Genomic DNA, 72,089 nt, shown 5'->3' on the forward strand with positions numbered 1-72,089 from the left:
GAAATCCCAATTTAAAGCATGCAGTAGAAATTTAATACAACTGCACTGTAGATGCAAAAATGGCTGTGAATACTTATGAGTACAAAATTCAAAGCACGTTATATTCCTTTTTTTTCTGCTTGTGGGTTAAACAAGGATGTTCTATGGTAGTAGCTGAAATTTCTATGCCAGATCTTGGCGTATTCCCTAAACATTTTTCCTCTGCATATCTCGCTGTTTTATCTCAAACTGAAAGGTGCACAATTGTGTCAAAATATAAAAAACTCTTATTGTCCTAATAGAAAAAAACATGCATACTTAAAATAAAGGTGATGATAAGCTACTATACACTTAAAGCAGAGTAAGGTGCTTTTTATTGGCTGCATTATTTAATTTTTAAACTGCTCCCTGCTCACTCTTTCCAGGGAAGCTTCCCTTTCTAGCAAGCTCTTTTACATTTCTATGGGAGGAGTCTAGCAACTCACAAGGACAACCTCTTTTTTTTAGATAATTCCCTGACGGCAGTCCGTCCAAATGTTTTTCATGTCCCATAAGGTTAATCTTAGCTAATGGGGCCCAAAGTCCTGACTTTCACCCAATGAAAACATTGATCTATACCAATGGGATAGTAAAAAAGGAGGTCTTAAAACTCTGGGACCAGGGTAATAATTCTATATACTCTGTTCATTCCTCCTTGTGTTATTGTAATGAAAGATTTTGTATGGCGTCTAGCATTCATTACTATGTATATGCACAAGTTTTAATAAAGCTTGTTTTGAATAAAAAAGATGGTTTTGTTCCAAAGAGCTTACAAGCTAGAGGATGATGTTGATTTAATTGACAATATTTGAAAATGTTCTACTAATCAGAGTAGTGTTGATTTCACAAAATGATTATGCTTTTTCTTTGCTTCCAGTTTTTAAATCATGACATGATTAAAACCAGATCACCTGTTATTAAAGGGATAGAAAGGTCAAAACTGAAATGTGCATGGGTGCAGAACAGACTGCTTCTAATAGAGAGCCCATCCAGTGCAGAGTATGTCACAGCAGAGGATCTCTGTAAGGAGTTTATCAACAACCCAACAGGAGGAGGCTAAGGGATAGGTCCCGGCAACACTTGTGGCAGGATTGTGACTAACTCCTTCACTGGTATGTATTCGCCCATACTCCAATCTCCCCTTTGTCTCTCAGTAACAGCTCTCTGGAGGGAAAATGGGCCTCAAATCAGTCTCAATGAAGAATCTGGAGCACCTCAATTCTTCACCTTCCTTCTATGCAGGCAAAGAAAAGACTAGAATACCAGAGAAGTGGGAATGATTAAGTGCTCTTAGAGCTTTGGGAATCTTTTCCTCCTCCTAGACAGGAGTTCAATCCTAGGAGTAATGGCTCATGGACTCTCACCACGTTATGAAAGAAAAGGAGCATTTTTTTCAATATACTTCCTTTTGAAAAAACGCTTCTAATAAAAGTTTTTACTGTTTTTCAGCAGCATACATCAATTTGCTTTTAGTGCCCTGTGCACCAGTATTCAAATACTATGCCTGCTCAGAGAGATGGTGGTGTTGTGTATTGTGTCTGTGAATTTGCGTCATAGCCACTGACTCTGATGATCTAAAGTTCTCCGCTCAAGTGAGATGATCTAAGAAATCTCATCAGTACAGAGAGGTCTCTGAAAAAAAAAAATTAGAAACTCAAATTTTACCTTCAGAGATGTTTATTTCTCTACACAGGGTTCAGGCAGCCTCGGATGTAGAGGATAGGAAGGAGTGGCTTTTGACCCCAGGGCAGGCCAGAGGGATTACGGGGTAGGTGATGGTGATAGGGGTGGGGCTTAGGAGTAGATAAGGATAGGCAGGAAGTGAAGGTGCTCTCTTATATCCGGACCTGTTTGGAGAAGAACAGCTTACCTGGTCATGGAGCATCTGGAGGAGTTGATGGCAAAGGCAGATGCCCTTTCCAAGGAGCATGGTCCGGGCTGGTTGCTGGAGCAGCTGAAGAAGGCCGGTGAATTCCTGAAGCGTGTGAAGAGGCTGGTCGGAAAAAGAAGCCGGTTCGGCGATCCAAGGCTCCGGAGGGTTTGAGTCTGGATGCGCCTGTACGGCGGTCACGTGGTGCCCAGGGTGGTGGGCCTTGCTGGTCCGGTGGTCATCTCAGGAAGGTGATGGAGCCGAGGAGACCGGAGGAAGGCCGGTTGGAGGGCGCAGCACCCTCTGTCACGGGAGAGGTGTCAACGGCGGAGACAGCGGGAGCAGTGACGTCATCGCCGCTGTCGGATGGCTTCTGGTTTAAACAAGAATTTGGTGTTCTTGGAGCTTTTCCCTTTACTAGTGTCCTTGAAATTGTGGGCTTCAATGTTGAGAGACAGGAAGGTTATGGGGCTGGTTATGGCGATTAACAACTTGTCGGCCTCTTCCCCCCCAGTGGTTTTCTTTCTACGCTTGTTTGTGTTGGAATGCCTTAGACTGAATTTGTGGTTTAGGGCTGTGCATGTCTCTGGTGCATCTAATGATATTGCTGATGCTCTTTCATGTCTGCAGTGGAATTGATTCCATGCTTTGGCTCCAGAAGCAGCCGTGGAGGGGGATCGCTGTCCGGCAGGATTTTGAAAGGAGGCATTCCCAGGTTGCTGAGTTTGGTGAGGGCGGCGTTAGCCAAAAGTACCTGGAAAGCATACGTGCAGGTATGGGGTGATTGGCAGCTGTTTTTGGGGGCATCTGAAGATGAGTGGTTCCGGGCATTGGTTGACTGGATTGTGGTGTGGGGTAGGACCTGGGTTTCTAAGGCAATGGTGCAAAGATGTTTAGTGGCTTTGGCTTTTTTATGTCAATTGTTGGGCTTCCAGGATATTACGAAGTCATTTGAGGTAAGGATGGTAGGGTGTGGTTTGTGTAGGGGTCCTTCTAGGATTTACAACAGGCGGCCAGTCATATCTTCTATACTGCAGAAGGTGGTGGGGGTTTTATCCTCTGTTTGTTTGGATGAGTTTGAAGCTGCCTTATTCCGTGTGGCCTTTGTTCTAGCATTTTTTGTTGCTTTTCACATCTCAGAGATAGTTGCTCCCAAAAGGAGGGATCGGGGTCAGATTCAAATAAGTGATGTGGTCGTTGAGGAGCGACAGATTGTCATCCGGCTCCAACGATCGAAGACTGATCAAATGGGTAAGGGTCGTTTGATACGCTTGAGGGTTATTGGGGGCCCCTACAGCCCGGTTGGGGCCGTGAGTGACTATTTGCGGTTGAGACCAGTGTGTAGTGGCTCATTGTTGGTCCACTCCGAGGGTTCGTCATTGTCTAAATTCCAGTTTGTTGCTGTGTTCAGAAAGGCATTGATGTTGGTGGGTTTCCCTGCTTTTGAATTGGAGCAGCTACTGAGGCGAGAATGTTGGGAATGAGTGATTAAAGGATTCAGGGAATTGGGAGGTGGTCATCGGGTAGGTTTAAGTTGTACGTTCTTCAGTATTTGGCCTTATAGCTTTTATGTTGTTATTTTAGGTCTGGTGGAGTGTTGGTTTGTCGGGCACTCTTGCATCTATTGGGCCAGACGTTCCGCTGCAGTGAGAGATGATGATTGCCAACTTGGTTTACCTACTGATTATGTGGTGCTGCGCTGGCTTGGTGTTAGGGGCTTAAAGTGGGATCAGGTACTTTTGAAGGTTGTAGAGTATTCCAGGAAGTTCGGCCCTCCAGGTATCTTGATAATTCACGCCTTTGGTAATGATCTTGGGTATATGGGGATCTGGTGTCAAGAATTAAAAAGGATTTGGGGTGCTTGTAGGAGTTATTTCCTCAACTACGGGTTGTTTGGTCTGAATTGGAACCCAGGGTTGTCTGTTTTAAGGGGAATCAGGAAGATGTTTTTTCTTATGAGATGGGGTGCATCTGAATGATGTGGGTTTGCAGCTATTCAATTTTAATTTAAAGGAAGGGGTTTTAAAGGCCTTAGGTGCTTGGCGGGGCTTGGCCAGTGTCCGTGACTGTGGCGGGGTGCTTGCTGTCTGAGAAGTTACGGAAGTAATGTGGGTACCTCCTGTGGGTTCAGGAGAGGTTAGCAATATGTTTACTTGATAGAGTTTGAAGAGGTCTTGAGCTCCTGTGGGGCAAGCACTAAAGTGGGTTACTTTGTAACCAACGTCTTTTCAGGTGGTTTAAAAAGTTATTTATTTGTTTACATGGTTTTAAATAAATTGGCTGCGGCCTTTTCAACCCCAAGTTACTACCGTGTCTTAGTTTTTTGTTGTGGGTAAGGGACAGAGTGCCCAAATATGGGATCAAGGCAGCCCCGAATGTAGAGGATATGAAGGAGGGGCTTTTGATCCCAGGGCAGGCCAGAGGGCTTACAGGGTAGGTGATGGTGATAAAGGTGGCGCTTAGGAAAGAGTAGATAAGCATAGGGAGGAAGTGAAGATGCCACCTCCATATCCGGACCTGTTTGGAAAAGAACAGCTCCCGCTTGCCCTCCCTGTTTCTTCATAAGGAAGAGGAGGTTGTTCCGGCGGAATGCTTGCTGTCTGAGAAGTTACGGAAGTAATGTGGGTACCTCCTGTGGGTTCAGGAGAGGTTAGCAATATGTTTACTTGATAGAGTTTGAAGAGTTATTGAGCTCCTGTGGGGCAAGCACTAAAGTGGGTTACTTTGTAACCAACGTCTTTTCAGGTGGTTTAAAAAGTTATTTATTTGTTTACATGGTTTTAAATAAATTGGCTGCAGCCTTTTCAACCCCAAGTTACTACTGTTTTGCAGAGGCTTAGATACAAGATAATCACAGAGGTAAAAAATATATAAATATGACTGTGTTGGTTATCCAAAACTGGGGAATGGGTAAAAAATTGATTATCTATCTTTTAAAACAATAACAATTCTGGTGTAGACTGTCCCTTTAATCTCTTTTTTCCAAGAGAAGACAGAACCAAAATAGGCAGACACAGTAAAAATCCTTTTTCTAAACGATATAGAAAAACCATCACCAAAATCTAAGAGCCATTAAAAAGCCATCACCAAAATCTAAAGTTATTAGAAGATACAGAACAATACATGAACTTAATTGTAAAAGTATATATTTAACTATTTATTTATTTATTTATTTATAAAATATTTTACCAGGAAGGATACATTGAGATTTCTCTCGTTTTCAAGTATGTCCTGGGATCACAAAACATTGCATTGATACAATAGGGTACAATAAAATACAAAAACAATAATAAAAATACACATTATATGCAAACATTTAACATAGAGCAGGTATGAAATATTTATCCATGACAGGAGCATTCTGTTTTGAGATATGTATAGAGGGATCTCTTAAAGGATTTTAGGCTTGGGGAAGTTTTTAAAGTGTGAGGGAGGTCATTCCATAATTGTGGCGCTCTGTAGGAAAAGGAGGATCGAGCTGCTTTTTTTTTGTATTGAGGCAAGCTAAATAATGTGCTGTTATTGGATCGGAGGTTATAGGAGGTGGCAATAGCAGGGGAGAGCATTCTGCTCAGGTAGGGTGGGAGCTTCCCAGAAAGGCTCTTAAAGACAAGGCAGGAAAGATGGAGGGTGCGTCTGGATTCTAGCGACAGCCAGTTTAGTTCTTTTAGCATGTCACAATGGTGGGTCCTGTAGTTACATTGTAGCACAAAGCGGCAGAGCGAGTTATATAACGTATTTAGTTTATTAAGGTGAGTTTGCGGAGCAGGTGCATATACTATGTCCCCATAATCCAAGATAGGCATCAGCATTTGCTGTACAATCTTTTCCTTTACTGTAGGGCTGAGGCAAGATTTGTTTCTGTACAGGGCACCTAGTTTTGGATAAAGTTTAGAGGCAATTTTTTCTATGTGGAGTCCAAAAGATAGATTGGGGTCTAACAACATACCTAAGTATTTAAAAGAGTGGACTGCGGTCAGCGTGCAATTGGATTTTGTTTTGATGCGAAGATGGGAATTTTGTAATTTATGTATTTTAGGTCCCATTCCAAAGATCATTGTGACCGTTTTGTCAGTGTTTAGGAAGAGTTTGTTTTTCGAGATCCACTTTTCTACCTCTGTGAACTGGTCTTGGAGCACTGTTTCAAGCTGCAGCAGATCAGATTTGTTTGCATAGATTACCGTGTCGTCTGCGTACATGTGTACAGTTGAGGATTTGCAGACATTAGGCAAATCATTTATAAATAATGTGAATAGTAGGGGGCCGAGAATGGAACCTTGGGGAACACCACACGTGACTGGGAGAGGGAGGGAGTCAATGTTAGAGACAGAGACATATTGTGATCGATCCGATACATATGATTTAAACCAGGTTAACGGGTGATCAGCAATACCAGAGTTTTTTAGTTTGAGAAGTAGTAGGTCATGGTCCACTGTGTCAAAAGCCTTTGCAAAATCAAGGAAAATAGCTCCAGTTAGGTCTCCTTGTTCCATGGCAGTTTGGATGTCGTTGCAAACTTTTAGGAGGGCAGTTGTAGTGGAGTGATTCGGTCTGAAACCTGATTGATCAGGGGTCAGATAGTTAGAAAGTTGGTAATACTCGCATAATTGCGTATGGACGCATTTTTCTAGGATTTTTGACAATACAGGGAGCAGTGATATAGGACGATAGTTAGAAACCAAGGTTAACTCCCCACTTTTATGAATAGGCACTACTCTTGCAGTTTTCCAGAGTTTGGGTATGTATCCAGACACCAAGGATTCGTTAATTAGGGTTGCAACAGGCTTAGCAATTGCCGGCGCACTGAGCTTCAACAGCATTGCTGGGATTTGATCAGGTCCTGACTGGTTTTTCATTTTTAGATTATCGAGGTGTTTCTTAATGACATTGAAGGGTACAGGTCTAAAATTGAACTTTTCTATATTGGGTCTTTGCTGTTTTAGTGGGGCCTGATCCACATTTGTAGCTTCAGGATGCGTGCCATTTATTAGTTTGTCAATCAGGGTGGTGGAGCATCCTACAAAATAATTGTTAAAGGCATTTGCTACTTCTAAGGGGAGTTGCAGGTTTTGGTTATCCACATTGACAGTAGAGGGTTGGGAGTGGATTGGTGGATTTTGTAAGTTATTTATGAGTTTCCAAAACTTTCTAGGGTTACATATATTATTGTTCAGATTTTCACAGAAATATTGCGCCTTAGCCAATTTTGTTTGTTTAGTACATATATTTCGCCATTTTCTATATACACAGTGATCATTCATAGAGCCAGTATGCTTGAACTTTGACCACAATGAATCCCGAAATTGGTACATTTGAATGAGGTCAGCTGTGATCCAATTCAAGTGTGCTCCTTTTACTCTCACCTTACGCAGCGGTGCATGTAAATTCCAAACTTGTAGGAGTTCAGACTGAAAGAATTCAACTGCAGAGTCTAGATCTGGGATTAGGTTTAATCTGTGCCAGGGGAGGTTCTTGATGTCATTTAGAAATGATTGAAGATTAAATTTTTTGAAGGACCTGGTGATTGTAACCTTGGGAGAGGATTTAGTTGCCTTTATTTTGCGCACGCAGTACACTAAGCAGTGGTCACTGAAATTGTTAGGGAGAACACCTGCCTCCTGGATTCGGTTGGGAGAAGTGGAGAGAATCCAGTCGAGCAGGGTATGATTATGGCTTTTGATGTTTATGCGAGTTGGGGAGGAGATTAATTGCGTTAGATGCAAAGATTTAAACAGCGAGCGACAACTGTTATTTTTTGGATTCAGCCAATCGATGTTAAAATCTCCAAAAACCAAAATTTCACTTTTTGGGTTTTGAGTTATGGATTCACTAAGGAGCTGTGCTATGTCCGAAATGGAATGCACAGGGGAGCTTGGTGGGCGGTAGATTCCTGCAACAATGATTGATTTACTGCACGGGATCTCAATTTTGCCAGAAAGGAAATCAAAGGTGGCAGGAGAGCTAGATTTTTGTAAGGGGGTGAACTTTGTGGAATTGTCAACATAAATTACAATGCCACCTCCTCTCTTTGCTCTATCATTTCTATGGCATGAATATCCATGTATTGCAATGGCAGAGTCAGGTATTTTGCGGGTTAGCCACGATTCAGAGATCACAATGATTTTGGGTTTGTATTGTAAACACCAAGCTTGCAGTGCATCAATTTTCGGTAGTAAGCTGCGGATATTACAGTGCACAAAGGAGAGGCCTTTCTTAGCTGGAAGGCTAGGAATGGAATTTGTTAGGGGACCAGGGTTAGACTCTACGTCATTTGCAAGGGCAAGTAACATAAGGAATAGGAATTTGGAAATCATTTTTGATTGGCCATATAGTGAATGTGATACTTTATAATATTGTGAGGTGGGGGTAGGAGTATTTCACATGTCACTAGCACACTTTTAATCTTTTGTATCTTGTACACACCACTGTTGCAGACTATCTAGGAACCACTTCTTTTTACTGGTTAAATTAAATGATGCCAGCAACATCAAAGAATGGTCTAGAAAATGTGGAACAGCCCTGAAGTACCCCCTGTCAGTACTGAAGATCCCACAGAAATAGGAGAACCAATGGCTGAGAGCAAATACCACTAGAGATAAAAAAAAAAAATGTTCCTAAGTTTCCCCATTTTATTACAGGTCTAGTTTACATACGATTATATAAATTTGAGGTAATTACGCATAATACAAACAAGGATACATTTGCTTTGATTCTATAAACCAGGACAAAAAAATGACAGGTACAGTTGTGTTTTCAAGAATTTACTGTCACATGCTTTAATTTAACCTATAATAAAGTGACTAAAATTCATGACCACCTATCTTCATCTAAATTATTTCATATAGTCATTCTGGATCCTTTCCAAATAACATTAATCTTAGGGGTTGATTTATGAAGCAGCAGAACTGCTGGTGCAATGATAAATGCAGACATATGCTGTCGGCATTTATTGTTGTGCGGCAGACATGATACGATACAGCGTATCATGTCCGTTCGCACCTTAATAAATTGACCCCTCAATCTGGCACAGTTAAATTCACTAATTCACTGGGCACACTTTACAGTTAATATTTCAGTATGGCCTTCTTACCTAGCAAATTTTACAATGGTTTAACACACCCAGATTCCTAATGGGTTAAGGACACAAGCAAGTCAGAGACTTTTAAGACTTTCCAGGATAAAGCTACTGTGTGGCCAAGCTTGGGATATGTCATTGCTGCTCAGGGCGGGGTTGAGTAAAGAGGTGTTTTTCTCCATGAGAGTTAAGTAGGTCTTAGCCAGTGGTCCACCACAGCAGAAGTTCCATAGCTGGACAGGAGATTCTTAGAAGAGTTTTTCATCTTCAGGGTGGCTACTGCAAGGAAGCAGTGAGCACACTATCATGTAAGAGTGAGACCAGCTGTGTGAGAAGAACTAGTTCCCTGAAGATAGTTTGTTTTGGGGGACTTGCAAATAGCTGGTGTGTCCATTCTCCAGGCTCTCATAAAATGTTTAATATATCTACATGATGTTAAAGTCTCCTATCAATACATTTTTGTGTGCATAGATCTCCTCAGTATAGACCCAACCACAATAGAAAGGAGATGAAGCACTGCAAAGCGCTCCACTTCCTTTTTATTGTGTTTGGGTCTATAATTTTACAAACAGCCTTAAGGGAGATTGTTTAGGATAAGGAGCATTAAATCTTAGCAGCGCACAGATACCAGTCTTTTTGGATTGTAGATCTCCTCAGTGCATTCTTTAGCTCTTGTTCAAGTTTTATCATTGTTTTTTTCCTTTCTTATGTGTAAGTGTAAAGCAACTGTTTTACCAGTTATCAATAGATTTTTTAATAAAACAAAGCATATATCACTTAAACATCAAGATATCTGTAGTCCACATGTTAATATCCTGCTTAAAGTGTCATAATGTTGCAATAACTCCAGTTTCCATTCATATACAGTATTTTGTACAATACCTAAAATCTACCATGTCTGTATTGCAGAGAAGTAGATGAATACTTTGAAATAAAATTGTTATATTTAGGAATGTTTGTAAAAGACTTTAACAATGACAACATTCTTTTGATTCTGTCAGTCCTATGAGCAGTCATATCATATAATATATTCCTTCAATTCCAAGATATTTCCCCTCATCAACACAAGGAATGCACAGGCAACACACAACAATAGCAACACACCTGATATTGCTAATGAATTTCAGCCAAGGAATGTCGCTTTGGGAAATACTAAGTGGAAGCCACCGAAAACTCCTTCACAAAGAAGAAGCAGGAAACCTGAATTTGGCAACATGAGATATATCCTGTGATAATATCTGAAGCACATTTACCAGGATATGACTTCTCCCTTTGCAGATGATCCAAGCACTTGCTGCTTCCTTCATCTAAGATCTACATATACACTGGAAACTCATTGAAAGTAATGTTTTTCTTGCATCTAGTTGGCACGTGTTTTAGATCACTGGATAACAATAGAATAATATGCGGCTTTGATGCTTATAACTAAATTTAATTTCCTGAGCTTTAACTTTATTGGTAAACTACAATAAAGAAACATCAAAACTCTCAACCAAAAAAATGTATATAAACAATAAGCTAATAAATAAACTAAAACATCTCCAGAAATCTCTATATTAGGCAAATGGTATACTAATTTAAAGGAGGGATGGTATAAGATGCATAAAAATAAAAGATAGTTAACCCGATTCTTTGATTGGGGTCCCGTGTAGATCCCATGTAGAGCAAAAATGCTTCAAAATTATACTTGTGATCAGTAGGCTGCTAACATTGCCAACCCCAGCAAACTACATTACAAAACTATATCCGACAGTTTTGTAATAGCAATAGATTTTCTTTCTTCTGATGCATAAATTAATGAGATAACTGAAATATTATATTCCTGATTCTTGCTAACACTTGATTATAGAAGTAACATTATAACATGTAACATAGTAGATGAGGTTGAAAGAAGAAAGAAGTCCATTAAGTTCAACCAATACAGATACTACTTGATTTACAATAAAAGCTCCAATTGAGCTTGACTTAATTCCATTTAAAAGGTAACCCATTTAACACAAGCAATCATATCCCTGAATTATGTTTCTTACATTTTAAATGTATCTAAGATATTGGCATGCACTACCTCCTTAGGCAATTAAGTCCACAATTTGATTGCTCTTAAAGTGAAAAAAAAAAAATGTTGCTGGAGATGAAATCTCCTTTCCTCCAGCATTAAATTGTGACCTCTTGTCACAAATAATTTCCTTAGAATAAATAGAGCTTCTGCCATCTCTATATATAAGCCTTCAATATATTTATATAAAGTAATCATATCACCTCTCAAGCGCCTTTTTTCTAGAGAAAACAGACCCAGTTTGGCTAACCTCTCCTCATAGCTTAAATTCTCCATTCCCCTTAATAGTTTTGTGGCCCTTTACTGAACTTTTTCTTACTCTGCAATGTCATTTTTTGAGATTGGTACCCAGAACTGCACTCCATACTTAAGTGAAGGTAAACTTTGGTGAATGAAAGTCCGTTTTTTAAAAATACTATTAAAAACAGGGGCACTTTCATTCATCAAAGTTTACAAATCAGCCGTTTTGATTAAAAACTTACCTTTGTTTCTTTTCACAGCTACAGCAGCTTCCCCCTCCTGGAAATCCTCTCTTCACACGTCAGCAATGACTAGTCCGGCTTCCTCCAAACATGGCTTTCCCCCCAGGGTGGTTATTGCCTGAGGCCATGCTGTGATTGGAGGAAGCCGTTCATCATTGCTGATGTGTGAAGAGTGGATTTCCAGGAAGGGAATCTGCTCTGGCTGTGAAAAAAACAAAGGTAAGTTTTTAATCAAAACGGCTGATTTGTAAACTTTGATGAATGAAAGTGCCCCTGTTTTTAATAGTATTTTTAAAAAAGGACTTTCATTCATCAAAGTTTACCTTCACTTTAAGGTGAGGTCTTACCAGGGATTTATATAGTGACAGAATTATGCTTTCATCCCTTGTATCAATGCCTCTTTTAATAGATGCTATTATCTTATTTGCCTTAGAAGCTCTGCATTGTGCAGTCGTATTTAGCTTGTTATCTATTACTACTCCCAAATCCCTTTCCTGCTTATTTTTACTTCCAAAATGTCGAACCTTGCATTTTCTAGTATAAAATCTCATTTTCCATTCACCAGAACACTTTTCTACTTATTAAATGTACCCTAAAAAAGTTTACAAATGTCAAATTTTCTTTGCACAGGACAAAACACAATGAAATACAGGGAGTGCAGAATTATTAGGCAAATGAGTATTTTGACCACATCATCCTCTTTATGCATGTTGTCTTACTCCAAGCTGTATAGGCTCGAAAGCCTACTACCAATTAAGCATATTAGGTGATGTGCATCTCTGTAATGAGAAGGGGTGTGGTCTAATGACATCAACACCCTATATCAGGTGTGCATAATTATTAGGCAACTTCCTTTCCTTTGGCAAAATGGGTCAAAAGAAGGACTTGACAGGCTCAGAAAAGTCAAAAATAGTGAGATATCTTGCAGAGGGATGCAGCACTCTTAAAATTGCAAAGCTTCTGAAGCGTGATCATCGAACAAAATGGGTCAAAAGAAGGACTTGACAGGCTCAGAAAAGTCAAAAATAGTGAGATATCTTGCAGAGGGATGCAGCACTCTTAAAATTGCAAAGCTTCTGAAGCGTGATCATCGAACAATCAAGCGTTTCATTCAAAATAGTCAACAGGGTCGCAAGAAGCGTGTGGAAAAACCAAGGCGCAAAATAACTGCCCATGAACTGAGAAAAGTCAAGCGTGCAGCTGCCAAGATGCCACTTGCCACCAGTTTGGCCATATTTCAGAGCTGCAACATCACTGGAGTGCCTAAAAGCACAAGGTGTGCAATACTCAGAGACATGGCCAAGGTAAGAAAGGCTGAAAGACGACCACCACTGAACAAGACACACAAGCTGAAACGTCAAGACTGGGCCAAGAAATATCTCAAGACTGATTTTTCTAAGGTTTTATGGACTGATGAAATGAGAGTGAGTCTTGATGGGCCAGATGGATGGGCCGTGGCTGGATTGGTAAAGGGCAGAGAGCTCCAGTCCGACTCAGACGCCAGCAAGGTAAAGGTGGAGTACTGGTTTGGGCTGGTATCATCAAAGATGAGCTTGTGGGGCCTTTTCGGGTTGAGGATGGAGTCAAGCTCAACTCCCAATCCTACTGCCAGTTTCTGGAAGACACCTTCTTCAAGCAGTGGTACAGGAAGAAGTCTGCATCCTTCAAGAAAAACATGATTTTCATGCAGGACAATGCTCCATCACACGCGTCCAAGTACTCCACAGCGTGGCTGGCAAGAAAGGGTATAAAAGAAGAAAATCTAATGACATGGCCTCCTTGTTCACCTGATCTGAACCCCATTGAGAACCTGTGGTCCATCATCAAATGTGAGATTTACAAGGAGGGAAAACAGTACACCTCTCTGAACAGTGTCTGGGAGGCTGTGGTTGCTGCTGCACGCAATGTTGATGGTGAACAGATCAAAACACTGACAGAATCCATGGATGGCAGGCTTTTGAGTGTCCTTGCAAAGAAAGGTAGCTATATTGGTCACTGATTTGTTTTTGTTTTGTTTTTGAATGTCAGAAATGTATATTTGTGAATGTTGAGATGTTATATTGGTTTCACTGGTAAAAATAAATAATTGAAATGGGTATATATTTGTTTTTTGTTAAGTTGCCTAATAATTATGCACAGTAATAGTCACCTGCACACACAGATATCCCCCTAAAATAGCTATAACTAAAAACAAACTAAAAACTACTTCCAAAACTATTCAGCTTTGATATTAATGAGTTTTTTGGGTTCATTGAGAACATGGTTGTTGTTCAATAATAAAATTAATCCTCAAAAATACAACTTGCCTAATAATTCTGCACTCCCTGTATTGGATGACAGTAGTAAGCAAACAGATGTGAATACTACCTGAACAATCAATTGAAGTTAAAAAAATTATATTAAATGGAAATTAAATCCAAACATTTTCTTCCATAACTTACAAAAAGCATACAATTTAAAAAAAAAATTCACTTTACTTCTACTATCATTTTTGCTTCAGTCTCTTTGTATCTTTTGTTTTAGGAGCCTCAGTGCACTCCTGGGAGCTAGCTGAACATATTGAGTGAGCCAATGACAAGAGGCATATATATTGTCAGCCACCAATGAGCAGCTAGCTTCCAGGTGTGATTTGCTGCTCCTGGGCCTACATAGGTATGCTTTTCAACAAAGGATACCAGGAGAACAAAGGAAATTAGACAATAGACGTAAACTGGAAACTTGTTTCAAATTGCATGCTCTCTCTAAGTGTTTGTTGATCAAAAACTCACTGCCATGGAGAGAAATTCACAAAATCTTTGGAATTTTTTTTTAGACCTTATATTTTAATTATAGGAGTCTCTCCTTCACATACAGAATGCTACATAGTGAGAGAAACATCTCTCAAGGTAAAGTTTGTGTTTCTAAAATTCTTTGAGGGACCTCACCGTACTAATGAGATTTCTTAGATCATCTCACCTAAACGGAGAGCTTTAGATCATCGGCTCCCAAAACACAAATGTTTAATTTTGACTTTACTATCTCTTTAAAGGGCCATGATACCCAAATGTTGAAGCACTTGAAAGTGATGCAGCATAGCTGTAAAAAGCTGACTAGAAAATATCACCTGAACATCTCTATGTAAAAAAAAAAAGATATTTTACCTCAAAATGTCCTAAGTTTTCACACCCCATTGTAAAGGACTTTAAGCAGCCAATCATTATGCCTGTCCAGTATGCCTGTCCCGGGACCTACAAGGGAGCATGCCTCATGCACACTCGTGTTATTTCCCTATTTAGTTTAAGGAAGTTTACTATGAAATCTCATGAGAGTTAAGTGAAATCTCATGAGATCATAGTAAAAGAGTTCATGACCTCAGAACTGCTGATGCTAATTGGCTGATGCTCATTTCTTCATTTTTAATTTTTTTTTACCTGCTGCTGGACAGCAGTTGAGGTATAACTTTACACAGCACTTACTCTGGTGAGCTGAGGAAATTGTGAGGTGAAACATCTTCCTTTTTTTACATAGAGATGATCAGGTGATATTTTCCTTTCATCTTTTTACAGTTACACTGCATCAGTTTCCAGTGATTAAGCATATGAATATTATGTCCCTTTAAGTACTTTCACACTAATAAAAATTAGCAAAATCAATATTTCAACAAACACACATGATTACTTCACCGATATCTGTTCCTTAGGGGGACACTGAACCCAAATTCTTTCTTTCGTGATTCAGATAGAGCATGCAATTTTAAGCAACTTTATAATTTACTCCTATTATCAAATTTTCTTCATTCTCTTTGTATCTTTATTTAAAAAGCAAGAATGTACGTTTAGATGCCGGCCCATTTTTGGTGAACAACTTGGGTTGTTCTTGCTGATTGGTGGATACATTCACCCACCAATAAACAAGTGCTGTCCAGTGTCAGAACCAAAAATAGCTTAGATGCCTTATTTTTCAAATAAAGATAGCAAGAGAACGAAGAAAAATTGATAATAGGAGTAAATTAGAACATTGCTTAAAATTGCATGCTTTATCTGAATCACGAAAGAAAAAATTTGGGTTCAGTGTCCCTTTAAAGAGTAACAGACACATACATCATTGCTAAGATTTTTGGATCACAACAGATTAATTGCACACACTAGTAAAAGGAAACAATTAACAAACAGACCATTTAACCTGTAATGTAATTGCTAAATCCACATATCTACAATTATATTTTTTTTTGCTGTTAATCTTGCATATAGGTTTTCCAAAAACCGGCGTTTGCGGGCAATATGGCAGGGTTGAGCTCCATACCGCACACAAATACCAGCGCTACTTTGAGCTGGTTTGACGTGCTCGTGCACGATTTACCCATAGACATCAATGGGGAGAGCCGGCTACAAAAAAGCCTAACACCTGCAATAATGGAGCGTAAAGCTCCGTAACGCAGCCCCATTGATTCCTATGGGGAAAGAAAATTTATGTTTAAACCTAACACCCTAACATAAACCCTGAGTCTAAACACCCCTAATCTGCCGCCCCTGACATCGTCGCCACCTACCTACATTTATTAACCCCTAATCTGCCGCCCCCGACATCGTCGACATCTACCTACACTTATTAACCCCTAATCTGCCGCCCCCAAAGTCGCCGCCACCCACCTACACTTATTAACCGCTAATCTGCTGCCCCCAATGTCGCCGCCGCCACTATACTAAAGTTATTAACCCCTAAACTTCTGGCCTCCCACATCACTAACACTAAATAAATATATTAACCCCTAAACCTAGCTCTAAGTCTAACCCTAACCCTAACGTAACCCTAACCCTAACACCCCTAACTTTAATATAATTAAAATATATCTTAATAAAAATTACTATTATTACCTAAATAATTCCTATTTAAGACTAAATACTTACCTATAAAATAAAGAAAAAAGAAGTGTGTGTATGCGCTAAACAGCTATGGGGATGAAAAATAATCTGCAAATATATAATAGTATATTAAAGATATGTAATATAAAACCACTTGGTGTTACAAACAATTTTTATATAGGTGTAACAAAAAATAACTTAGCATCTGGAATAAATCAAATATCAAAGAAATATGTATATCAGAATAAAATTTATTTATCTCATTTAAAATAACATGAAAATATCTAAATATTATCTATTGATAATATGACCGGTCATATATAATTACAAACACTATGCTAAAACTATGTAAAATATGCTAAAAATAGCTGGATATTGATTAGAGGCAACTAGGTCTAAAAGATATTGGAATGGTTGCCCTATATATAAGTGTAAATCCACCTATGGAATACTGGCTCGTATGGGATTTAATCACAGTAAAAGTTCCGTTTGGAAATAGGTAGGTATAAAAGTTCTGTCTAGGAATGAAATAATGTTAAAGTTCCGTTATAGGAATAAATGGGTGTTAAAACACCGTATGGAGATATTTGCAGTTCCTTTAGATGTTCCAAATAATAAAACAGAAGTTATTAGCAGTTTCTGTGATAATCACAAGATGATATCTTCTTTAAGGAATTAAGAGTAACCTCTGACAACCACGTGGTTGTCAGAGGTTACTCTTAATTCCTTAATGAAGATATCATCTTGTGATTATCACAGAAACTGCCCAGGTTGGCGGGTGGGCGCGTGCACGGGGCGGGAGCGGGTGGGAACTGCTACACTACGGAAAATATTGCTAGGAAAAAGGGCCAAATCTTGTTTGTGCAAAAGCACAAAAATAGATCGTGGAGGGGTGGGGGGTTGGTTTTGTGTGGGGGGAAGCTACACTACAGAAAATTTTAATAAAAATAAAAAAAAAACATATTTTCTTCTAAACTGGGTACTGGCAGACAGCTGCCAGTACCCAAGATGGCGCATATTAAGTTAGAGTGGGAGGGTTATAGAGCTGTTTGGGGGGGATCAGTGAGGTTGGGGGCTAAGGGGGGGATAGTACACAGCAGCATATGTAAATATGCTTTTTAAAAACACAAAAAAACAACAAATATAGCTTTTATTTTAGTACTGGCAGACTTTCTGCCAGTACTTAAGATGGCGGGGACAATTGTGGGGTGGGGGAGGGAAGAGAGCTGTTTGGGAGGGATCAGGGGGTCTGATGTTTCAGGTGGGAGGCTGAGCTCTACACTAAATGTGATATTAACCCTGCAAGCTCCCTACAAGCTACCTAATTAACCCCTTCACTGCTCGCCATAATACACGTGTGATGCGCAGCGGCATTTAGCGGCCTTCTAAATACCAAAAAGCAACGCCAAAGCCATATATGTCTGCTATTTATGAACAAAGGGGATCCCAGAGAAGCATTTACAACCATTTGTGCCATAATTGCACAAGCTGTTTGTAAATGATTTCAGTGAGAAACCTAAAATTGTGAAAAATTTAACGTTTTTTTTAATTTGATCGCATTTGGCGGTGAAATGGTGGCATGAAATATACCAAAATGGGCCTAGATCAATACTTGGGGTTGTCTACTACACTACACTAAAGCTAAAATTACCCCAAAAAGCTCCCTACATGCTCCCTAATTAACCCCTTCACTGCTGGGCATAATACACGTGTGGTGCGCAGTGGCATTTAGTGGCATTCTAATTACCAAAAAGCAACACCAAAGCCATATAAGTCTGCTATTTCTGAACAAAGGGGATCCCAGAGAAGAATTTACAACCATTTGTGCCATAATTGCATGAGCTGTTTGTAAATAATTTCAGTGAGAATCCTAAAGTTTGTGAAAAAATTTGTGAAAAAGTGAACAATTTTTTTTATTTGATCGCATTTGGCGGTGAAATGGTGGCATGAAATATACCAAAATTGGCCTAGATCAATACTTTGGGATGTCTACTAAAAAATAATATATACATGTCAATGGATATTCAGAGATTCCTGAAAGATATTAGTGTTCTAATGTAACTAGCGCTAATTTTGAAAAAAAAATGGTTTGGAAATAGCAAAGTGCTATTTGTATTTATGGCCCTATAACTTGCAAAAAAAGCAAAGAACATGTAAACATTGGGTATTTCTAAACTCAGGACAAAATTTAGAAACTATTTAGCATGGGTGTTTTTTGGTGGTTGTAGATGTGTAACAGATTTTGGGGGTCAAAGTTAGAAAAAGTGTATTTTTTTTCAATTTTTCCTCATATTTTATAATTTTTTTTATAGTAAATTATAAGATATGATGAAAATAATGGTATCTTTAGAAAGTCCATTTAATGGCGAGAAAAACGGTATATAATATGTGTGGGAACAGTAAATGAGTAAGAGGAAAATTACAGCTAAACACAAACACCGCAAAAATGTAAAAATAGCCTTGGTCCCAAACGGACAGAAAATGGAAAAGTGCTGCGGTCATTAAGGGGTTAACATTATTTCATTCCTAGACAGAACTTTTATACCTACCTATTTCCAAACGGAACTTTTACTGTGATTAAATCCCATACGAGCCAGTATTCCATAGGTGGATTTACACTTATATATAGGGCAACCATTCCAATATCTTTTAGACCTAGTTGCCTCTAATCAATATCCAGCTATTTTTAGCATATTTTACATAGTTTTAGCATAGTGTTTGTAATTATATATGACCGGTCATATTATCAATAGATAATATTTAGATATTTTCATGTTATTTTAAATGAGATAAATAAATTTTATTCTGATATACATATTTCTTTGATATTTGATTTATTCCAGATGCTAAGTTATTTTTTGTTACACCTATATAAAAATTGTTTGTAACACCAAGTGGTTTTATATTACATATCTTTAATATACTATTATATATTTGCAGATTATTTTTCATCCCCATAGCTGTTTAGCGCATACACACACTTCTTTTTTCTTTGTACTAGTTCCTTTATTATCTGCTTTATGGGAGCAGATTAGTGTGTATTGCAAGGGGTAGATTTGCACACCATATACCCACCCCTTTTCTTAGATTACCTGTAAAATAAACCCTAAGCTTGCTACAATATAACTAATAGTTACATTGTAGCTATCTTAGGTCTCATTTTTATTTTACAGGTAAGTTTGTATTTATTTTAACTAGGTAGACTAGTTAGTAAATAGTTATTAACTATTTACTAGCTACCTAGTTAAAATAAATACAAACTTACCTGTAAAATAAAACCTAATCTGTCTTACACTAAAACCTACCATTACATTAAAATTAAATAAATTAAATTTAAAAAAAACATTTATCTAAATTACAAAAAATAATAAACACTAAATTACACAAAATAAAAAAGAAATGATCAAATATTTAAACTAATTACACCTAATCTAATAGCTCTATCAAAATAAAAATCCCCCCAAAATAAAAAAAAATCCTAGCCTACACTAAACTGCCAATGGCCCTTAAAAGGGCCTTTTGCGGGGCATTGCCCCAAAGAAATCAGCTCTTTTACCTGTAAAAAAAAAGTACAAACAACCCCCCAACAGTAAAACCCACCACCCACACAACCATCCCCCCCAAATAAAAACCTACCTTAAAAACCTAAGCTCCCCATTGCCCTGAAAAGGGCATTTGGATGGGAATTGCCCTTAAAAGGGCATTTACCTCTTTTACGGTGTCCAAAGTCCCTAATCTAAAAATAAAGCCCACCCAATAAACCCTTAAAAACACCTAACACTAACCCCTGAAGATCCACTTACAGTTTTTGAAGACCGGACATCCATCCTCATCCAGCCGGGAGAAGTCTTCATCCAAGCGGCAAGAAGTCCTCAACGAAGCCGGGAGAAGTCTTCATTCAAGCGGCCTCCAGGCGGGCAGAAGTTTTCATCCAGACGGCATCTTCTATCTTCATCCTTCCGACGCGGAGCGTTTCTATCTTCAAGACATCCGGCTCGAAGCATCCTCTTCTTTCGATGACTATTGAAGAATGAAGTCTCCTTTAAATGACGTCATCCAAGATGGCGACCTTTGAATTCCGATTGGCTGATAGAATTCTATCAGCCAATCGAAATACAAGGAATGCCATCTTGGATGACGTAATTTAAAGGAAACGTCATTCTTCAATAGCCATCGAAAGAAGAGGATGCTCTGCGCCGGATGTCTTGAAGATGGAGCCGCTCCGCGTCAGAAGGATGAAGATAGAAGATGCCGTCTGGATGAAGACTTCTGCCCCCCTGGAGGACGACTTCTTGCCGCTTGGATGAAGACTTCTCCCGGCTTCATTGAGGACTTCTTGCCGCTTGGATGAAGACTTCTTCCGGCTGGATGAGGATGGATGTCCGGTCTTCAAAAACTGTAAGTGGATCTTCGGGGGTTAGTGTTAGGTTTTTTTAAGGGTTTATTGGGTGGATTTTATTTTTAGACTAGGGACTTTGGGCACCGTAAAAGAGCTAAATGCCCTTTTAAGGGCAATGCCCATCCAAATGCCCTTTTCAGGGCAATGGGGAGCTTAGGTTTTTTAGGTAGGTTTTTATTTGGGGGGGTTGGTTGTGTGGGTGGTGGGTTTTACTGTTGGGGGGTGTTTGTATTTTTTTTTTTTACAGGTAAAAGAGCTGATTTCTTTGGGGCAATGCCCCGCAAAAGGCCCTTTTAAGGGCCATTGGCAGTTTAGTGTAGGCTAGGGTTTTTGTATTTTGGGGGGGGCTTTTTTATTTTGATAGGGCTATTAGATTAGGTGTAATTAGTTTAAATATTTGTTAATTTCTTTTTTATTTTGTGTAACTTAGTGTTTATTATTTTTTGTAATTTAGATAAATGTTTTTTTTAAATGTAATTTATTTAATTTTAGTGTAATGTTAGGTGTTAGTGTAACTCAGGTTAGGTTTTATTTTACAGGTAACTTTGCATTTATTTTAGCTAGGTCGTTAGTAAATAGTTAATAACTATTTACTAACTAGTCTACCTAGTTAAAATAAATACAAACTTACCTGTGAAATAAAAATAAAACCTAAGCTAGATACAATATAACTATTAGTTGTATTGTAGCTAGCTTAGGTTTTATTTGACAGGTAAGTATGTATTTAGTTTTAAATAGGAATAATTTAGGTATTAATTGTAATTTTTATTTGGAATTATTTTAATTATGTTAAAGTTAGTGGGTGTTAGGGTTAGGGTTACGTTAGTGTTAGGGTTAGACTTAGGGTTAGGTTTAGGAGTTAATAACTTTAGTATAGTGGCGACGACATTGGCGGCAGCAGATTAGCGGTTAATAAGTGTAGTTAGCTGGCGGCGATTTTGGGGGCAGCAGATTAGGGGTTAATAACAGAAATGTAGGTTGCGGCGATTTTAGGGACAGCAGATTAGGGGTTAATAAGTTTATGTAGGTGGTGACGACATTGGGGGCAGCAGATTAGGGGTTAATAATATTTAACTAGTGTTTGCGATGCAGTAGTACGGCGGTTTAGGGGTTAATATGTTTATTATAGTGGTGGCGATGTCCGGAGCGGCAGATTAGGGGTTAATAATTGTATTTTAGTGTTTGCGATGCGGGAGTGCCTCGGTTTAGGGGTTAATTGGTAGTTTATGGGTGTATGGGTGTTAGTGTACTTTGTAACACTTTAGTTATGAGTTTTATGCTACAGCTTTGTAACATAAAACTAATAACTACTGGCGGTACGAATCTTGTAGTTATAGGCTGTACCGCTCACTTTTTGGCCGGACAGGCAAACTCGTAATACCGGCGCTGTGGAAGTCCCATTGAAAAAGGACTTTTTGAAAGGTGCAGTAGTTACGTTGTGTGACGGCCAAAAAAGTGTGCGGTACAGCTAAACCCGCAAGACTCGTAATAGAAGCGGTAGTGAAAAAGCAGCGTTATGAAGCTTTTTCACTCATAACGCAAAACTCGTAATCTAGCCGAGTGAGATTAAAGGGACAGTCTAATCAAAATTAAACTTTCATGATTCAGATAGAGCATCAACTTTCTAGGTTACTCCTATCAATTTTTCTTTGTTCTTTTGGTATCTTTAGTTGAATGTCAGCTTAGGAGCTGGCCCATTTTTGCTTCAGCACCTGGGTAGTGCTTGCTGATTGGTGTCTAAATGTAGCCACCATTCAGCAAGCGCTACCAAGGTGCTGAACCAAAAATGGTCCGGCTCCTAAATTTACATTCTTGCTTTTTCAAATAAAGATACCAAGAGAAAAAAGAAAAATTTAAAATAGGAGTAAATTAAAAAAAGTTTCTTAAAATTGCCTGCTCTATCTGAATTATGAAAGTTTAATTTTGACTAGACTATCACTTTAACCGCACAAAAACAGTTTTGTGTTGTTTTCAGGAGGTAAGGATTTTGAGCTTCAGTGATATTTATGGCTAAAGCATTTTAGGATTGTGAAAAAAACACACTGACATTACTGGCTGAAGTTCAGAAAACATGTCATCTTAATGCAAGTTTGCGGTCAACTCCATAATGTGTTGTATCATCATTATTATTTACTATTTAAGAATTTTCAGGTCATGCACACAAAATGATATCATACAGTAGATGTAAGACAGATGGTTACTCACATCACTAGATATAGGATTAATTCTTGTGGATAGTTTTCTTGGCGTACATCTCTGACATTTGATTTACTCTCCAACTATAGTGTTAGCCTTAAAGGGATAGTAAAGTGCAAATTAAACGTTCATGATTCAGATAGAACATGTCATTTTAAACAAGTTTCAAATTTAATTTTATCATCAAATTTGCTTTGTTCTCTTTGTATTCTTAGTTGAAAGCTAAACCTAGGTAGGCTCATATGCCAATTACTAAGCCCTTGATGGCCGCCTCTTATCTGAATACATTTGAACGTTTTTCACAGCTAGAGGGCTTTAGTTCATGTGTTTTTATATAAATAACATTGTGCTCATGCACGTGGAGTTATTTAAAGGGACAGTCTAGCCAAAATTAAACTTTCATTATTCAGATAGGGCATGCAATTTTAAACAACTTTCCAATTTACTTCTATTATCTAATTTGCTCAATTCTTTAGATATCCTTTGTTGAAGAAATAGCAATGCACATGTGTGAGCCAATCACACAAGGCCTCTAGGTGCAGCAACCAATCAGCAGCTACTAAGCATATCTAGATATGCTTTTCAGCAAGTGATATCAAGACAATGAAGCAAATTAGATAATAGAAGTAAATTATAAAGTTGTTTAAAATGACATGCTCTTTCAAAATCACGAAATAAAAAAATTGGCTTTCATGTCCCTTTAAAGGGACAGTATACACTCATTTTCATATAACTGCATGTAATAGACACTACTATAAAGAATAATATGCACAGATACTGATATAAAAATCCAGTATAAAACTGTTTAAAAACTTACTTAGAAGCTGTCACTTTGGCTCTGTTGAAAAGGTAGCTGGAAAGCCCACTGCAAGTGGTAAATAAGACACTATCCCCCCCTCCCCCTTCTTTTGCATATGAAAAGACCCTTTACACAAACAGGAGCAAGCTGGAGTAGGTAGTCGAGCGTATTCACATAAAACTTTGGGGCTTGGTTAGGAGTCTGAAAATCAGAGCAATGTTATTTAAAAATAAGCAAAACTATACATTAATTTAAAAAAAAAAAAACTTTATGGGCTATATAAATAGATCATCTACAAAACATTTATGCTAAGAAAAAATGAGTGTATAATGTCCCTTTAAGTCACCACTAATTGCCTGAAATGCAAGTCTGTCAAAAGAACTGAAATAAGGGAGCAGTCTGCAGAAGCTTAAATACAAGGTAATCACAGAGGTAAAAATTATATTTCTATAACAGTGTTGGTTATGCAAAACTGGGGAATGGTAAATTAAGGGATTATCTGTCTTTTTAAACAATAAAAATTTTGGTCTTTACTATCCCTTTAATGGGACACAAAACCCCAAACATCTTTTTCATGATTCCGATAGAGTATACAGTTATAAGCAACTTTCCAATTTACCTATATTGTTTAAGTTCACTTGGTATCCTTTTTTGAAAAGCATAGCTTGGTTTAATCAGGAGCTAGCATTTCTACTTCTTCACTAAAGGATACCAAGTGAATGAAGCAAAATTGATAATAGAAGTAAATTGGAAAGTTGTTTCAAAATGTATGTTATATCTGGATTATGAAAGAAATAAAAAGGGTTTCATGTCCCTTAAATTGAGGGTAGCTGTGATGAAAGGCATTAGTTAGGCTGCTGGTTGCAAAATAAAGGCATACTAAAGTCAAAATTAAATGTTCATGATTTAGACGGAGCATGTGATTTTAAAAACAGTTTCCAATGTACTTCCACTATCAAACTGTGTTTTATGATTGGCTGATAGGTGTCACATGATATGGGGGAAATGGAATTCATTTTGAAATTTGCCAGAGAAAACAAATCTACTCATTTGAAATCCAAAAGTGTTATTGCATTGTCTTTTTATTATGTACTAGTCCTAAAGCCAGAGTACACGGGCCACTTTCTGCAGTGCAGTGGGCCCAGTCCTACCCACCCATGCTCCCACGCGGTCACGCCCCCCATGCCCGTCCCCGCCCTAGCACGTCCAACCATGTCCCCGTCACGCCCCCACCACGCCTCAGACACTGCCGCTCCCGCCGGTCACGCCACAGCCACATCCGCTCCCGCCCACCCTCTCTGCTGTCTGATCCTCACTGACTGATCCTTCTTTATGGTGTCAACAGCCAGGTATGTTTGTCCTCGCGCAGTCTCTACTGCGCATGACAGCTTCGGACAAACATACCTGGCCTTTTATTATATAGGATTTGCTGATTGTGCAATTCTACTGTATATAATGTCCCTTTAATGCTGTAATTCGTTTGCTATAAAAACATTTATCACATAGTAACCTGGAACTCCAGTCTAGTAGTTGTGGGAAATGCTAATACTTCTGACATTCACAGCTAATAAATGTTTTTTTTTTTCTATTGTGGAAGCAAATATGCTAAAGTAGTATATAACAATGCACTGTAGTGTAATGGATACAAAAAATGTGAATACAAATTATAGTAGTCACTAAAAACAATAGATTAGTCTGTATATATAGCTTGAGTGTTTGTCTAATAGAATTTTAAATGGACAGAATAGTGCAAAAATAATATTTTCATATGTTAGAGCATGTCATTTTATTGCTAGCGACGCTGTCATGCTATGTATTTATTAGCCCTTGAAGAGGGGCTAAACACATAGGTAAAATACAGTTTGGGGGTAGCAGAAAACTGCTGGTCACGAATCAGAAACTGTTGGTGACCCAACGAACAGTGTTAGTCACACATCCCTGCTGATTGCTTCAGTGTCTGTATTGGGGTTGCCACCTTTAGTTCTGGGCAACCCCGAACACTCTTGCGCTGTGCACTGTGTATAATAGCACATAAACACAAACTCACACATAGATATTCACACTCACACACATTATTACATACTAAAACACACACACAAACACTAACCCCTTCTTTCTCACACACACTCTTTCTCTCTCATAAACACAATGATAGTGTAGAGCACAGTATGGGCTGGGAACAGGCTTAAGGGTTAAGGTTCTGTGGGGTGGCAAGTGTAGTAGCTAGTTGCAACAATGTTGCATTGTGTTGGGAGGGGATTAGCTTACCTTTATAAGGTCCTGGAAGGAAGTACAAGGCGGCTTTTCCATCCTAGTGGCTGAAGATTCCTGCTTGCCCCACCCTCCCTCCCTTTTTGATGTAAGAATGGCTGTGACAAGTCTTCCAACTCCCTGTTGGATTGTTTAGGTTAACATGGTGGGGGTTGGTTTACTTAAGCTAGCCTTTGTAAGACCATGTTTGTAAGTTGTTTTCTTCCTGGTGATAGCTGGTTTGAGCGGTCAGCAGATCCGGGTCCCATTAAAGGTGAGAGATTTATCGCACTCTGGTGGCGGGAGGTCTTGGCCCTTGTTTTACATCCTTGGGTTACTTAAATGGGGTGGAGTGATGGAAGGAAGTACAAGGCGTCTTTTCCATCCTAGTGGCTGAAGATTCCTGCTTGCCCCACCCTCCCTCCCTTTTTGATGTAAGAATGGCTGTGACAAGTCTTACAGCTCCCTGTTGGATTGTTTAGGTTAACATGGCGGGAGTTGGTTTACTTAAGCTAGCCTTTGTAAGACCATGTTTGTAAGTTGTTTTCTTCCTGGTGATAGCTGGTTTGAGCGGTCAGCAGATCCGTGTCCCTTTAAAGGTGAGAGATTTATCGCACTCTGGTGGCGGGAGGTCTTGGCCCTTGTTTTACATCCTTGGGTTACTTAAATGGGGTGGAGTGATGGCTGGGCCGAAAGGAGGGGCCTACAAACCTAAGTGTCTGCTTAGGGTGTCCTTTCTATTAGGTGAGCCAAGGGAACTCCCTGCAAACCCTGTTTCTGGCCGTGGGCGGAGCATTGGGGGCCCTGCTGCACCTTCTGTTGTGGGGCCTTGACCCTTTTGTCTAACTTGAGGAATTTAAGTGACTCGTCTTGCCGCCATCCACAGTTAAGTCAGTTATGTTATTCATGTTGAATAAACGCAACCTGTCATGGTATTTATTCCATTCCTGGTCTTGAGCTTATTTATTACTAATGGTTTGATAACTACACTGGGAACACACAACAAGGGCATTAAATCCCTTATGGATCCTACCTGGATCTCTGCTCCTTACCCAAAATGTAGCTGAAGAGTCCTATATTTAGCACTTTAGTGGACATCAGATTTACTACAGTCCTGGAAATGTCTAAGAATAAGGAATCACATAACACCACTAATATCCTACAAAGCAATATTAAAGGGACAGTCTAGTCAAAGTTAATCTTTTAGGATTCAGACAGGGCATGCAATTTTAAAAAACTTTCCAATTTACTTTTATCATCAAATTTGTTTTGTTCCCTTGGTGGTATTTTTGAAAAGCTAAGCCTAGCTAGGCGCAAACTGATTTCTAAACCGTTAAAAACCGCCTCTTAGCTCAGAGAATTTTAAAAGTTTTTCACAGTTAGACACTACTAGTTCATGTGTGTGTCATATAGATAACATTGTGCTCACTCCCGTGGAGTTATTTAGGAGTATGCACTGATTGGCTAAACTGCATGTCTGTCAAAAGCACTGAGATAAGGGGGCAGTCTGCAGATGCTTAGATACAAGGTAATCACAGCGGTAAAACATATATTAATATAACTGTGCTGGTTATGCAAAACTGGGGAATGGGTAATAAAGGGATTATTTATCTTTTTAAACAATAAAAATTCTGGTGTAGACTGTCCCTTTAAGGTCAGACATTATGGTACTTTATTATTTCTACTTTGGGATGTTAACCTATAAGACTGAATGAAAAAGCATCCCATAAAGTAACATAGAGTTCCAGCATTTATATCTGATCTTATTTTAAACATTAGAAGACTTTTGTGGGGTTTTATTATACATAGTTGAGTAAACTGAGGTGTATTTTAGTTTAATTATAAATTTTCAGTAAAAAAAAATACCTATTGAATATTAGCATCTGCAGTTGTGTCACTTGCAGCCAATCACAGCCTGTACCTCGTATAAGGTATTTACACTTGGGGCTGAACTGTGGAAAATTATATCTGCCTGGATAGTTTGGATGAGCTACCTGTGTTTCCAAAAAAATGACATGTTATTTAAATGTTTACCAGATGGCTAAAATATTTAAAAATACTTTTAAAGAGGGGTTAAAAGTAAGCTTTCCTGGGGCGGAGCCGGCAGCTGACATGAGTGCAGCATAACCCCGGAGTTACGCCACAAAAGCCCTTCAATCCCTTGGATACCCTGGCCATCCTACCTTAGATTGCACTTCAAGACACAGCTGAATACCCCTCTATCCTCTACCTAAGGCTCAGAGGTGAAATCACAGAGTCCCTAGCCGTCCAGGCTCTACTACGCAAACGGCCACAACAGGCCGCATCAAGCACCAGGCTCACTGATCGCCTTTTACTGAGCTCCATTGGCCACAATTTAGCCTCCAGAGTGACACCGCCACTAATCCACAATCTTCAAAAGACTATCATCTCATACATATGGCAACACAAAAGACCCCGGATAGCTATGGCCACACGTTATGGCCCCAAAGAGTTGGGTGGACTTGGGATTCCAAACCTAACACAATACAGGCTAGCCTCTTTCTACACTAGAATCATACACTGGAGCAAACACTTGACCCATAAAGAATAAATCTTTTTGGAACATCTGTTATCCAACACTCATCATCTCAGCAGCAAATTCTGGCTACCCTTGAACAAGAGGAACCTACCAGCTCATCTCCCAACAATTACACGCATATCAAACAATATAACCATATCTCCACAATACCCTCCCAGTTAACCCACCTTCATGAGAATCCAGACTTACCCTTCCAATTACCCACACAACCAACCCAAGTACCCCATATAGCTAAATCTTCCCCTTGCCTCGCAATAATTCTGAATGGAAAACTCAAACCTTTATCCGAGATCGCGCTCATCCTAGAGAATACACAGGTAAATTGGTTTCGATGCCAACAACTCTCAGATTTCCTTTCAAAACACCCCAAAAAGCTCAACTCTTACACGCCCTAATTAGCTTTGAAAGTAACTGTATTCATGATACACTTAATAAAGGTTACCTTTCTTTCACACATCAATTACTCATGCAAACACATAATGCGTCTCTCCCTTCCTACACACAGAAATGGGAAAGAGAAATTGAAACTACCCAAACCCATAAGGACTGGCTAAAATCTTTTCCTACATGACAAAATCCTCATCCTCCATTTACGTCATGGAAATGAACGTCAAACTTTTATACAGGTGGTACTACATCCCATACCAACTGCACACCATCCTACCCACACTCTCACCCACACATGTATATATAAAGGGCAACTTTTTATGTATTTATATCGATATACATCATGTTACATTGGCACCACAGTGATCAAAATCTTGGATAAAAATCAGAAATCAATTGATTAAAAGAAAGAGACAGATTCGTCATTTTTTAAGATAAGAGATCCAAGAAAAGGGGACTAATATAAAATAACACAGACAGTGTATTAACATATAGATATAAATAAATCAAACAGCCACAGTATTATCTTATTCTATTGTCTTATATAGCAATATATTATTTATTTTAATTTTATTTTAATTTATATTTTCTTTTGATTTTTATTTACATAAATCTACTCTATAGAAAGGCTACAATATCAATGTCTTTGTTCAGACCAAAAGGCACCCTGCTATAAAAAGCATGTATCCAGAAGGTTTCCCTCTGTCTGAGCAGGATCTCTCTATTGCCCCCTCTGTTACCCGTATGTACATGTTCTAGTATGGTGCCTCGTAAGCACTTTGGGTCCTGATTATGAACTAGTTTGTAGTGGTCAGACAAATTATGTGATTTAAGGCCTGCTTTGATATTCGTAATGTGTTCATGTAGCCTTTTCTTGTAAGGCCTAGTGGTTCTCCCAATGTACTGCAAATTGCAGCTACATTGTAACATATACACCACAAAATCAGTTTAACAATTCACCAGATTATTTAGATCGCAATTTTTCTAATTTGTTGGGGAAAAAACTGACAGTAGGTTTATTCCCATGATACATATGTTCACATGAAATGCAATTAAGTCTATTGCATTTGTAGAATCCCTTAGTCTACCTCTCTAGCCAGGTTTTATTTGTAGTGGGACCCTTTAGTTGACTTGGAGCTATTATAGATTTAAGGTTTCTATTTTTGCAAAAAATACAATTCGGTTTTGCACCTATTGACTCACGTAGAAAATTGTCCTTTTTTAAATTGTGCCAATGTTTCAAAAGGATCTGTTTGACCCATTCTGAGCCTTCACTATATGTGGAGATAAAGCTAGTGGTGTATTGTATAGAATATATACCTGCATTATCTTTTGTAGTACTTTCTTTTGTCTTTTCTACCTCTGATTTATTTATATTTATATCTTTCCTTCTGATTTTTTCATAAGCTGATTCAACCCAAGTTTTTTTATAGCCTTTTTCCAAAAACTTCCCTTTTAGAATATTAGATTCTCTTTTAAAATCTTTTGAACGGGTACAGTTTCTTTTTACCCTTTCAAATTGGCCAGAAGGTATATTTTTAGTCCAAGTGGCATGATGACCACTGGAGGCATGGATGTATCCATTACTATCCTTTTCTTTGGTATACAATTTAGTTTTTATTTCTCCATGTTCGTGAAAAAGAACTAGATCTACATATTCTATTTCAGATCAACTGTATTTTTCAGTAAATTTTAAGTTTACATCATTATTTAAATAAATGAGAAATTCATTCAGTGTATTTTCATCACCCTTCCAAATAAGAATGATGTCATCAATATACCTAGCCCATGTTATTATATTATCAGCAAACAGATTTTTTTGCCAGATACTATTTTCCTTTCAGTATCCCATGTACAAGTTAGCATAGCTAGGGGCAAATTTAGTGCCCATAGCCGTACCGCTAACCTGCAAATAAAAATCATTCTCAATGAGGAAAAAGTTTTTTCCAAAATAAACCTTAAAGGGCCACTGTAAGTAAATATTTTCTATGCCTGTTACTAACTAACTACCCCAAATACGCTTTTTATCAATAGCATTTCATTAACATATCTCTACCGTATATCAGAAATCTTGTCTGCAAATTTAATTGTTTTCCAAACCCACTCCGTGGGTATCCTTTGCTCTGTACCAATCCGTTTACAATACCTAGGTTTCAAAATGGCGCTTTAAACACAATTTCATTGGTTTAAGTATTTTGAACATGCAGTGCTGAAAATAGTGGGCAGGATAACGTGACATCATCGGGGAATAAAAGATATAACTTTTATAACGTTATGAAACTTCGTTTTGGAGAAAATATAGGTTTTAATTAATGTTTATTAACTTTAATATGTTAGTTTTTGGCTTAAAAATTATAACAGAAAGTAATCCTTTAAAGACTCAAGGAGGAAGTTTTGCTTTCTTTTTGTAAGATCAGTTTGAGATCTTAGCCAAACGTCTATGGCTTTTACACCTAAGGCATGGGGGATATTGGTATATAAAGCCGTGACATCTACTGTGATCCAAAATAACTGTCATCCCACCTCAGACTAGTCATTTTGGCTATGGGGCCAGGGGTATCTTCAATATAAGACTTCCTTAGAGGCACAATCGGCTGTAGAAAACAGTCTACGTATTCTGAAAGTGGCGATGTAAGGGAGTCGATACCCAAAATAATAGGTCTTCCTGGGGGATTGAGGACAGCTTTATGCACTTTCAGGAGATGATAAAAGATTGCTGTTTTTGGATCATTTTTACATAGAAATAAGAATTAATTCTCATTAAGGATACCCTCATATTTTGCTGTATCAAGCATATTAATATACTGCTGTTGAAATATGCCGATTGGATTTTTGGGTAATGTCCTGTATGTTGTGTTATCATCCAGAAGTCTTTTGGCTTCCTTTATATAATCACATCTATTTTGAATTACCACTCCCCCTCCTTTATCTACTTACCAGATTACTACATTAGCCTCCTTTTTTAGAGATTCTAATTCCGTTTTTTCTTTTTTACTCAGATTATTTTGTTTTATTTTTTAATTTTTACAATACTCATTCAGTTTTTGTATAACTATATTTTCAAATACTGGTATAAAATTACGTTTTGAGCAGACAGGATAAAAAGTGGAGGTAGGTTTAAAATCAGTATGTTTTTCATACTTAATTTCTTTTCTACCTTTATCCTCCTCCCCATTGTCAATTTCCTCCATATTACTGGAGTCTGCATTTGCCTCTAGTTCTTTTAAGGTAATAAGTTCCTTCAATTTTTTATCTGTTAATGTGCTTTTTTCTATATCCTTTTGAGCCCCGGGTCTCTCCTTCTTGGCTTTCTCAAAATGCCTATTAAGGGTCAACAAAGAGAGAAAAGGGGTTGGGACCTCTCATGGGTGCAAAAGATAGACCCTTTTCCAAATAAATTAATTGTGTTTTCAGAGAATTCCTTATTGGATACGTTAAAGATTTTCACACTTTTTCATAATCCCAATTTGTATTAATTCTTTTCTTTTTTGTATTTTTTATTTTGAATCTGTCTTCCCACTCTACATACCCTATACTTCTTTCTAATTTTCTTTTTTATTTTGATTGTGTCTTCTCCACTGTGGAGTTTGGGGCTGACACTGGTACCTTTCTTCTATTAGGGTATTGGTGTCTCTCCTCTGATATCCTAAAAAAGACTGCTCGCTATTTCCATATGCTCTACTTATGTTCCTATTTTTTTTTAAATTTTGTTGTCTCCTATGTTTTTGGTTATTCACCTGCCCTTGCAGCTGAAGAGGCTGATTTATCAAGTTCCGTATGGAGCTTGATGCCCCTTTGTTGAAGGCTCGCCGGAAACAGAAGTTATGATAATGCCATAACTTGTCCGCCTGCTCTGAGGCCGCGGACAGAAATCAACCTGATTGAATACGATTTGGGTTGATTGACACCCCCTGCTAGCGGCCGCAAATCTGCAGGGGGCGGCATTGCACAAGTGAGGGTATTGACTTGTTTTTGTCTATAACGAATAAGGATATCTATTAATTTAAATGAGATCGCCTTTAGGGTGTTATCCCACTCAGTTAGGAGTTCAACCTCTGAAGGGTCCATGATAAAGTCTTTTTAAACTTTAAACCTTTAGGTATAATTTGATACTTGACATTTATTCTGTTTGCTTTTAATTGTAATAAATGGCTTACCACTATGAGCTATGTTTGGCTTTGTGTTTATTTCTTTTGCTGAGACGCCCACTTTTGAATAATTGGGAGGAAAATTACTTGGCTTTGAAAGTTTCTGGAATTGATTCGGCTGAGAATCACAGGATCCATTTCTACTAAGACATCCTGATACATAGTCCGGGAGGTGACTTTAAGACCGATATATTTTTGCCTTACCTCATACAGATTGAGGGTTCTGGAAGTAAGTGCACATTTAAGTGGGGCTTGAACAAGATTTCCTGTTGTTTGGGGGAGTGTATACTGTCCAGGACCTGATTTTACATTAGCCTTTTGGACGCTATATTATTATTGTTCATCTGGACTTTTTGAACAGATATTTTCCTTTTATATCATTGATGACATATACAAATAGATTTTTTTTTCTTGTGTGATGTTTGTTATTTAGGTTTGTGTATAAATCCCTTATACTTTATTTAATGTATATAACATTCTGTTTATATATATATGTACGTGATGTTTTTTATTTTATATATACAGTATATATATATATATATATATATATATATATATACATGATTATATATAGGTATAGATATATTTAGAAATACATATATAAATATATATTTATAAATACTTAAACATATTCCCTCATGTGAAGAACATTGTACTTTACACAGTTAAACAATTTATTAAGTATGACTTTTGCATAAGTATGATTTTACATGTTTTCAGCTTCTTGACAGTAAAGGGCTCCAATGAACTTATATTAATGTCTATATAAATCTACATATGTATTTGTTTCTGTGACGTGAGGCACCAAGAGGGACTGTTATGGAACATTCTTTGGGCAGGAGGTACATGGGCTTAAGGATACCCAGAGACTGCATGGAAATGTGGAATTTTATATGCTGGACACCCCATGTACTTTCATAACTCTGTCTTATGTCCATGTCACCCTGTATCCATAAATACAGGATTGGTACAGGGTGTAAGTACCCCTTGTGGAAGCAATTGTGACTCTATAAACTAAGTGGGCATAAAGGACTTAATCCTATTATATAAAAGGCCAAGTGTGTTTGTCTAAAGCTGTCATGCACAGTAGAGACAGCACGAGGGCAAACACACCTGGCGTTTGAGTCCTACTCCCTAGCTGATCTCATCTGCGGCAGAAGTGGGCATGGCCGGACGTGAGAATGGGGGCGTGGCACCATGAAGGGGGCGTGAATTGCAGTGAAAGGGGCGTGGTCGGGCATGAAGGGGGTGTGGCCGCGAGATAGAGAGGGTAGAGAGGCAGATAGGAGGGGAGAGAGAGGAGGGGAGAGAGAGAGGAGAGGAGGGGAGAGAGAGAGGAGAGGAGGGCAGAGAGAGGAGAGGGGGGAGAGATTACAAAAGAGATGGGGGAGAGAGAGAGCGCAAAAGAGAGGGGGGAGTGAGATGAGAGAGCACAAAAGATAGGGGGGAGAGAGAGAGAGAGAGAGAGAGAGAGAGGAGGGGGGAGAAAGGGGAGAGAGAGAGAGAGAGAGAGAGAGGAGGGGGGGAGAGAGAGAGGAGGGGGGAGAAAGGGGAGGGAGAGAGAGAGAGAGAGAGAGAGAGAGTGAGAGTGAGAGAGAGAGAGAGAGAGAGAGGAGGGGGGAGAGAGAGAGAGAGGAGGGGGGAGAAAGGGGAGGGAGAGAGAGAGATAGAGAGAGAGAGAGAGAGAGAGAGAGAGAGAGAGAGAGAGAGAGGGAGAGAGAGAGGAGGGGGGGGAGAGAGAGAGAGAGTGGAGGGGGGAGAAAGGGGAGAGAGAGAGAGAAGGGGGGAGAGAGAGAGAGAGAAGGGGGGAGAGAGAGAGAGAGAAGGGGGGAGAAAGGGGAGGGAGAGAGAGAGAGAGAGAGAGAGGAGGGGGGGAGAGAGAGGAGGGGGGGCAGAGAGAGAGAGGAGGGGGAGAGAGAGAGGAGGGGGAGAGAGAGAAGGGGGGGAGAGAAAGGGGAGGGAGAGAGAGAAGAGGGGGGAGAGAGAGAGGGGAGGGAGGGAGAGAGAGGGGGGAAGAGAGGGGGGGAGATAGAGCTCAAAAGAGAGAGAGCGCAAAAGAGATGGGGGAGAGAGAGAGGGGGGGAGAGAGAGCTCAAAAGAGAGGGGGAGAGAGAGCACAAAAGTGATGGGGGAGAGAGAGGGGGGAGAGAGAGAGCTCAAAAGAGAGGGGGAGAGAGAGAGCGCAAAAGAGATGGGGGAGAGAGAGAGAGAGCAAAAGAGGGGGGAGAGAGAGAGGGGGGAGAGAGGGGGAGAGAGAGAGAGAGGAGGGGGGGAGAGAGAGAGAGAGAGAGAGAGAGAGAGAGAGAGAGGAGAGGAGAGGGGGAAGAGATCTCAAAAGAGATGGGGGAGAGAGGGAGAGCAAAAGAGAGGGGGGGAGAGAGAGAGCAAAAGAGGGGGGAGAGAGAGAGCACAAAAGAGAGGGGAGAGAGAGAGGAAAATAGAGGTGGGGGAGAGAGCACAAAAGAGAGGGGGAGAGAGAGAGCAAAAGAGGGGGAGAGAGAGAGAGAGAGAGAGAGAGGAGGGAAGAGAGAGTGGAGAGGGGGAGAGAGAGAGAGGAGGAGGAGAGAGAGAGGAGGGGGGGAGAGAGAGAGAGAGGAGGGGGGAAGAGAGGAGGGGGGGAGAGAGAGAGGAGGGGGGAGAGAGAAAGGAGGGGGGAGAGAGAGAGGAGGGGGAGAGAGAGAGAGTAGTGGGGGGAGAGAGAGAGAGGAGGGGGGAGAGAGAGAGAGGAGGGGGGAGAAAGAGAGAGAGAGAGGAGGGGGGAGAAAGGGGAGGGAGAGAGAGAGGAGGGGGGGAGAGAGAGAGGAGAGAGAGCTCAAAAGAGAGGGGGAGAGAGAGGAAAATAGATGGGGGAGAGAGAGAGCTCAAAAGAGAGGAGGAGAGAGAGAGCGCAAAAGAGATGGGGAGAGAGAGAGCAAAAGAGGGGGGAGAGAGAGTGCAAAAGAGAGGGGAGAGAGGAGAGGGGGGGAGAGAGAGAGGGGGAGAGAGGGGGAGAGAGAGAGAGGAGGGGAGAGAGAGAGCGCAAAAGAGAAGGGGGAGAGAGAGAGAGAGCAAAAGAGGGGGGGAGAGAGAGTGCAAAAGAGAGGGGAGAGAGGAGAGGGGGGGAGAGAGAGAGAGAGGAGGGGAGAGAGAGAGGGGGAGAGAGGGGGAGAGAGAGAGAGAGGAGGGGAGAGAGAGGAGAGGGGGGAGAGATCTCAAAAGAGATGGGGGAGAGAGAGAGCAAAAGAGAGGGGGGGGAGAGAGAGAGCAAAAGAGGGGGGAGAGAGAGAGAGCACAAAAGAGAGGGGAAGAGAGAGAGAGCAAAAGAGGGGGAGAGAGAGAGAGAGAGAGAGAGAGGAGGGGAGAGAGAGAGAGGAGAGGGGGGAGAGAGAGGAGGAGGTGAGAGAGAGGAGGGGGGACAGAGAGGAGGAGGGGAGAGAGAGAGGAGGGGGGAGAGAGAGAGGAGGGGGGGGAGAGAGAGAGGAGGGGGGGAGAGAGAGAGGAGGGGGAGAGAGAGAGAGGAGGGGGGGGAGAGAGAGAGAGGAGGGGGGAGAGAGAGAAGAGGGGGGAGAGAGAGAGAGGAGGGGGGAGAGACTGAGATGAGGGGGGGAGAGAGAGAGAGAGAGAGAGTAGGGGGGGGGAGAGAGAGAGGAGGGGGGAGAGAGAGAGAGAGAGTAGGGGGGGAGAGAGAGAGAGAGGAGGGGGGAGAAAGGGGAGGGAGAGAGAGAGAGAGGAGGGGGGGAGAGAGAGAGAGAGAGAGAGAGAGAGAGAGAGGGGAGGGAGAGAGAGGGGGGGAGAGAGAGCTCAAAAGAGAGGGGGAGAGAGAGGAAAATAGATGGGGGAGAGAGAGAGCTCAAAAGAGAGGAGGAGAGAGAGCGCAAAAGAGATAGGGGAGAGAGGGCAAAAGTGAGGGGGAGAGAGAGAGCGCAAAAGAGAGGGGGAGAGAGAGAGTGCAAAAGAGAGGGGGAGAGAGTGAGAGAGAGCAAAAGAGGGGGGAGAGAGAGAGCATAAAAGAGAGGGGAGAGAGAGAGAGCAAAAGAGAGGGGGAGAGAGCGCAAAAGAGAGGGGGGAGAGAGCACAAAAGGGAGGAGGGAGAGAGCGCAAAAGAGAGGGGGAGAGAGAGAGCTCAAAAGAGAGGGGGAGAGAGAGCACAACAGAGAGAGAGGAGAGAGAGAGGAGAGGGGGGGAGAGAGAGGAGGAGGAGAGAGAGAGAGGAGAGGGGGGGAGAGATCTCAAAAGAGATGGGGGAAAGAGAGAGAGCAAAAGAGAGGGGGGGAGAGAGAGAGCAAAAGAGGGGGAGAGAGAGAGCACAAAAGAGAGGGGGAGAGAGAGAGAGAGGAAAATAGAGGTGGGGGGAGAGAGCACAAAAGAGAGGGGGAGAGAGAGAGCACAAAAGAGAGGGGGAGAGAGAGCAAAAGAGGGGGAGAGAGAGAGCACAACAGAGAGAGGGGAGAGAGAGAGAGAGAGAGAGAGAGGAGGGGAGAGAGAGAGGAGAGGGGGGAGAGAGAGGAGGAGGAGAGAGAGAGGAGGGGGGAGAGAGAGAGAAGGAGGGAAGAGAGGAGGGGGGGAGAGAGAGAGAGGAGGGGAGGGCGAGAGAGAGAGAGAGAGATAGGGGGCGAGAGAGAGAGAGAAGCGGGGCGAGAGAGAGAGAGAGTAGGGGAGGTGAGAGAGAGAGAGAGAGAAGGGGGGGAGAGAGAGAGGAGGGGGGAGAGAGAGAGAGGATGGGGGAGAAAGAGAGAGAGAGAGAGAGAGAGAGAGAGAGAGAGAGAGAGGAGGGGGGAGAAAGAGAGAGAGAGAGAGAGAGAGAGAGAGAGGAGGGGGAGAAAGGGGAGGGAGAGAGAGAGAGGAGGGGAGAGAGAGAGAGAGAGAGAGAGAGAGAGAGGGGAGGGAGAGAGAGGGGGGAGAGAGAGCTCAAAAGAGAGGGGGAGAGAGAGGAAAATAGATAGGGAGGGAGAGAGAGGGGGAGAGAGAAAGCTCAAAAGAGAGGAGGAGAGAGAGAGAGAAAAAGAGATGGGGAGAGAGAGAGCAAAAGAGGGGGGAGAGAGAGTGCAAAAGAGAGGGGAGAGAGGAGAGGGGGGGGAGAGAGAGAGAGGAGGGGAGAGAGAGAGGGGGAGAGAGGGGGAGAGAGAGAGAGGAGGGGAGAGAGAAAGCGCAAAAGAGATGGGGGAGAGAGAGCAAAAGAGGGGGGAGAGAGAGTGCAAAAGAGAGGGGAGAGAGGAGAGGGGGGGGAGAGAGATAGAGGAGGGGAGAGAGAGAGGGGGAGAGAGGGGGAGAGAGAGAGAGGAGGGGAGAGAGAGAGAGAGAGAGAGAGAGAGAGAGAGAGAGGAGGGGAGAGAGAGAGGAGAGGGGGGAGAGATCTCAAAAGAGATGGGGGAGTGATAGAGAGCAAAAGAGAGGGGGGAGAGAGAGAGAGCACAAAAGAGAGGGGAGAGAGAGAGAGCAAAATAGAGGGGGGGAGAGAGAGAGCACAAAAGAGAGGGGGGAGAGAGAGAGAGCACAACAGAGAGAGGGGAGAGAGAGAGGAAGGGAGAGAGAGAGGAGAGGGGGGAGAGAGAGGAGGAGGAGGAGAGAGAGAGGAGGGGAGAGAGAGAGGAGGGGGAGAGAGAGAGAGAGGAGGGGGAGAGAGAGAGAGTAGGGGGGAGAGAGAGAGAGTAGGGGGAGAGAGAGAGAGAGAGAGAGGAGGGGGAGAGAGAGAGAGAGAGAGAGAGAGAGAGAGAGAGGAGAGAGAGAGAGAGAGAGAGAGAGAGAGAGAGAGAGAGAGAGAGAGAGAGAGAGAGAGAGAGAGAGAGAGAGAGAGAGAGGGGGAGGGAGAGAAAGGGGGGAGAGAGAGCTCAAAAGAGAGGGGTAGAGAGAGGAAAATAGATGGAGGAGAGAGAGAGCTCAAAAGAGAGGAGGAGAGAGAGCGCAAAAGAGATGGGGGAAAGAGAGCAAAAGAGAGGGGGGGAGAGAGAGAGCAAAAGAGGGGGGGGGAGAGAGTAAAAGAGGGGGGAGAGAGAGAGAGCACAAAAGAGAGGGGGGAGAGAGAGAGAGAGAGAGAGAGAGAGGAAAATAGAGGTGGGGGGAGAGAGCACAAAAGAGAGGGGGAGAGAGAGAGAGCAAAAGAGGGGGAGAGAGAGAGAGAGAGAGAGAGAGAGAGAGGAGAGAGAGAGAGAGAGAGAGAGACGAGAGAGAGAGAGAGAGAGAGAGAGGAGGGGAGAGAGAGAGGAGAGGGGGGAGAGAGAGGAGGAGGAGAGAGAGAGGAGGGGGGGGGAGAGAGAGGAGGGGGGAAGAGAGGAGGGGGGAGAGAGAGAGCACAAAAGAGAGGGGAGAGAGAGAGAGCAAATGAGAGGACGGAGAGAGCGCAAAAGAGAGAGGGGAGAGAGCACAAAAGGGAGGAGGGAGAGAGCGCAAAAGAGAGGGGGAGAGAGAGCACAACAGAGAGAGGGGAGAGAGAGAGGAGGAGAGAGAGAGAGGAGAGGGGGGAGAGAGAGGAGGAGGAGAGAGAGCAGGGGGGGGGGAGAGAGAGGAGGGGGAGAGAGAGAGGAGGGGGAGAGAGAAAGGAGGAGGGAGAGAGAGAGAGGTGGGGGGGAGAGTGAGAGAGAGAGAGAGAGAGAGAGGAGGAGGGAAGAGAGGAGGGGGGGGAGAGAGAGAGAGGAGGGGGGGGAGAGAGAGAGGAGGGGGGAGAGAGAGAGAGGAGGGGGGGAGAGAGAGAGAGAGAGAGGAGGGGGGAGAGAGAGAGGAGGGGGGGAGAGAGAGAGAGAGAGAGAGAGAGAGAGAGGAGGGGGGAGAAAGGGGAGGGAGAGAGAGAGAGGGGAGGAAGAGAGAGGGGGGAGAGAGAGCTCAAAAGAGAGGGGGGGAGAGACCGCAAAAGAGATGGGGGAGAGAGAGAGCTCAAAAGAGAGGGGGAGAGAGAGTGCAAAGGAGATGGGGGAGAGAGAGAGCTCAAAAGAGAGGAGGAGAGAGAGCGCAAAAGAGATGGGGGAGAGAGAGAGCAAAAGAGGGGGGGAGAGAGTGCGAAGAGAGGGGGGAGAGAGGGCAAAAGAGAGGGGGAGATAGAGAGTGCAAAAGAGAGGGGGAGAGAGAGAGTGCAAAAGAGAGGGGGAGAGTGAGAGAGAGCACAAAAGAGAGGGGAGAGAGAGAGAGCAAAAGAGAGGGGGAGAGAGCGCAAAAGAGAGGGGGGAGAGAGCGCAAAAGGGAGGGGGGAGAGAGCGCAAAAGAGAGGGGGAGAGAGAGAGCACAAAAGAGAGGGGGAGAGAGAGAGCACAAAAGAGAGGGGGAGAGAGAGAGCGCAAAAGAGAGGGGGAGAGAGAGAGAGAGAAAAAGAGGGGGAGAGAGAGCACAAAAGAGAGGGGGGAGAGCGAGAGAGAGAGGGGAGAGAGAGAGGGGGAGAAAGAGAGAGAGGAGGGGGAGAGAGAGAGAGGAGGGGGGGAGAGACTGAGAGGGGGGAGAGAGAGAGGAGAGTAGGGGGGAGAGAGAGGAGGGGAGAGAGAGGAGGGGAGAGAGAGGAGGGGAGAGAGAGGAGAGGGGGGAGAGAGGGGGGAGAGCTCAAAAGAGAGGGGGAGAGAGAGCGCAAAAGAGATGGGGGATAGAGAGATCTCAAAAGAGAGGGGGAGAGAGAGCGCAAAAGAGATGGGGGAGAGTGAGAGCGCAAAAGAGAGGGAGAGAGAGAGAGCGCAAAGAGACTTGGGAGGGAGAGCGCAAAAGAGAGGGGGAGAGAGAGCGCAAAAGAGAGGGGGGAGAGAGAGAGCGCAAAAGAGAAGGGGGAGAGAGAGAGAGCGCAAAAGAGAGGGGGGAGAGAGAGAGCTCAAAAGAGAGGGGGAGAGAGAGAGAGAGCTCAAAAGAGAGGGGGAGAGAGAGAGCGCAAGAGAGAGGGGGGAGAGAGAGTGAGCAAAAGACAGGGGGAGGGAGAGAGCGCAAGGGGTGGGACCGCTGTACTGCAAAAAATGGCCCGTGTGAACGGGCTTTAGGACTAGTAGTTAATAAGAGCTGTTTTTATATTTTGTAATAAGATGTATTTTATTTACGTTTCTGATCTGATTGTGACTCAGGAGTCTGTCTGGCTAAACTGATTGTGTTCCTGTGTGATTATGTTAACTAGACTGCCCAACATCAGATTGTCTGAGTAAACTTTCTTCCCCAGTTAATTAACTTGATATGTTAATCTGTTTTACCTGTGAACAGACAAGTGTTAGAGGTTTGATGTATTGTTCATATGTTTGCTGTACTGTTAACCAATTAAACCAACTCATAAATGGAGGAACCTTAGAAAAGACAGTTTTGTCAGTAACAGTTCATATTTTTGAGAACTCCATCTAGAAAACCATCATCCAATGATTAGTAGCGAACTGTCAATATAGTGGCTTTACATACTCTGCCACTTGCCACTATATTGACAGTTCGCTACTAACCATTGGATGACGGATTTCTAAATGGAGTTCTCAAAAATATGAACTGTTACTGACAAAACTGTCTTTTTCTAAGGTTCCTCCATCTATAAGAGCATCAGCAATCATTGGCCCTGTAAATTCTTTATATACAGAGGCGCGTTCAATAATACATTGTCTGTGCGTGGCCACGCAACTAATATTCTTTGTATGTTTAGTTTAGTATTGCATGTAATGACTGTTCATGAGTTGGTTTAATTTGAAATTTGAGATGGTTGTGCATAGGTATTGTTCAGTTTGTTCCCACAGTATGTTCATTTCAGTTTATTACTAAAACCCATTTAGGTCTGAATACTTGAACGGAACATACATATCTATTCACACTCCTTCCTATTTTGCTTTTGTGTTACTGTATTATTATTGTATTAACATCAATCAGCTAGGTTAGTTTAAAGGGCCGGTCCTATATTGTAAACTAATGACTATTGTTCAAGTTCATATTTTTAGTGTTTTAATTTTGTATTGAATAGTATCTTATGCAGTTTTTTGATACTTTCTTGGATCTGGGCCGTCGGCCAGCAGTTTGCACAAATAAAACCAATTTTTTGACATTGTATCCATTTGAGTGTTTCGCTTCTTGCTACTAAAAAAAGAGTGCTGTATTCCCAGTCTTTCACAAGCGCAACTATTGTGTGACGCTTTATCTTCCTTAAATATTTTGGATTAATAATTATTTAAATGGGTCTTCACCAAGGTTCCAATGTGGATGTCCCAACATCTCACTTTTGATATATAGGTAATAATCTGTATGCTTCACAACACTCATAAACTTAAGATTGCAATTTTTTCCATCCACTAAATCTTTTGAATATATATATATATATATATATATATATATATATATATATATATACTTTTTTTTAGAACATTTTTTGAGAAATTGTACAAATTAATAGACGAAGACCAACCTTTTGACAAGGAACAAGTGTCTGCTGTGAAAGGTAATTTTAAAGACTATTAAAAGTCTTTATAATTAATACATATACGATATTAACCCATTTTTCATCATTTGCAAATGTTGTGAAAAAGGATGAGATCCTGGACATTCAAGCTGAGCCTACAAAATCTGATGCGTGTACAGAAACTGAAACAAGTATTACAGATATGCGAGAATCATTTGTTGAGAACATGTAGCACTTAAGGAAATGTGTGCATAATAATTTCAAAAGAATCCTTAAAAATCTTAGTAGGCAAATTCAGTTACTTCAACATTGGATACTGTGCAATTCTCCAGCACTGATTAAAAAAGAACGTTTATTAGATATGTGCATGATCGAAAAATTTGTTTCGTTTCGGATCGATTCAGAGTTTTCCGAATTTCGTTTCGGATCGATTCGAATTCGGAAAACTTCGAATGAATTCGTTTCGGATTCGTTTCGGGTTCATTTGGATTCGAAAAAATTCGGTTGGATTTGGTTCGGTTCGGTTCGGAAATTCAGAATTTCGGTATGTGTGCTGTGTATTAGACTAGTATTATGTACTGTATATTAGGTGTAACCCATAGCAGAGTGATATAACCTAATATACTGTACAATACTAGTGTAATCCATGGCCATCCGAATTTACCGAATAAATCCGAACTAATTCGGATTTATTCGGTAAATTCAGCAGTATTTTAATTCGGAAATTCGGATCGATCCGAATCTCCGAATTTTCCGAATTTCCGAATCGATCCGAACCGAATTGCACATGTCTAACGTTTATGTCTTCTTTTTAGAAAATGTAAATCATGATGTGTTTATGTAGAATTATGGTGGGGGTTTTTTCGTTTTGTTTTTTCTCATGCTTTCTTGGGAGTGATTTCTTTATTTGTTTGGGTGATTCTGGGAAAACAAAACTATGTCATGCACCACATTTTAATTTTACAAAGGCCTGTCATTTGTGTTTTATTTTGTGCTTGTTGTACATATGAGTCAATGGGTTTAAATTTACATTCTGTCATTATACTAATTTTATTAAAAACAAAACAGATACCTTTTACTTGTCCCAAAAAGACGTTTTCAGTAATATGATCCATTGCAGATTATCTCAGTGATTATATTTCCACAAAAGGATGACCTTTATTTAAAAGTAAGACTTGTTCATGTAAACATTAATGTATGACTAAATCTTCTAATACAAAGCACCAAGTCACTTACACAGTAGCATGAATGTGAAACACATAAATAGTGACTGCTTACTCTCTGAATGTCTTTGCTTCATTGAAGATGAAGTCAACACTCTTCAGGTTTGCCAATGTTAGTGTCCTATGTGTGAAGTTTCCCTGTGAAGATCCCGCCACTGTTGCTGCTGACCCTGCCACCGGCCTTCTGTGCTGCCAGTAATTGAGTGAACTTTTGGAATACCTCTCTTGCCCTGTATGCGTGGACTATAGAATCCGTGCACAGCTGTGCTGCCACGGATGTGACCAGAAATATTGCATGGCAGTGTTCTTATTGATGTAGAGAACATTAGAGACATTTCAAAGATCAAAATAAAGCTTGGTTGGCACATATTTAGTATACACAAATTATGCTTTTTAAAGGGACTTCCAATCCTGTACTGTCCATTGTAAATTTATGTATGCGTGCTGTGCATTAGTACTAAACACTGATCCATCCTAACTGTAGTCACACAGACGAGTGCCTGAGGATATGGTAGTCATGAATGAATTCAGAATACTCCACTAACATGTTCATTATGTGCATGTTGCCATTGCACACAAAGTGGACAATGATTGAATGAAAGTGTTGGAAGATGTGATATGCCATTTGCTGGTTCCATGGTGACCTCAGAGCAATATGGGTGCAGTGTATTGTCCCCCACATGTTAGGTATGCCCCCTCATATTCTGTTAGTCTCTCTTGAAATCAGGCCAAGCCTCTTCTGTGTGATGGAGTCCTATGAAAGGATGTCACTTGTTGAGGAGGGCATTCCTAAACTTTTCTATTACGAAAGGGAAAGTGCCTTGAGTCAACCTTTATGACATGGTATAAACTAATAATGTGCTGCATATAGATGCTGTAGATGTCATAAACCTCAGCATCTACACACCCCTGCACGTGCGGGCAAAACGGTTTGCATGTATGTTTGTGTTGAGACAGAGTTGTCCACGAGCAAGTGAACAAGCAAACTCGGGATCCATATTTGCATAGCCACATAGCAAAGCCAATTAGTCAATCAAAGAGCACTGCTACACAATGGTCATCAAAATGGCAAGAATGGCCTGATAGGCCAAGTTTCTCATCTGGGATATATTGGCTGTGATGTTTGTCTGGTTTCTAGTACACTAGACCTATGTGAGCACCCTAGTAATGATTCTTGACCATATGCAGAAGAATCATATTGAAGACATTATTTAACCAGAGGTGGGAACTGTGGTTAAAAGAAATCTGGAATTTTTTTGGATAGCGCAGCCACACACATATTACCTAGCAACGTGTAATACAAGTGCAGAATAGTGTTTTTCGTGGCCCTTTAAAAAAAAAGGACGCATCATTTTTTAAAAGCTTGTGAAGCTTAGTTTGCGATAATCTAACCACTGCTGAACTTGTAATACTCGGTTGGGTGCCAAAACCACCACTGCAAGCTCACAAACACACATGTAAACAGTGTGCAGTCGATAGTGCACCACTTGTAATCTAGCCCAGAATGTGTTTAGTTAGCTAGCTACCAGTAGTGCATTGCTGCTCTTTCAACAACGCATAACAAAAGAACAAAGCAAAATTGATAACAGATAGTAAATTAAAAAGTTGTTTAAAATTGTATACTCTGTCTGAATCATGAAAGAAAAATGTTGGGTTTCATGTCTCTTTAATGTCTTAGATGTCCAAATACTTAAACATGGTTGTTTAATTCCAGGTTTTACATTGTATGTATTTTTCTCTCTCCATAGGATTACCAGCACTGGTATTAATAGTTATACAAAACTTTGTTTTGTAACTTTACAGTCTTTTATGCTTGTATGTAGATGGTCCATCATTTTTCAGAATGTGTACAAAATTTAAAACAAGTCAATCCTTCATTTAGTGGGACTTTGATTAGACTTTGTTCATTTAGTAGGATTGACTAGTTGATAGTACTGGTATGTGTGCAATATTCTCCTTTTTAAAGTTTGTACATATGGGTTTTATATTTTGTGTGTATAAATATGTAATTTTTTGTATTATTTTATATGAAGATCATTCAGAAAAACTACAAAAATACATGAACATGCAACATTAAATTTTGACCACAAGATGGCGATATTGTAATGTAGGATGACTTTCAATCAACATACATGACTAAGGGCTATAGTAGGTCTGAATCGTTGTAATTTGTTCCCATGGACTCTGCATAGAAAAAATAAAGGTCTTTTTAAAATTGACGATGGATTTTTTTTTACCATATATTCTTCTGCAGGCTTGTAGGTTTTCAGGCACAGTTACTAAGTACATTACCAATGTTTGTCCTGGTCTAATGACTTTGTGCATTTGTACCGAGTTGACATGAGTAATCTTACTATTATATCCTGGAGACGAATATATATTTTTCCAATAAATTTGAGAATTGTGGTGCAGCCTTGGTCATACTTTAGTGTGTAGTATTTTCTACATACTTTTTTATTTTCTTAAAGGGACACTCAAGTCAAAATGAAACTTTCATGATTTAGAAAGCAATCAATTTCAAACAGTATTTTTATATTTACACGTTGACAACTCGTACTGAGCATGTGCAAGAATTCACAGAATACACGTATTTTCAATTGTGGTTGGCTGATGGCTCTCACATGATACAGGAGGTGTGGAAATAGACATAACTTTGAAATTTGTCAGAAAACAAACTACTACTCATTTGAAGTTCAGATTATGACCCAGATGATCGAAAGTTCTACGAGGTTGCAATATATTCAAAGAGATCTGCTGCTATGTCGAGTGAGCTTGTAGGAATATTCCAAGCTCCTGACATAGCGGCATCGATGAGAGGCGTTTACTATACATGCCATTGGTTGGCGATGCTTGCTTAGACGACACTTAGCATCTCCGACCATATTGCAATGTATAGTAAACGATCCCTTGAATATTACTGCCGTCTAACCACTATCCTAATACCCCTAAACTGATCTACCCATGATCGCAAACTAACACTAAACTAATAAAGATCTAAACCGCCACCTTACCACCACAAGTACTATCCTATTAACTCCTATGCCTCCACATCCCCACCGCAAGTACTATCCTATTAACCACTATGCCGCCACATACCCACCGCAAGTATCTATCTAAACAAACTGGAGTCTGATAGTATATAGAGGTGTAACCTAACACTTCTATACTACCTACCCCTATAGGAGGCGCTGAGAATACAGACCAAATTATATACTGATGGATATGCAAACAATCTGTGTATAGCATGAATATAATAATGCTATAAGACAAACAATACAAAGTACCCAAATGGAGAGACACTAAAGCATAAAGTTCTCACAAAAATGTTCAGTCCTTAATGACCCAATCCAGAAATAGATGGAAGTCTTCAAAAACAAAGGATGGTTCAGGCAGCACTCTAACTTCACTTCACTCGATGATAGGACTCTGCAGTAACACAACAATAGAGAAAGAGGCGCCACATGTGTAGAACAATCTTGACAATGGAAATCAGACGGTTAAGAGATACAAGGTACTCAAAAATGTAGAGGCCCTCTCTTGTGCCAGTAGAGGCAGGCTGATATTTTGCAGCAAACCAGCTGGCTGGGCTTGGGCACGGTCTTGGGACCAACAGGATGCACAGGAGTATTTTGCAGCAGACCCCTATACCGCCCCAGACACACCGCAAGTAATATCCTATTAACCCCTTTACCACCACACAGCCACCACAAATATCTATCCTATTAACCCCTATGCCACCACACACCCACCGCAAGTATCTATCCTATTAACCCCTATGCTTTCACATACACACTGCAAGTACTATCTATAAACCCCTATGCTGCCACATACCCACCCCAAGTATCTATCTATAAACGTCTATGCCGCCACATACCCACCTCTATTATCTAACTATTAACCCCTATGCTAAGTAAAAAAAAAAGAATAAATAAACCTAAACCGCCAAACCCCAAATGCAATCTAGCCCTATTTTACACTAACCCCACTAAGTTACAAAAAAACGTAAAAAAAAAACAGAAAAAAGCTGTTTTAAAAAATAATAAAATACAGTATTCAAAATAAAAAAACATACCTAACACTAAACTACAGAGCCCATTAAATAAACCCCACCACCAAAACAAAATAAACCCTAACACTAAAAAAAATTACAACAGTCCTTAAAGGGACAGTCAAGTAAAAAAAAAAACTTTCATGATTTAAATAGGGCATGTAATTTTAAACAACTTTCCAATTTACTTTTATTACCAATTTTGCTTTGTTCTCTTGGTATTCTTAGTTGAAAGCTAAATCTAGGAGGTGTATATGCTAATTTCTTAGGCCTTGAAGGCCACCTCTAATCTGAAAGCATTTTGACAGTTGTTCACCACTAGAGGGTGTTAGTTCATGTGTTTCATATAGATAACATTGAGCTCAGGCACGTGAAGCTCCTAAGGGGAATGGGTAATAAAGGGATTATCTACCTTTTTAAACAACAAAAAATCTGGTGTTTACTGTCCCTTTAAAAGGGCCTTTTGTAGGACATTGCCCTAAAGTGAATTTAGCTCTTTGTTAAAAAAAAATTACAAAACCCCCATATACATTAAAGAAACCCCCGACCAGTGTTCCCTCTAAGGGGGTTACTTGTAATTTAGATGGGGGGGTTGTAATTTTTTTATTTTGCAAAAGAGCTAAAATCACTTTAGGGCAATTCCCTACAGAAAGCCCTTTTTAGGGCTGTAGTAATTTATTTTAGTGTTAGGGTTTTTTTTGTTCTGGGTAGTTTTTTTATTTAATGGGCCTTGTAGTTTAGTGTTATAATGTTTTTTTTTTATTGTTTTTTTTTTATTTTGGATACTGTAGTTTTTTTGGGGGGGTTTTGTAACTTCGTTTTAGTTAATTTACATTGGAGATCTCTTGCACTACATCTTAAAATATTATTCTTGCACATCTCAAGAGCAGCAGTGCAGTGAGGGAAGAAGAGGAACTCAGGTTGCTCTCTCCCTCTTGTTTCTGGTAGATTGGATTGAGAGGGGGTTGTAAGTATTGAAAGTTCTGAATGGGTACCCAGGTAACTGTGGTGCGCGAGAATAGTCTGGAGTTGGCTGAATTAGAGTGTGCCTGGGCACACCTGGAACACCCTGAGCGCACGCCTATGGTTACGGTTTCTTGAGAGACGCCAGCTGGAGATGTTTTAATATATCCATTTTTATTAAGATCAATTTTCAAATGCTTAAAATGGAGGCTTGAGAACCAGATGGTTTCCTTTTTTGTATGATAATCTCCTTATTTGAATGTTATGTGTCTGGGAAATTACTAATCATTATGGTACTATCACTCCTTCCCCTTTACTTCTCCCTGATTATTATTTTTTTCTTTTCATCCAAGCCTCTTCCTCCCCTTCCTAAAGGTTATCCTTGTATTCCCCTGTCTCCTCTCTTGCCGGTAAATGACACTGAATATTATGTCATTATATGATACATATTATACTGTGACCCTCCTATTTCTAATATTTCTCTTCCAGTGATCTACAGTTGGACATGATGGAACGTATCATCCATTGTAAGATTCAACTATTGAGGAATAGCTATGTTGTAAAAGCTACCTGTTTATTGCATACCATGACCTATTGTTGTTTATTGCTGTTATATTTGTCTTTGTAAGATTGGTTTGTTTACATTCATATTGGAAAAGCAATAAAGACCAATGCAAAATAAAAAAAACGTACTTGCTGGATGTTAGACTGAGTGCTATGTTATGTGAGCATGGATACCATTGTATTCTTTTTAAAGAAGGGACAACTTTCTAATTTACTGCTGTTATACAATTTGCTTCATTCTCTTTTTATCCTTTGCTGAAGGAGCAGCAATGCACTCTTGGGAGCTAGATGAACGTGTCTATTGAACCAATCACAAGACACAAAAGTATGCAGCCACCAATCACCAGCTAGCTCCCAGTAGTGTATTATATGTACAAAGAGAACAAAGTACATTTGAAAATAGAAATACATTTACATGTGTCAAAATTACATGCTCTAGCTGAATTATGCAAGTTAAATTTTGACTATCCCTTTAAGGGTTAGATTACAAGGGGAATGCTAATTTATTGCGCACCCGTAAACAGCAAATTCACACATTTATGAGCGCATGATATATAACCACCCATATCTCAACAATACAAAAATCGTGTGTGTGTGTTTTTATACACACTCACACACATATATACATATAAAATACTTCTGAAACTACTGTTGTGCCCCTTTCAATGACATAATAAGCACATTACATATCCCAACAACCCAAACAGGGCATTGCCTGTCTTTCCCCTCCCCCCCCCCTCTCACCGTCTCTCTATTAGATATATATATACACACTACTATGTTTACACCATAATAAACATTTAAAACCAGCACCTAGACATCTTTGAAAGTAAAAGTATATATATATATACATACAAAATATATATATATATATATATATATATATATATATATATATACTGTATGTGTATATATATATATATATATATATATATATATATATATATATATATATATATATATATATATATATATATACATATTTGTTACTTTTGACAAATTATTAAATTATGTTAATAAATGAACCTTTATTTTACTGCCAAAATCATAATGAATCTGAATTGTTTTTTTCCCTATGAGCCATATAATTACATATATAATAATTTTCTAGAAGCTGAAACATGTTGTTATTGGCTTGAAATTCACTTTCATCAATAGCTAACACAGTTCTGTTAACCACAGAGGATAATGTTGGGATGATCTAGACTAGAATTCATAAATTTAAAAAACAACTATTCAATGCTTGGTTAGACTTGACTGATCTATTGTGAAATATCATATGATTGATGAAGTTCTACAAACTGCAACATGCTGTATTGATTCGAGGATGTAAAGAAAATTAAAACAAAAGACTACAGTAATTTCAGAGTGCACAATTTTTCATACATTATTTATCATCTCTATAAAAATAGGTCTTATTACATTTAGCTGCTTCAGGCCTACGATAGGCCTATTGTAGGCCTGAAACGTTGTACTATGTTTTTTGGACCCAAACCAAAGAAATAAAGGTCTTTTAACATTTTGGAGGCTGGAATTATACTGATTTCATGTTTGATTCGGACTTGGCAAGTCTTTTTCCGTGCCCCTTTCAAGAAAGTGTGCTGTTTTCCAAATTTGGGGATTCAATAACTCATTGGGGTCAATTAATTAAACCCGATATAGCGAATTATGTCCGCACTGCATCGCTAAATGCCAACAGCATACACTGATGACATTTAACATTGCACAAGCATTTTACAAGAAATGCTTGTGCAATGCCGCTCCCTGCACATTCGCGGCCAATCGGCCACTAGCAGGGGGTGTCAATCATCCTGATCGTATATGATCGTGATGATTGCAGTCCTAAAAGGTGGCGGATGCTGCTTCTTAACTTCAATTTCCAGATCGCCGTAAACTTCGGGCGGATTAAGCAGCATCCGCTGCTTGTTATATAGTCATCTATGTTATTTTCTAATATCATTTAGAGAATTTTGATGCAACTCTTGGGCCTTTCAATTTCTATATGTAGCAGATTTAAGAATGGTACAGATAAAGGGGTAGATTATTAAATGTCAGACGGACATGATCCGCTGTAGTGGATCATGTCCGCCCGACATCGATAAATGCCGATATTTAACATTGCACAAGCATTTTCTAGGGAAATGCTTGTGCAATGCAGCTGCCTGCACATTCACGGCCAATCGGCCACTAGCAGGGGGTGTCAATCATCACAATCATATCTGATCGGAATGATTGCTGTCCGCTACCTCAAAGGTGGCGGATGAATTAAGGAGCAGCGGTCTTAGACCGCTGATTCTTAACTTTTGTTACCGGCGAGCCTAAAGGCTCACACAGAAACAGCTGCATTCGCAGCTTAATAAATCAACCCCAAATAGTTTAAAACCAGTTTCCTGGTTGTTTTGTAGCTAAGTAAAAGTGAACTGGCGTTACCCCTTCACTCCAAATATATATAGGGGCCCCCCTCTCCCAAAGGTCCCTGATATGAAATAGATCAAAGCAGAAAGAAAAAATAGTGGCGCTAGAAACTGGAGTGATAAAGGAAAATATAAGAGTCTGTATTTCTGGCTGTACAATAATGACCAACAATAATTTCCATATTCTTAATTTATTAAAATATATATATATATATTAATACTAAAAAACAGTGCATACAATCAATGCAATAAAAAAAAACATTTAAAAAAATGAACATTCACACTCTATTAAAACTCTTTAATCGATCAAAGGTACTCCCCTCATACATTCCAAAGAGTACTGTGCAAATGCCAAGCTTGGTTTAGTTCCAAATGGATACTGCAGTGTTGTTAGGTAAACTTTCATCAATAAATAAATGTTAGAGTTATATTCCACAGGAAGAACACAAAGTGCACCTATTTGTGTTTGAAAAGGGAAAATCCCAAAATGCTGTGAAATAAGATCAATTTTATTGAAAACATATACTAAAACAAAACAATACATAGGCAATACTTGTTTCTGGCAGTTAATGGCTTGTTAGTTGTTAAAGATGGCATTCCCTGGCAGGAAGACAGATTACTGTAATTGCACACATGAAGAGCTTCGTCTCATCAAATGGCAAAACACTTTGTGGAAGATGTTTCAGAAAAATCTCTTCTTAACAGCTACTTGTTTAATTATTTTTTTTCTACTTAGGAACAGCTCTGTTAACAAATCTAACAGGTCTCTATGTTCAGTTAAAGTCCATGTTCAAGTTTAAATTGCATATAGGATTAATCAATCTGCACTTAGAAAGTCTTGCGCACAACCCATAAGCATCTAAACTATGTAAATATAATTTGCAATCTGCTCTCAGTTCTGAATTAATCAATTGATTCTCACTTCAGTTTTTAAACCAATTCTCTGTCTCTCTCGCTTGCATATTTCCTTTCTGTGTGACTGTAAAATGTATACTCTTTCAGTATCTTAGGTGTCAAAGAACCATCTTTCTATCTCCACACACACAGAACTTGACTTGAACAGAACTACAACACAATCTCAAACAGTATATTAAGAGAATGATGTAGCCATTTTCCCTTCATGGTGTTTTGATAAACATATGTTAATTAGTCATAATACAACTTTCTTTGTCATTGAATAGTCAGCTTAAATTGCCATAAGACCATAAGATAAACATGGCGTAGTTTTTGTCAGCTAGCCTAAGAAACAAATGTATGGGTTTTTTTTCTGAAAGCAATGAATCAGTTTTAATTTCTGATTAATTATTTGTTTATGGAATCCTGAAAAGTTCCCAATCCCTTACACTGGTCAACACATAACTTTATAGAACTCACAAATTTAAATCAGGTAGGTGCAAGGGGGATGAGGGAAGAGAAAAGAATATTATTAAACATTTAAAGTGATCCTAAACCTCTAGAAACTCTCAACCCTGAGCTCCTTCCTCTAATGTTCATTGGAACATATATCAGCTTTTACCCATGACTCCCAAAATGCCTCAATCCCAAGGTAAACAGCTTTTTCCATTTTTCCAAAGTAATCAATCAGGTGTACTATTTGACTGAATGGTGGGGGATCAGGCTTTCACCAAGCCTATCTTAATGGGGACAAAGAAATGTACACGCAACATCTTCTCGGATTTGGGGAGCTTTTCAACCCCTAGATTAAAAAGTTTACCTCAGCAGGATTCCAAAAGGAGAGCAAAAATAAAAAAAACTTGGAGGCCTATTTATTAAGCCGTCAACCGCAAATATGCTGGAATCTGGCAGCGTAACTGTGGCGAGCCTGATTCGCCTCATTTATCAAAGCCTACAGACCGGCAAAAGTTGAAATCTGGGACGTAACATACGATCCGCGGGTCTCAGTCCGACACAGATCGATGCTTACGTCATTACAGATGTTCCGAATACAAATTCGGCACTATCTATCAACTTTTTAACAGGTACGCTCACCACTATTCTGGCCCAGCTTACCTGCTTTTCAATTCGCCACCCTGGAGGCCACGGATGCCATAGGAATCAATGGGAGTCTGAAAGCAGTGAAAGCTCATGTTCGCTGCTGCCCGATATCCCATTGATTTCTATGGTAACATTTTCACCTAACACCCTAACATAAGCCCCGAGTCTAAAAACCCCTAATCTGCTGCCCCGACATCGCCGCCACCTATATAATTTTATTAACCTCTATCCCACCGCTCCCTGACACCGCCGCAACTAAATAAATGTATTAACCCCTATCCTGCCACTCCCTGAGCCCACCGTAACTAAATAAAGTTATTAACCCCTATCCCGCCGTTCCCTGACACCGCTGCAACTAAATAAATTTATTAACCCCTATCCCGCCGCTCCCGGAGCCCTCCGCAACTAGATAAATGTATTAGCCCCTAAACCTTTGGCCTCCCACATCACTACCACTTACTAAACCAGCCCCCACATCACCATAAACTAAATTAACCTATTAACCCCTAAACAACCCGCTAACTTTATATTAAATATTAACTCATCCCTATCCAATAATAAATTTAAACTTACCTTTAGAATTAAAATAAATTATATTAAACTACTAATTAAACTACTAATTAACCTAACCTACCCTATTATACTAAAATTAAAATTAACCTACCCTAACTGTTATACTAAAATTACATTAAACTATATTAAACTAATTATTAATCTACCCTAACTATTATACTAAAATTAAATTAAATTATATTACATATTTAAACACCTAACCCTACTCAAGTTATTTAAATCTACTATTAAATATTACTAAGTTACAAAAAACTAACAACTAAGTTACAAAAAATAAAAAACACTAAGTTACACAAAATAAAAAATAAACTATCAAATATTTAAACTAATTACACCTAATCCAATCAGCCAATAGGATTGAGCTTGCATTCAATTGGCTGATTGGATCAGACAATAGGATGAAAGCTCAATCCTATTGGCTGATTGCAACAGCCAATAGGATTTTTTCAACCTTAATTCCGATTGGCTGATGGAATTCTATTAGCCAATCGGAATCTAAGGGACGCTATCTTGGATGACATCATTTGAAGGGAAACTTCATTGTTCCAGAAGATGCCGTAAGAAGAGGATGCTCTGCGCCGGATGTCTTGAAGATGGAGCCGCTCTGCGCTGGATGGATGAAGATAGAAGATGCCGTCTGGATAAAGATTTCTGCCGGCTTGGATGAAGACTTCGGCCCTCTTGGATGAAGACTTCTGCTGGCATCGATGAGGACTTCTGCTGCTTCGTTGAGAATGGATGTCGGGTCTTCAAAAACTGTAAGTGGATCTTCGGGGGTTAGTGTTAGGTTTTTTTAAGGGTTTATTGGGTGGGTTTTAATTTTAGATTAGGGGTTTGGGCTGAAAAAGAGCTAAATGCCCTTTTAAGGGCAATGCCCATCCAAATGCCCTTTTCAGGGCAATGGGGAGCTTAGTTTTTTTAGATTAGGTTTTTATTTGGGGGGTTGGTTGTGTGGGTGGTGGGTTTTAATTTTGAGGGGGGTATTTGTATTTTTATTTACAGGTAAAAGAGCTGATTTCTTTGGGGCTAGGCTTATTGTAGGCTAGGCTTTTTTATTTTCATAAGGCTCTTAGATTAGGTGTAATTAGTTTAAATATTTGATAGTTTATTTTTATTTTTTGTAACTTAGTGTTTTTTATTTTGTGTAACTTAGTGTTTTCTATTTTTTGTAACTTAGTGTTTTTTATTTTTTGTAACTTATTTATTAGTTTCTTGTAACTTAGTAATATTTAATAGTATATTTAAATAACTTGAGTAGGGTTAGGTTTTTAAATATATAATATAGTTAATTTAATTTGTAGTTTAATGTAATATTAGTATAATAGTTAGGGTAGGTTAATTATTAGTTTAATATAGTGTAATGTAATTTTAGTATAATATTTAGGGTAGGTTAATTAACCCTTTAATGAACACAGCACTTTTCCATTTTCTGTCCGTTTGGGACCAAGCCTATTTTTACATTTTTGCGGTGTTTGTGTTTAGCTGTAATTTTCCTCTTACTCATTTACTGTACCCACACATATTAAATACTGTTTTTCTCGCCATTAAATGGACTTTCAAAAGATACCATTATTTTCATCATGTCTTATAATTTGCTATAAAAAAAAATACAAAATATGATGAAAACATGGAAAAAAACACACTTTTTCTAACTTTGACCCCCAAAATCTGTTACACATCTACAACCACCAAAACACACCCATGCTAAATAGTTTCTACATTTTGTCCTGACTGAGTTTAGAAATACCCAATGTTTACATGTTCTTTGCTTTTTTTGCAAGTTATAGGGCAATAAATACAAGTAGCATTTTGCTATTTCCAAACCACTTTTTTTCAAAATTAGAGCTAGTTACATTGGAACACTGATATCTTTCAGGAATCCCTGAATATCCCTTGACATGTATATATTTTTTTTTAGAAGACATCCCAAAGTATTGATCTAGGCCCATTTTGGTATATTTCATGCCACCATTTCACCACCAAATGCGATCAAATAAAAAAAATTGTTCACTTTTTCACAAATGTTTTCACAAACTTTAGGTTTCTCACTGAAATTATTTACAAACAACTTATGCAATTATGGCATAAATGGTTGTAAATGCTTCTCTTGGATCCCCTTTGTTCATAAATAGCAGACATATATGGCTTTGGCTTTGCTTTTTGGTAATTAGAAGGCTGCTAATTGCCACTGCGCACCACACGTGTATTATGCCCAGCAGTGAAGGGGTTAATTAGGGAGCATGTAGGGAGCTTCTAGGGTTAATTTTAGCATTAGTGTAGTAGACAACCCCAAGTATTGATCTAGGCCCATTTTGGTATATTTCATGCCACCATTTCACCGCCAAATGCGATCAAATTAAAAAAAAACTTTACATTTTTCACAATTTTAGGTTTATCACTGAAATTATTTACAAACAGCTTGTGCAATTATGGCACACATGGTTGTAAATGCTTCTCTGGGATCCCCTTTCTTCAGAAATAGCAGACATTTATGGCTTTGGCATTTCTTTTTGGTAATTAGAAGGCCGCTAAATGCAGCTGCGCACCACACGTGTATTATGCCCAGCAGTGAAGGGGTTAATTAGGGAGCTTCCAGGGAGTTTATAGGGTTAATTTTAGCTTTAGTGTAGTGTAGTAGACAACCCAAAGTATTGATCTAGGCCCATTTTGGTATATTTCATGCCACCATTTCACCGCCAAAAGCGATCAAATAAAAAAATTGTTCACTTTTTCACAAACTTTTTCACAAACTTTAGGTTTCTCACTGAAATTATTTACAAACAGCTTGTGCAATTATGGCACAAATGGTTGTAAATGCTTCTCTGGGATCCCCTTTGTTCAGAAATAGCAGACATATATGGCTTTGGCGTTGCTTTTTGGTAATTAGAAGGCTGCTAAATGCTGCTGCGCATCACACGTGTATTATGGCTATCAGTGAATTAGGTAGTTTGTAGGGAGCTTGCAGGGTTAATTTAAGCTTTAGTGTAGAGATCAGCCTCCCACCTGACACATCACACCCCCTGATCCCTCCCAAACAGCTCCCTTCCCTCCCCCACCCCACAATTGTCCCCGCCATCTTAAGTACTGGCAGAAAGTCTGCCAGTACTAAAATAAAAGGTATCTTTGAATTTTTTTATTTATTTTTTTAGCATATTTACATATGCTGCTGTGTAGGATCCCCTTAGCTCCCAACCTCCCTGAACCCCCCCAAAACAGCTATCTAACCCTCCCCCTCTGCCTTATTGGGGGCCATCTTGAGTACTGGCAGCTGTCTGCTAGTACCCAGTTTGCAAAAAAAATGTTGTTGTTTTTTTAGATTTTTCTGTAGTGTAGCTTCCCCCCCCCCACAGACCAACCCCCCACCCCCTGACTGATCATTTTTTATAAAATCTATTCCCCCCTTTTTCCCACTTTTAACACAAAATTTTCTGTAGTGTAGCGGTTCCCACCCGCTCCCTCCCCGTGCACGTGCCCACCCCCGGCTCCCGGTGCACGTGCGTGTGTCCATACGTGCCCCGGCTATCCCCGCCCACGATCCCGCCCCCCTCCACATCACTAAGCCCATCCATCGATGGCCGCCACCCGCCTCCCACACCGGCTCCCACCCACCAACGATACCGGCCATCAATGCCGACCATCAATGTCCGGTGCAGAGAGGGCCACAGAGTGGCTCTCTCTGCATTGGATGGCTAAAAAGGGTTATTGCAGGATGCTTTGATATTGATCGCTTTCAGCTGCTTTCCAGACCGAGAACGTGCAGGGTTCGTCCTCAGGCATTAACTGTATTTTTTTTGAGGACGTACCCTGCACGTCCTCGGTCATTAAGGGGTAAATAGTTTAATATAGTTTATTTTAATTCTAAAGGTAAGTTTAAATTTATTAAAAGATAGGGATGAGTTAATATTTAATGTAAAGTTAGCGGGTTGTTAGGTTAAGGGGTTAATAGCTTAATTTCATTTATGGTGATGTGGGGGACTGGTGGTTTAGGGGTTAATAGGTTTGGTAAATGGTAGTGATGTGGGAGGCCAGGGGTTTAGGGGTTAATATATTTATGTAGTTGAGGTGGGCTCCGGGAGTGGCGGAATAGGGGTTAATTACTTTATTAGAGTTGCGGTGGGCTCCGGGAGTGGCGGTTTAGGGGAGAATACATTTATTTAGTTGCGGTGGGCTCCAGGAGCAGCGGGATAGGGGTAAATAACTTTATTAGAGTTGCGGTGGGCTCCGGGAGCGGCGGGATAGGGGTTAAACTTTTTAGTATAGTGGCGGTGTTTAGTGACAAGGTATAAATAAAGTTGGGAAAAAGCCGAATAGCAGCAAGAACGATGACTGTTAGTTAACAACAGTCTGCTGCTCATAGCCCGGTACTTGGTGCGCGGCTTTTTGACAGCTTTTTTTAATAAATATGGAGAGCGTATTCAGATCAGTGGCCGCGATGTTAGGTTATGTTAGGCGAGCGTATTGGTGCCGGCGAATGCAGCATAGTTGACGGCTTGATAAGTAGGCCTATATGTCTCACAGAGAAGTAGGAGACGTCTGACAGGCTCACCAAATTATGTAAATCAGAACCTATTTCTATTGCCTGCAACATAGGGATGAGTGGTTACCCAAAATCTGAAAAAGCAAAAGAGGTGTAAGATGCCAATGAGGATTTGAAGTATATTTCTAGGCTATTAGTATAGTTGAGGGCCTTTTTTTGTTAAATATAATTTGCCCAGGCCTGTGGTCTAATTAGTGAAAAAAGATCTCTTTCCCAGGAACCCCGTCTACATAGTCATTTTTATTTATATACCTGCATAAATCACTCTTGAAATACTTTTTCTGGCAAAAAAACTCATGCACTGACCAAGATTAAAAAGTGCTTATGAAAGTTTTCTCCAAATGAAGTTTATATTTAATAGTTGAGCAAAAGACCCTTATGGAATAGTCAGAATTTACAATTGATATGTAGGTAAAATTTAAATAATCACCCCCCTTGAAAATAATCACATTTTGTGGCTTTGCAGCCTGAAATAAAGACAGACACAGTTTGTGTTTATCCCGTTGTAATTATGCAGTGCAACTTATAACATCCAAGTAAAAGATATAACACAAACATGTCAGGCAAAAATAAAGACAATTCAAAAACAAAATCACTGAGTTGGAAAAAGGATCACACCCTCCTAAAATTACTTGTAAACTCAATCACACACAAAGTCATTTGACCTTCAACTGTGATCAGCTGTGGACATATTGATTAGCTCAGCATAAAAATAACTTTCCTGAAGCATCTCAGTCCCTGGTAGTGCAACTGAAGCAAACAATCAACTATGAGCGGCAAGGCACTGTCAAAAGATCTCCGGGATAATGTTGTGGACAGGCACAAGTCAGGAGATGGATACAAGAAAATAGCAATGACTTTATCAATGCCTAGAAGCACAGTGAAGTCTATTATTAAGAAGTAGAAAGTATTTGGTACAACACAGACCCTCTCTGGATCAGGATGTCGCTCCAAACTGGATGAAAGAGTCAGGAGGAAACTGGTCAGAGAGGCTACCAAGAGACCCAAAGCAACTCTGAAACAGTTGCAGGAATTTATGACAAAGAGTGGTCATTGTGTGCATGTGACAACAATATCACAAATTCTCCACAAATGTGGCTTGTATGGGAGGGTTGCAAGAACAAAAGCCACTCCTCCAGAAAGTCCACATGCAGTCACGACTGAACTTTGCCATAACACACTTAGGGGATTCTGAGGTCCCATGGAAAAAGGTGTTATGGTCAGATGAGACTAAAATTGAATTATTTGGCCTCAACACCAAACAATATGTCTGGAGGAAATCCAATACAGCTCACCATCCAAATAACACCATACCTTCAGTAAAGCATGGAGGTGGTAATATCCTGTTATGGGGTGTTTCTCTGCAGCAGGCACTGGAGCACTTGTCAGGATAGAAGGAATAATGGATGGGGCAAAATACTGTCAAATTATTCAGGAAAATCAAGAGTGGACAAATATTGCACACTCTAGATGTACAAAGTTAGTAGAGACATATATCAACAGACTAAAGGCTGTAATTAAAGCAAAAGGTGGTTCAACAAAATACTGACACAAGGGGTGATCCTTTTTCCAAATCATTGATTCTGTTTTGTGATGTCTTTATTTTTGCCTGACATGTTGGTGTTATATCTTTCACTTGGATGTTGCAAGCTGCACTGAGTAATTACAACCGGATAAACAAAAACTGTGTCTGTCTTTATTTCAGGCTGCAAAGCAACAAAATGTGATTATTTTAAAGGGGTGATTATTTGCAATACCCACTGTACATACATCACTAAAATAGATGAAGGTGCTTCTTCTGGGATCATTATATATGTTGTCTCAGTGTTAGAGAGGCTTGGACATGCTTCAGGTCTCTTAACTTCTGCTAAAATATGGTTGTGATAGGGTTTAACTGGGCATATAAAGTTCTTGTGCTCATGCTCAAATGACATGAGAAAATCTGTGCTTAAAATGGATATCTGGAAGCAAAAAGGGAGACATTGTGAAGCTGATTTGTATATCCTTACCCAGAATCCCCTGCTTCAGTGTAAACACTGTTAGTTAAGATGTTCTGTGGAAAAATTTTCTACACAGAGAGTTTTGATTGTGAACATAATTTCTAGAAAACACCACAAGAGCTTCTTAATTGCATACAAGTCATCAGTAAAAACCCAATGTTTGTCCACTAAAAATTCTTTAGCACATAAGTTACATTGGGACACCAATCAACCACTAGTGCAATGTATCCTAAACATCTTAATAGATACATTTTGGGATGGATTTTCCTACATAAATCAGCAGTTCCGCACAGGCCCCTGATGCCCCTGTTTCCGCTGCTCCTTAACTGGTCCGCTTCTTATGAGGCTGCGGACATCAATCTGCCTGATCCAATACGATTGACACCCCCTGCTAGCGGCCGATTGGCCGCGAATCTGCAGCGGGCGGCATTGCACAAGAAGTTCACCAGAACTTCTTGTGCAATGTTAAATGCAGATTTAAGCCTGGATTGGCTACTCTAAATAAGGCAAATAGTGGGTGGAGTTTAGCTATTGAAAAACAATTGCAGAAATCTATGTCAATTTGTATTAAAATATTAGACTTTTTAGACTGCTGATATGTTATTATATTGCAACAGAAATATCTTAAATACAAGGTTTTTCCGCTTGACATAGCAACTGCAGTTTTGAGTTTTAAGGACAAACAATGTACCCTGTATGTTATCTGTTTAAAGTGTTGGAGAGAAGTGGTTCTTGCCAACAGCAGCAAGGCCACACTATTTCTGGAGTCATCACAAGTGAAGCAAAACACAGATATAGCCCCTTGGAGGAAACATAACGTGAACATAGGGTTTCCCACTCGGCTATCTTTTCCTGGACACTTATGGGTTACAATGCTGCAGGGCGTGCAAAGGGCAACATATATTGCTCAACTGAACACCACCCTTCTTCAAAGACTGCAACGTGCCCAGTCTAGAAAGCCTCCTAAAGCCCTGTGGCTCCCAATATCCTTTTTGTACCTCTGAACCTACACACTCCTGTGCTTTCCTGGGCTCATGATAGTAAACTTTCAGGACATCCAGGTTTGATAAGGACTTTTAAGCTTCTTTCTCAACATGTATGGTGGCCTACTATGAAGTCTGACGCTCAGGATTATGTGAAAGCCTGCACGACTTGTGCTGCCAACAAAACTCCCCGATCCTTGCCTCCTGGCTTGCTCCAACCATTGTCCATTCTTGGACACACATAACCATGGACACACATAACAATGGACTTCATTGTGGACCTTCCTCCTTCTGACCATCATACAGTTATTTGGGTTGTGGTGGATTGATTTTCATGACTGGCTCATTTTGTACCCCTAAAGAAACTGCCTTCTGCCCAAGAATTATTGTCTCTTCTTCTCTTGCATGTGGGACGACCTCATGGCATTCCCGTGCATATTGTTTCCGAAAAAGGTCCACAATTCATCTCTACCGTTTGGAGGGCCTTTTTCAAGTTGATTGGAACCACTGTTTCCTTGTCTTCTGGCTACCATCCTCAGACTAATGGGCTAACTGAGAGAGTAAATCAGGATCTCAAGGCCTATCTTAGAACCTTTGTTAATTGTCTCTATACCAACTGGTCTGAGTTTTTACCCCTAGCTGAGCTGGCAAGGAACACTCATTGGCACTCTTCTCTACGATGTTCTCCATTTTAAGCCACAGCAGGTTATCAACCTGGTATCTTCCCTCTTCCTGCTCAGTCCACAGGAGTTCCTGCTACAGGCCGACACGTTACTAATCTCACCACTCATTGGCAACGTATTTGCTCTCAGTTCCGTTCAGCTGTCTCCAGATACAAGAGGTTTGCTGATCATCATAGAGCTTCTGTACGTGCCATCTCAGTAGGTGAATGTGTTTGGGTCTCTACTCGACATATTCGCCTACATCAACCCAGTCACAAATTAGGGCCTAGGTTTATCGGTCCTTACAAAGTCCTAAAAAGACTGTCTCCTGTTGCCTTCAAAGTGGCCTTGCCCAAAACCCTGCGCATACACCCACGCTTCCACATCTCACTACTCAAGCATTACATCAAGAATAGATATACCCGGCTCCGAGCTCCTCCTCCTCCGCTCCTGGTCCGTGGTGACCCTGAATATGAGGTTGCTAAAATCCTGGACTCCAGATACAGGCGCAGACAACTGCAGTATCTGGTACATTGGAAGGGTTACTCTGTAGCAGATCGTTTCTGGGTTCCTCTCTGTGATGTGCATGCTCCATCTTTGGTCTCCAGATTCCATGCTGCTCATCCTTTGAGACCGACTCTGGTTACCAGAGGGAACCCTTGAGAGGGGGGCTATGTCACGCCGCACCGCTCTAGCTGTTGCTAGGGATGCAGCGCCTGCTGTTATACTCACTGCCTAGGGGAGAGTTGGCTACTGTGTGTGTGTGGCGGTGACACTCCTTTCATTCTGAAGCTAGTCAGGATCTCCTGTGGCGCGAATCCTGTGCCTATGTAAGTTGCTCACTTTCTACCTATCACTGCCCAAGTATAGGTGTTACTTAGTGTGCTCCTGGGTGTGATTGTTACTGTATTCTGGATTGCCATAATGTTATTGAACTTTGCCTGTCTCACTACTTTGCTTGCTTAACCCCTAAAGTACTGGATTGCCATAACGTTAATGAACTCTGCCTGTCTGACTACTCTATTTGCTTAACCCCCAAAGTACTGGATTGCCATAACGTTAATGAACTCTGCCTGTCTGACTACTCTGCTTGCTTAGCCCCTAAATTACTGGATTGCCATACTGTTATTGAACTCTGCCTGTCTGACTACTCTGCTTGCTTAACCCCTAAAGTACTGGATTGACATAACGCTAATGAACTCTGCCTGTCTGACTACTCTGCTTGCTTAACCTCTAAAGTACTGGATTGCCATACAGTTGCTGAACTCTGCCTGTCTGACCACTCTGCCTGTTTAACCCTTGAATCATTGGATTGCTATTCTGTTACCTAACTCTGCCTTCCTGACCATTCTATTGGTTTATTCCTGAACTGTAATTATTGGATTCCCTTTGTTGCCGATTCCTGCCTGTTTCCGGTCCTTCTATTGGTTTACCCTTGAACTGTCATACCGCTGGATTCCCTACCTGTTGCCGCCAAAGACTACCCTGCCTATTGTGAGTACCGCTTACCTCATTTTGCAAACTTTCTCTGCTCTGAGATATTCCCTATCATTTCAACTTGATGCCGGGATAAGGAGACTACTGGCCAAGTTTGGTCTGATAGTGGAATATCCCACGAGCATTAGAACAGTAAGGCCGACAGCATTATTTCATGCTGAGCAAATGGCTTAAGAATTTGGATCTGGAGGGTTGTCAAGAGCGTTTTAATAAAGCACTGCCATTTTTTAAGAAAGGGATTGAGTATTTGTTTAGTATCCAATTTACATTCTAATCTGTGCTTCTCTGAGTGGAACAGGTAAAGAGGCTGACTTATCCCACTCTTAACTAGTGTTTATGTCTTTTAAAGTGATAATAACAGCAATTTCTAGCTTTTAAATTGTCTAATAAGGCAACATGAATTTTACTCGCTTCTTGTCGTAATAATATTCAGATAAAGAGAAGTTACCCATCTGAAACGCCATGTGTGGTATTTTGAAGAGGGAGACATTCCAGAACCCTGGGTCCTGTCTTTGGAGACCATCTATGTAGTGTCTTATGTAAATAGGCATAGAAATAGGAGTTGGGAAAATCATATTGTCTACGTAAGTCCTGGAAAGACCGTACTGTGTGTGACAATGGATTCAATACATCTCCAAACTTTTTTTATACCAAGTTCTGTCCACCTAAGAAAAGGAGCAGTGTCATTACCAGCTGGGCAGTCACTTTTTCCTACCAAGAGGATGAATTCTGGAGAGGGATATTCAAGCATTAAGTGTTAATGTGCCAGCTGTCATTCTCTTAGAGGATCTTTATACACATTGTTATTTTTAATAGTTGGAGGTAAATCTTGAAGGGATGCATAGGGCATATAAGATATATTAATGAGTAATATAATTGTATTCTCTAGAGTTAAGTCACAGAAATGAGAAGTGCTAAGCTGCCAATCCTTCACCAGTCTTAATAGAGCTGCCCAGTTATACAACCTGAAATTAGGTAGACCTAGACCACCACTCAGATACGGAAGATGGGAGTTTTTGGCTGCAATGCATGTAGCTTTGGACAGTAAATTAATGCCGGCTCTAGAGAGGAGAAGAGTAACATGAGAAGTGGATACAATATCTTAGGTAAGATGAATATCTTTACCAGGCTAGTGCAGCCCAAGGGTCCCAGGGGTAGATTTTTCTAATGCTGCATCTGAGTATATAATTTACGGCACTGATTAGAAATATTCAATTGGTATAATTTATGGGGATTTTTATGGAGGTGAAAACCCAAATAGGTAAGGGTATATGGTACCACTGTAAAAGTATAGATAATAGGGGGCGTGTCTTCAGGCAGCACCTTGAGTGGTAGCAAAATTAGTTGCTGTGTGTGAACAACTGATAATTTGCAACATATCAATTACCTATGAAGCCATCTAATTTGTACACATTGCTGATTGGATTCTACAGATCCTGCCGAACACTTTCATACCAGAAATGTGCCGAGTTCCACAACAGAAAACTAATCTGAAGCATTGATGCCTGCGGCAACCCTCGTGGAGGATCTCAACCCCCCCCCCCCTGCAAGTAATAATACGGGGTATGAGCAGCTTCTATGCTGCTATAAAATTGTTCTACAGAATTAATCAAGAACCTTAATTAAAAAATTGAATAATCTATTCTGCAAACAAGGCTTAACGTTCCTGAGCCACTAAGAGCAGTATGGAGGCTCTAGACAGATGAAAAAGTAGGATGGTACAGCTTATGGAAAACCATTGTCAGAACTTAAAGACCAAGCAATGCAACCTTCTTCTAATATCGATACCTGCAGAAAGCGTCAAACCCGCGATCACAAAAGGGTCCATAGAGAATTATGGCAATAGATCAAAGTCACCCATAACTGACCAAAGCTGAGAGGAACCTGTGTTTCGCAAGCCCTGACTTGTGACCCAGAACCTAATATAGATCAAGAGCAGATCGTATCTCAAAAGCGGATAACTGCGGAAGCTCCAACCAACCTTGTGGAGGAGACCGTTACCACATAGAAACACTATCAACCTGCGGCGATCACTTTCAAGGAACGGAAAGCAGACTTTGCTGGAACTACAAACCCGATCACCGCTAACCTGTATACAGTGGTTAGAGCTATTCACTCACTCCTACCTTTTGCCGGCACCAAAGAATTAGGCATAGGTGAGCTCTGCTTCACTCCTATAGACTGGAGATCTGCGGGAGATAATTAATTGTTGGAATGTCTTGGATGGCAGTGGCACCATCCGGAGCTCTTTCGTCCCATGGGTGCTCACCATATCTTCCGACGTGGTCTGGGATATATTTTAAGACCAGTGCCCCTCTTACACTATTGGGCAGAAGCATATTGACAGCCCAAAGAACTGGAGTGGGGTGAAACTTTGAGAGGACGCTGCTCTCAGAACTTACCTGTATCGTGGATACCTCCCACTAATGCATGAGCATAACATCCAGTTCCATAGCTACACATGGACGTGATTAAAATAAAAGCTCCTCAGTGAACTCACTTATCCGTTTTAAAAAGTTTGGATAACTCGTATGGAGCGCCATACTTACACAGCAAACTTTCTCTGGATTAATGATATTATAATCTAGTGGAGGAACTCTAGAGAAACATGTAATGTTGTGTAAGCATTCATCTCCACTGCTAATTTACAAGCCCCCTATCATATTTAACAGCAACTAAGCCCATATTTAAAATCTTTATACACTACGTTATACTAGATCTACCTAGGGCACACAAGCATTTATGGTGTTTACCATGGTATCTACCTGGTTATAACTCTATACATTTAGCAAGTCAGCAACCCACTTAGCAATTAATATGTTGTATATCATGAGACTTCAGATTACATGAAAGTATATACTTAATTACTATGCTTGGTTGTAACTATATATGTTGTTATAATTTTTGTTGTGATATGTTCCACTAAACAGACATATGCCATATTATTATGTCCAATACTAGTTGCTTAACCCCTTAAGGACCAGCGACGTACCCTGTATGTCGCTGGCCTTTTTTTGGGACTTGATTGTTTTATAGCGCGGTCTTGCCACCAACGTTAAGACTGCTCTATTCCACAAAGCCTTCTGGAGGGAGTGCATTAATAGTGTGTTCTTGCTAGACTTGTGCTATTATGTCCTGAAAAAACCATTAACGACCAGTGACATACAGGGTACATTGTGGTCATTAAGGGGTTAATGACTACACCTCAGAGAAATAGACCTTTAACAGCCTGTTCTATTTTTGTACCCCTGATGAGAGGTTACATCCTTCTCTGAGAAGTACCCAGACCTTTTATATATAGATTAGCATTATGATTAGGCAGATATAAATGTATAGTTATACATGCTTGTAATTAGGTGGATAGTTTTGTTAGAATCTAGGGTGAAATGTAGTCATAATTACCAGGTGATACTCTGTGGGATATACTTTACACTCTATCCTTAGAAAATAGTGGCAAACCAGTCTCACAATGTGGGGTTAATTGTAACCTTATAATGAACTAAGTTATCATGTTACATACACCTCTATACAATATGTTTCACTAATACTATTATTGACAATACACAGTAGATAGGCTTTTTGTTTCAGATAATTATAAAGCTCATGTGACTTGCTACATAATTCAATCACGGATCATATGCACTACATATACTAAGCTTACAATTAAATGTTAGCTTTCATAACTTGAGTTAACACAAAACCAGGATACTATATTCAAACATATCTAAATTGTAGAAAGGGAGGAATACACTTGGGTAGGAATGATTCGTCTCTTTGACTATCACAGCATATTTATTTATATGGGACCTGCCCAGACACCTGCGGCCGAGGTGGGATGTAGGCCCTGACTTTTTATATAATTTAAATTAGTTAAGAGCAGTGATTTAGTCTACTCGACTCTACTTACAGCACACAGCCTAATGCGCCTTGACCTGGAATTTAGCCATGCGCTTACTAGATTCTAACCTCAAGTGCTTTCTTTCCTAACTAGTAATTAGACCTCTTCTACCGCCCCTGTCACAAAATCATTAAAGAGATAACATCTGATACCTCACATAAGGACTCCTTATAGTATTGGTACTTAATAACAGGTCGATAATACCAACATGTTATACCTCCACAATCCCTCCCTTAAGCAACAGCTCTCCTACTCACTCCCATTAATAGTAAAGAATAAGCACGTTTAAATTCTTCTAAAACTAATGTGATAGTTATTGATCCATTTTCCCATTGTTCTCAATAGCAAGGGGTCCAAAAGCATCTAGTACTAGATTTTTTTAGTTCTTCTTAAGTTTGACCCCTAAGGTTACTATTTAGAAAATTTGATACTTATTATTCATAAAATTTGGTTCACCATTTGGGACCCAAGAGTGGTCTCCCTTGGTTTCAGACTACCTACTTTAGCTTTTGTTGTACATGTTAATCGAGGTCCAAGAGTGGCCTCATGAGTCAATAAGTGGGTAAGCAATGTTTAAACTACAACTCCTATTTGTCATATTATTATGTAGATTTATATTTTTTCTCACCTATACTGGCTGTAAACTATTTTGTTTTCTTTGTGTCTCTGGTATATTGTATAAATGACAATCAGTGTTTGTAAGCCTTGAATTGAACCTTAATAAAAAATATATATATAAAAAAAAAGTATAGATAGTAACCTGACAGGGGTATCAATTCAACCACAGTATTTCTGATTTGGACATGTTGACTTTGTAACTAAAAAAACAGCCTAAATCAGATAGTGTTTGGAGTATATTTGAGATATGCTCAGAAGGATTGTCCACAAACAAAAGCATATCATCAGCATACAACGCCAATTGGAGTGCAATGCCTTGAATGTTGACTCTAGGAAACACTTGTCTCAATTTAAGAGACAGCTGTTCTAAGGCTAGATTAAAGAGTAGTGGCGACAGTGGACATCCCTGCCGAGTACTTCTCTGTAAAGAAATGTCTGAGGAAAATATTCCATTAACTAGAATACGAGCAATAGGAGAAGAATATGTATTACGGATTATATTAAGGAAAGGGCCTTGAAAATTAAAACATTGCAATGTATGAAACAAATGATTCCATTCTACCTGCTCAAAGGCCTTCTCTGCATTAAGTAATAGTAAAAAAGGCCTCCGATCCCTTCTCTGCGCAGTCCTCCTTTTTGGAGCTCCCAATATAATTAATGACATTAAGTACGTCTCAAATTTACAACAGAGGTGCGCTTGTGTACAAAGCCTGTTTGATCGGGTGTAACAATAATGGTAGAAGTGCATTTAAATGATAGGTAAGGATTTTTAAAAATATTTTGTAGTCAGAATTGAGTAAGGATATGGGGCGATATGAATCTGGTAAGGTATGATCTTAGTCTGATTTGGGGATAAGGGTAATATAAGCCGAGGAAACGTTTTTAGAGTTTTGTAAATTGTCTTGAAAATAATTATTGAAAAGCTTAGTGAGAATAGGGGAAACTTAAGCCTTAAGCAGTTGATAAAATTCTACTAGGAGACTATCAGGCCCTGCAGCTTTTCCCAAAACAAGGGGTTAAACTGTGTTTACCAATCTGGCAACTGAGATGGTGGCATTTAAAATATCCAGGTGATCTTGTGTAAGTTGTAGTAATTTTTTTGACTGCCAGAAAGATACCCTCAGTTTATCTGATTCTACGAAATATTGCGCAAAACATTGTCTGATGGAGATCTGACCGTCTTTCTCTGGTAGCGAATGAATATTGCATGCACCACTTTTCATAAATATATGAGAACTGCGAATATATACGGGCATTTTAAAATGCCAATATAGATTAATACAAGAATTAGGCATTTCCAGACAACTTATTTGCATATATTTAAGACTTGTGAATGGTCATGAGTCAATTTGTTCATAAATATGGTGATATCATGTATGAGGTTTTTTGACGACAAATGTGAGAATTTTCTTATTCTCACTTTGATAAATCTTGCCCATTGTCAGGATTCCTGTCAGTTACTATTATTTACTGCTGGCCCTTTAACTGAAGTCTCTTACTAACCCATAAAATGCTCCTCCCTCTGTTATTCCATGCTGGGTTATTGAGATTGTGAGCCACTCTCTGCTTCAGCTCATACAGGCTATCTGCTCTGAGTTCTGTTTTACTCTCCTAGTACATACCTTCTGAAGCTATCTCCAGACGTAGCATCTACCATCTAATACTAAGTTGCACGGATCATTCTTGCTGCTGCTGCTGGCCAGGAGAGTCGCTTCAGCGTGTGACATCATCAGCTACAGTCTCCTGTCCTCTCCGCTTGGAAGTTTGCCTCTGTTGGTACTGCTAGCTCAGACGGCATTCCTTTCATCAGACTGACAGACCGCCACAGCCTTTCTGCTCTAGGAACTCAGGTCGTATACTTACGATATTGACTTTTCCATCTTTTACTCCTATGCAACCTTATACCGCAAACTAATCTGTTACATGAAGTATTCACCTACCTGCATAATATCTGTACTAAACAAACGCTTCTCTAGTATTCAGCTTAGATCTAAGTGTATCACTAATTTTGCTCCCTAATATAAATTGTGATCTCCAATCTGTTACTTTATAATAGGGTCTCAATATTATGAATTAACTGATACTCCTCAGCTGCAAGATTGATAATTCTGTGTAACTAAGATATAACGTTTGTTTGGGATTCCAAGGTCTTTTCTGAGAGTAAGCTTACACTTATTGCTTGCCATTCTGAGTCTAAACAGAAACACGGGTGTGTTCATTCTGACACTCGTTGAACTGGCTATAATAGGACAGGAAGGCAACGCTCACTATTGTTTATAGTTGTTGCCCTTCTGTTACAAATTTCTATAAATGGTATTTATATTCAGTTTTGCCTTGAATTACCTCTAAAGAATATTAGAGTTGTAATATAATAATCCAGCCAAAAAAGAGTAAATATAATTTTTTTCAGCTTCAACATGGATCCACAAGAAGTGGTTAATCAGGTTGTTGTCCTAACCCAGCGGGTGGATACTCTTTCCCACACAATAAGGGATTTGCAGACAGAGAATCAAACAGTGAAAGACTGTTTGAGAGAGATTTATGCAGCACGACCTACTCAAAGTGATTCTCACCCAGAACCACAGGTATCAGTACCCGAAAAGTTTTCAGGTAATAGATCACAATTTAAAGAATTTAAAAATGCGTGTCTGCATTTGTTTGGGATTCCGAGTTCTTTTCTGAGAGTCTAAACAGAAACACTGGTGTGTTCATTCTGACACTTATTGAACTGGCTATAATAGGACAGGAAGACAACTCTCACTATTTTTTATAGTTGTTGCCCTTCTGTTACAAATTTTTATAAATGATATTTAAATTCAGTTTTACCTTGAATCGCATTTAATGAATATTTTGCCGGCCCTGTTCATATAATAGGGGGGAATTCCTTTCTGCTTTTTGGGACTTCAGCAGAAAAGTCCTGGAAGACTAGGAGGCGGTGTCCTTCATACTTGACTTCTTTCTGTGTACGATATGCACAAGGTATAGCTAATTTTTCCTGATAGTTCAGACATTGGAAGATAATCTGTCGGGGTTTTCCATTCATATTATCAAGTTGTCTATCTGGGCCAACACAGTACGCTCTCTCCACATCAAGAAGAAGAATACAAGAAGGCATGCGCAACAGTGGCATGCCCAACAGGGAAAGTCAAAGCAGTAAACTCTAGAAGAGCCTTGTTCTTAATTTACTTGGGTACGCCAACAATTCACTGATTGTTACGGCTACTCTTATTCTCTAAGATCTTCCACCCTCTCTTGGAGGAAACTTATTTTGCTTCAGGAGTTGCCTGGGGGAGTTATTTGATTCAGTTTGCCCGTATTTAACTTCAGAAATACGTTGTTCAGCATTAGTGAGTCTGGAAGAAAATTGCCTAAAATGAGTTACTATACAAGATGGAAAGGATTCCCAACTGACAATGGACCGAAGACATGTGGAAGTAAAGACTTAGCTTTTATTTGAGTACCTATAAAATACCATAATAGGTTTAACAACATCACAGACAGTAAAAATCATCTTAACAAAACTTCACCCGCATCCAACATGTTTTGTGCCAGTACGGCACTTCGTCAGGGAACTGCCTAACCTCACTTGTCAAACTATCAACTCCAGCTTGTAAAGATTCAATTTTAGGCAAAATATATATATATATATATATATATATATATTTAAGTTCTTGCAATAAACTAGTCTAAACCCCAGATTGTCCATTCCAGTCTCTCCCTGGGATTGGTTTC

The sequence above is a fragment of the Bombina bombina genome, chromosome 1, assembly GCF_027579735.1.
Source record: "Bombina bombina isolate aBomBom1 chromosome 1, aBomBom1.pri, whole genome shotgun sequence".
NCBI classification, from domain to species: domain Eukaryota; kingdom Metazoa; phylum Chordata; class Amphibia; order Anura; family Bombinatoridae; genus Bombina; species Bombina bombina.